The sequence below is a fragment of the Capricornis sumatraensis genome, chromosome 2 (assembly GCF_032405125.1).
Source record: "Capricornis sumatraensis isolate serow.1 chromosome 2, serow.2, whole genome shotgun sequence".
NCBI lineage: Eukaryota > Metazoa > Chordata > Mammalia > Artiodactyla > Bovidae > Capricornis > Capricornis sumatraensis.
The window spans coordinates 37,758,599-37,830,687 of record NC_091070.1 but is presented as its reverse complement, the minus strand read 5'-3'; the positions used below and the strand labels follow the sequence as shown (position 1 = coordinate 37,830,687).

The following is a 72,089-nucleotide window of genomic DNA, read 5'->3' as shown; positions in this document are numbered from 1 at the left end:
TCCGGCAGGGAGGCAAGCCTTGGAAAGCCGCCCGTCCCCCTAGAAGAGGCTTTGTCCTGCCGGGAAGTCCCCCACCTCCGGCAACCTGTGCGCAGAGTCCCACGCTCCTCCCTTGCAATCGGGGTTGGGAGACGGCGTGGCCCGCCTCCTTCACTTCAAAGCCGAGGAAGCTGCTGTCCTGAGAGGGAATTCAGCGCCCACGGTACCACAGCCGGCGAGGTAATCGTGCTTTACAACAAAAAAGGCCGTCTCCTGGGCCTCCCTTCGCCTGGGGCCCTTGGCTAACCCCTACCCCCAGCCCACCTGTTTAGGGTAGGCTGCCCCAGGGGTCGCTAAAAGTCGGACACGACTGAGCGACTTCACTTTCACTTTTCACTTTCATGCATTGGAGAAGGAAATGGCAACCCACTCCAGTGTTCTTGCCTGGAGAATCCCAGGGATGGGGGAGCCTTGTGGGCTGCCGTCTATGGGGTCGCACAGAGTCGGACACGACTGAGGCGACTTAACAGCAGCAGCAGCCCCAGTTTTTCCAGCTGGTTTGAACCCCAAAGTCAAGCCTCCAGTGACTGAAACTCAGCGGAAATCATGGCCACCCCGCCTGCACCTTCCTCCACACCCATCTCATTCATCTGCCCCTCTGACACCAGGAAGCGGGGACAAAGCTTGACCCAACCTGACAGGCTCTCCCAGGCGGGGACCAGAGGAAAGGCTGCTCAGTGACTCGGGGCAGGGCTCACCCGGGCGAGGAGCGGCTGCCTTAATGCCTTAAGGAAGGAAACCAAACAGGCGTGCCCTGTTAGCCTTCCCGGCCCACAGCCATGACAGGGCTCTCCCGGTCCCTACAGGATAAAGCCCCAGCCTCTTAGCCCAGCCCCCAAGCCTTTCCCAGTTGGGCTTCAACCTGACTGTCCAGCCTCATCTCCCACCATGTGGACCCCATGCTCCTTCCTGCCTTGTCACACCCTCCTCGAACATGGCGCGACACCCTCCTCGAACATGGCGCGACACCCTCCTCGAACATGGCGCGACACTCTCCAGGCCTCTCAGGCTCTGTCGGTGCCGTTCCCTCTGCCTCCAACACCCTTCTCTGCTTCTCCACCTGACAAGCTCCTTCCCATTGTTATGACCCACCTCAGCCAATGCGGGAGACCGGGGGTTCCATCCTGGGTCAGGAGGATCCCCTGGAAGGGGACATGGCAACCCACTCTCCTATTCTTGCTCGGAAACAGAAGAGCCTGACGGACTACAGCCCATAGGGTCGTAAAAAGTCGACAGGACTGCGCATGCACGTGCTCGTGCGCTCTCATGTGCGCACAGCGGAGCAACTCAGCCCCTGGGCTGCTACTGAGCCTGCGCTCTAGAGCCCAAGAGTCTAAACTACCGAGCCCGTGTGTCAGGACCACTGAAGCCCAAGCACGTGGAGCTGGTGGCAGTGAGAAGCCCTCACACCACAACTAGAGAAAAACCCACACGGCAACCAAGACCCTGCACGCACACCCAAAACTAAATTATTAATAATAAAAAAACTTGAAAAAAAATCTCAAAAGTCATCTCCCATTCTCTGTGTGGATACTTCCTTCCTCCTGCTTCTCCTCCTCTACCTCCCCCTCCTCCTCAGCCTCCTCTTGTTCCTCCTCCTGCACCTCATCCTCGTCCTCTTGCCTGGGGTGCTTCTGTACTAACTTTATAGATGATTAAAAATGTGAGGTCATGAATCTGTGTCCCTGCCAGACTCAACTCCTCAGTGACAGCAATTGTGTCTTTATCTTCAAATACTTGGAGCCCAGCACATAGCGGACACTCAAAAAAGCAATAATTTGCTAAACAGAATCAGTATATGAACTCTGGATTTACTCCAGAGCTAAATTAGGAAACAAGTCTTAGCACTGCACAAGGATCGCCTTCCAACTCTATTTAACTCGTATTTATTGAGTATTGCGATGTGCAAAGCACTGTATAGACAAAATATTGGGCACTCCAAGCTGGGTAGACACGTTTCACATTTTGGAGGTAGAGACAAGACAGAGTATGACTGATAAGGAAATAGGAGGGAGTGACCAGCGCTATTATAAGCAGATTGTCACATCTAATCCCACAAAGTAGACACTTACATTATTATTCTCATATTAACAGATGAGAAGATTGAGGTTTCAAACTCGGAGAGAATTGTGAAGGCACAACTAATAAGTAGTGGGGGCAGGATCTGAACCTAGGCTCGCCCCAGGCCCAACACACCCAAACACAGAGATTTGGCTTAAAGGTTTTATTTTCCTAAGTAGTGACCCTCAACACCGTGTGCACACAGCACAGCAAACACCTGGAGAACTTAAAAAAGCACAGGTAACCCACTTTGGTCCCGCCCCAGAGATTCTGATGTACCTGGTCTAAGGTGCAGCCGGGGCTGAGAACTCCAGCTCTAGATGGGGGAGTCTGGTGTCAGGTGTGAAACATGAGACCCACCTGCAGCTGAGGTGCTCCCTGGTTGTGTCAGATTCTTGTCTTCGGAGACTCGACTCGGAGCTTTCCTGTCCCCTTGGGGGGCCCCCAGTGTGGCCAGGGCTGGTGCTTCCTCCCTCACATTCTGTCTGTGTCTCACCAGCTATGACCTTCCTGTGGCCTTGGAGTTGCCAAAGACACCTTACTGGGGAAATTCCATGGCTTCCGTGTGAGGGGGCCAGGATGCCAGGCAGCTTTCAGTATGAGTGAGCCAAGAGCCGTGGGTGGCGGTGAAGGTAGCTGATGTGAGCACCCTGGGTGGGTGGCTTGTGGGCGGCCGACCTGACACCAGAAGGGACTGGAAAAAAACAACACACACCTCACAGCTTCCCCAGAGGCAGGCTCTGTGGGACACAGGCAGCGAAGTGGAGAGAGGGCTTCTGACTCTACTGTCTGCCTGCTGTCCTCGGCAACTGCTGGACCCCAGGCATTAGCAGACCCCGAGGGACAGTAAGGATCCCCAGAACCAGCAAAGCCAAGCAGCCTGGCTGTAGCCAGCAAGGCTGGCTTTCCCCTTTTCAGGCCCAGGCAGTGACTCAGGGATAAGGATGGAGAGCAGACAGTGACCTCAGCTCCCTTGCCCTCTGGGCAGCATGACCTTGTCCCAGAGTGCTGTCCGGAGTACAGAGAGTCTGGGGCCAACAGGAGGGAGGTTGGCAGTATGGCCCATGTGTTTGGAATGGGCAGGACCCTGCCCTCACTGGCAGGTTCTTCACAGAAGTGTTGTGAGCATCATGTCATTGAATCCTCACCGCAGCACTTGGGCCATTCTCTCCCAGCTTTTCAGGTGCAGAGAGCGTGGGGCTCTCAGAACCTTGAGCACAGGTTGGTCTGTGTGTGGGGGTCCAGGATGAGCAGACTTAATGGGCCATCCATGAGCTCTCTCCCATGTCCAACTTCCTATGCCTCTAATTCTAAATCTAGGTGGTTCATGGACTGTCTGACTATGCAAGGCTCCCACGTAGGATGGCGACGTCTGTTCCTTTAACCGTGAGAGCTAGGATGTGCTCTTGATTACCCCCAACCATGACCAGTATGAAACAGCTTCCTTCACAGGAAGAACAACACGATAAGACACCAGAGCAGCCACAGCAGAGGGTGGGCCTTACCCCCAGCCTGTGCTGCTTTTCTTTTTTTGGCCATGTGGCAAGTAGTATCTTAGTTCCCCAATCAGGGATTAAACTTGCACCCCCCCCCCCCCCCCGCACTGGAAGTGTGGCATCTTAACCACTGGACCACCAGGGTTATCCACCTGTGCCCCTGTTATCTGTACATTCATATAAGCCCTCTCACCGTATCACCTAGCACGCCACATGGCAGGTAGCAGATGCCCCTTAAGTGTTTTCTGGATGATTCAACCGTGATGAGTCCTTTTGCAAAGACTCATGCCATCATTGAACTTTGGCATACATTTAAGTATTCATTTATCCAACAAATAGATATGACGAGTGCCCATGACACGCCAGGCACACACCAGTGGCTTAGTGATCCAATGACAAGTGGAAAATAGGCCCCCATGGTGCTCCAGATTTGTGGGGGAAGAAATTAGTTTCCCAAATGCACATAAAATGAGTCTGTGAAAAAGTTGTTAAAGGAAAGGGTCACAGGACTATGGAAGTGCAGGCAAGAAGATTTGCCTGGGCCTCAGCAAAGGCTCCTTTGAGGAAGAGGTCTGCACATGGATCCAGCCACCCACTGACCCGTCCATCATGGACCGTGTTCTGAGCATGCTGAACAGGTGCCACCACCCTCTGACTGTGTGGGTCATTTCCCCAAAGGTCCGTCAGAGTAAGAAGAAACCCACATCTCCTGGCTCACCCAACAACACACTTAAGTTTTAGGTGTAAGTTTTCCAGTCAAGAGGAAAAAGAATCTTTTGTGTGTGTGCAAAGCAGCTGAAACTGAAACTGACTTCACCAAGGGCGTCCCAGTTTTGTTTTTGGTCAAGGGAATGAGCCAACTCTCCAGGAACCCCAGGGACACTCCCATATTGCCCAACACTGCAGGGCAATGCAACCTACCCCCAATCCCCTGCCTCTGGCAGCACCTTCCCCTCCTCAGTGCCAGCTCCTCCATAGTCAGAGGTCTGCAGGGAACCACCCCAGATGGAACCTTCCCCAGGGTCTGCTCAGGGCGAGGTCAAGGGCAGGCCTGAAGGAGTGACCCTCAGACCAATTGGACGAGACAGTGACCAAACAATCTACAATCAGGAGATGCAGGGTGACTGAGGCTCTGCCTCTGAACTGCCTGCACCCTTTCCAGAGGCCTGAGCTCATAGCAATAATCCTAGTGACTCTGGACATGTGCAGCTGCCCACACCTCGGCCCCTTCCTCATTTTCTGCTCAGGTCCCCCCTCTCTCTCCTTACTGACTTCTTTCCATCCGTACTCCTTCAGTAACTTAGGGTGCAAGTGACACTATGATGTCCCTGACTTTCCTCCTGGCTGTCACTCTTGTCTCTTTAAGCTTCTGAGAGAGTCTGTCTGACACAATAAGCCTTTTTCAAGCCAGGGCTTCACAGGACCACAGACAGGGAGACAGAAAACCCTGCAGGTACTTGAAGATCTAATCTCAGCCCCTTCTCATCCTCTTTTAGTCCTGCTCATCAAACTGGTTTTCCTTTGGGATATACAGATGGCTACTACACCATCACAAAGTCTTCCAGATGCCGTGGCTTAGAACATAACCTCTGGGCTCAGTTTCCCAAGGTTTGTCTGCCAAAGAAAAACACTTTCTCTCCCAACTTGCCACAAATATGTGCCTACTGGCTTTGGGGCAGGCTATGGTGTCAGCTATGGATTTCGAAGCCTCCATGTTTCTATGTATTTGTTCTAGACCAGAGCTTCTCCAACTTAAGCCATGCAGGACCCTGAAGAGGCTGTGTACTGAACCCAGAATCCTGGGCCTCCCTGCCAGAGATGCAGATTCGGGAGGTATGGGTGTGGACCCAGGTGATGAGGCTGTGCTGGGTCTTCATTGCAATGTGCAGGCTTCTCTAGTTGTGGTGTGCAGGCTCAGAAGTTGTGGCTGGCGGAGGGGGAAGGACTTACTTGCCCCACTCCCTGGGAAATCTCATGGACAGAGAAGCCCTGCAGGCTACAGTCCATGGGGCAGCAAAAGAGTCAGACACGACAGAGCATAGCGCATAGCATAGCACAGCACATGTGGGATCTTAGTTCCTTGCATGCATGTTTAGTCACTCAGTTGCGTCCGACTCTGGAACCCCATGGACTTTAGCCTACCAGGCTTCTCTATCCACAGGATTCTCCAGGCAAGAACAGGCAAGAAGTTCCTCCAGGAAATGCCCTGACCCAGGGATTGAACCTGTGTCTCCTGTATTACAGGCGAATTCTTTAACCGATGAGCCACCAGAAGCAGCTTAGTTCCCTGACCAGGGATCAAACCTGAGTCAGGGAATGCATCAGGAAATTGGTGAGGAAGGCGGATTCTTAACCACTTGTCTACCAGGGAAGTCCCAGAGTAGGACTGTTTTTGCATCTCAGTCCTTACCCTGAGGCAAAAGGTGCTCTGACTGAACACTGGAGGGAAGAAGAGCAATGAGGAAATACTGCAGAAATAAGATATCTCAGTGAAGACATTTCTAAATATTAACCCATTGCCCTGGCTTACCCTTGAGATGAATTCCCTTTTGCAAAGCAATGTTCTGAGAAGTTAGGAAACCCACCCAGGTCACCCAGCTATAGACTGGTAGAGCCTGGAGTCACATGCTGACCTGTCTGCTTGCTCCCTGCCCACTGTGCCCACCATGAAGCCGAATTCATGTCAGGTTTGACTGTTGCTGGTAGAATCACTGCCATCTGTCCTAACACGGGCGGTCAGTAGTGTCATCTCTGCAGAGAAACAAAGATGTCAAAAAGACATTTGCATCTAACCCCATGGACACCTTCTAGACCCACCACTCCTCAGGTTAGGGTGCTGGGGTCAGTGTGACTGAGCAGGCAGCCTGGACTGGGGGAGGCATTAAAACCCCAAATACTTAGGTCCCACCTCAGAACCACTAAAGCAGAAGCGTTGCGTTGGGAGGACAGCAATCCATGTTTTGGGCTTCCCAGTTGGCTCAGTGGTAAAGAATCCACCTGCCAATGCAGGAGACCCAGGTTCGATCTCTATGTCAGGAAGATACCCTGGAGAAGAAATAGTAACACACTCCAGTGTTCATGGCAGGAGAATCCCCATGAACAGAGGAGCCTGGAGGGCTACAGTCCACGGGGTCGCAAAGAGTCAGATATGACTTATCGACTAAAAGAATAGCAACAATCCACATTTTAACATGCTTTACAGGGGAGTCTAGTGTTTGAGAACAGCTCAGGTTTGAGAACAGCTGTTTTTACTGAAAGGATGAGTCAGCTTCCTAGTGTAGTTTGGGAGGACTGGATTTGGTGATATGGAAAGTTCCTTGCTCTCTGGGCAAGCTCTGACATACACCATAGGGGAGTTGGTGGAGCATTCACTAATCCAGTTGTGAAGTCAGCTGTGACATCTCCTGCTTTGCGTGGTTACAGCCTTGTCCTGGAGAGGATTTATTGCCGGGATAGTCTAGTTGCTATAGTAACTCTTGTACTCTCCCTGGGCCCTTCCTCTGTGGGTGGGAATGTTTACAGCATGTAGATACCAGGTCAACCCAGTGTCCAAACTCTGCTTCCGGGTCTATCCACACCCGAGCCCAGGGAAGCCCGCTTGTTATCACTGCAGGGACAGCCTGAACTACAAGGCCTGGCCCGGGTGGTTGTCTTGGTGTGTTCCTTACAATCTGCAATAACTTCCAATTTTCTGTTTTCAGAAAAGAAAACAACCAAAATGTAATAATAAATGGGGGCTGGGGGCGGACTACTACATATGATGGAAAAAGTTATGCCAGCCTCTGTTATTTCTTGAGGTGAGAGAGCAAGTAAATATAGAGAAGATTTTTTAAAAATATAATTTACTTACCATAAAACTCACCCTTTTAAAGTGTACAATTTGGTGGGTTTTAAAGTAAATTGTGCCACAAGAGAACTTTCTGGGGTGATAGAAATGTTCAGTAGCTTGTTTTGCCTGATGGGCTTCCCTTGTGGCTCAGATGGTAAAGAATCTGCCTGCAGTGCAGGAGACCTGGGTTCAATCCCTGGGTTGGGAAGATCCCCTGGAGAAGGGAAAGGCTACCCACTCAAGTATTCTGGCCTGGAGAATTGCATGGACTATATAGTCCAGGGTTGCAGAGAGTCAGATGTGACTGAGAGACTTTCACTTTCACTTGTTTTGCCTGATACTTCCATGGGTGCATATAATTTTCAAAACTCTTCTAACTGAACCATTATGTCCTGTTTATTTTATTCTGTCTAAACTATACTTCAATTTAAAAAGTAAATGGTACACTTTCCCAGTAAGTGGCCTGGAGGTGATCTCTGAAAATGGTTCATTATTCAATTGACCCAGAAAACCCCGCAAAATTATGCAAACTAAGAGATTCAAGTCTTTGCGCCCTGAAGGGTATGCACATCCGGAAAGCCTCCAAGTATCTGAAGGATATTCTAAACGTAAAAATAAATAAATAATGATGCTACTTTCAAAAATCTGAAACAAAATTTGAGAAATGTCCAGTGAATGTCAATGAACTTGTCTCCAAAATAACAAGCAAACAGTCACATTTGCCTTGTGACATGAACCCATTCCTTGTTAATGTTGGTAAGGAAAATTGAGATAAACATAGGCATTATAAAATAATCAAGTTAACTTGCCTGAGGCAATGTAACCTGAACAAATACCCAGGGAATAGAATGGTATCAACTTCATGATTACACACAGCTAAGTAAAGGAAAAATCACATGTATTACTTGGTGAAAATACAAAAAAGCAGAGTTTAATTTTTTAAATAGTATGCCCTCTCTCCAAATAAGCAATATTTTATTATATATGTATCATAAGTCACACCAGGTGAAAGAGCAATTTGCTTTTAGCATGTTAGCAAGAGTTATCAAATTGGAGTTTTTTTTCTTAATTTTATTCTAATTTTCATTTTAAAGCTAAGTAGTAAGCACAAAGGCAAATGATGGTAGTAAAACACTTCCAAAACCAAAGCCTTAGTTTTTAGGGAGAAACTACATAAATACCTGAAAGTAACTTTCTAAGCATGGAGAAAAGATATTATAAGGAATAATTACCAGGAAAACTAATTAGATTCCTAGTGTTCTCTTACATACATATATTCAACTTCACCTCCCTTCCTTATTCATACAAACTTTTTTTTTTTTTCCATTCTGCATGGCTTGTGGGATGTGGGACCTTAGTTCCTCGACCAGGGATTGAACCCAGGCTCTCTGCAGTAAGAGTATGGAGTGGAGGACTGCCAAGGAACTCCACATACCATCATTTTTCAATGTAAGAATATATGTAGTGTGTTTGTGGAATACGGTGATTACTAAAATATAGGTAGGTTGCTAGTGACACTTTTCACATTACATATGTTGCTGTTGTTCAGTCTCTAAATTGTGTCCGACTCTTTGCAACCCCATGGACTGCAGCACGCCAGGCTCCTCTGCCCTCCACTATCTCAGAATTTACTCAAGTTCACGTCCATATATTACATATATAATTACTTTCGCTATTATGTCTTTTCTAGATGTGCGCACACATGCAGAGGCTCTTATTTCTAGCTCGGTGTCTGTGTAGCTAAGAGGAAAGGTGAGATGTGTTTATCTTTGGGTGTGTCTGTGCGCTAGCAAAGGTTTATAACTGGGGCGTTGTGAGCCAAAGGTGGACCAGTTACCAGAAGTCGACGTATGAATTTCAAACAGGCAATATTCTTACTCATGGAAGAATATAATTTTCAACACATTAAGAGATTTCTCTTTTATAGTAATAATCACTCTTTAGAAAGCAAAGAGGACCATGACATGATGCTAGAGGTAAAGAATCTGCCTGCCAGTGCAGGAGATACAGGAGACTCAGGTTCAATCCTTGGGTTGGGAAGATCCCCTGGAGCAGGGAATGGCAAGCCACTCCAGTATTCTTGCCTAGAGAATCTCATGAATAGAGGTGCCTGGTAGCCTGGTTGCAAAGAGTTGAATGAAACTGAGCAACTACTGCATGTTAAGCACCAAATTAGGTACTTTTATCTCACATAATCTTCACAACTAACCCAAGCAGGCACAGATTAACCCAAGTTCATAGACCAGGAATCTCAGTTACAAAACATGGGTAGAAAAATGGCAGAGTGTTCTGATTTCAGAGCCTGTAGTTTCATTCTCCAAAGTCTCAACTAAAATGTGAGAAAATTTCCCCAAGAAAATAATGTTGAGTGCATAATTAGACTTCACTCGTTTTTTAGTGATATGGACTTTAACCTTTTTATTCAGAAAGCTTAATTCCGTATCTTCTTTTTATGTAAGAGAGAATTATGGGTGTCTGCTTAAGGCTCAAGGCCGTTAACTGAAGGACTCTGGGCTTTGGTTTAATTGCAAACTGGAACCAACGAGGGAAGAGCATTCCTTCTTCTTTGGGCTCCATGATGTATCTCCTGACTCTCCGTCCCCATATTTCTCAGTGTATGTGCTCAGTCACTTCAGTCATGTCTCTCTGAGGCCCCATGGATTGTAGCCCCCCAGGCTCCTCTGTCCATGGGATTCTCCAGGTAAGAATACTCGAGTGCGTTGCCATGCCCTTCTTCAGGGAATCTTCTCAACCCAGGGGTTGAACCCTCTTGCATCTCCTGCACTGCAGACAGATTCTCTATCCACTGAGTCACCTGGGAAGCCCTCTCTCAGTCCTCACCAGGGACTAAATCCTCTTTCCAGCTCATGTCCTTCATGATGACACTCCTCTGTCTGTTCAGTATTCATGAAAGAAAGTGAAAGTGAAGTCACTCAGTCGTGTCCGACTCTTTGCGACCCCATGGACTGTAGCCCACCAGGCTCCTCCATCCATGGAATTTTCTAGGCAAGAGTACTGGAGTGGGTTGCCATTTCCTTCTCCAGGGGATCTTCCCAACCCGGGGATCGAACCCAGGTCTCCCGCATTGCAGGCAGACACTTTACCGTCTGAGCCACCTATAACTGCCTCTGTAGGCAGTTTTATCCACACCCTGGCTATTATCATTCTTTGAACTGTCTCCAACACACATCTTCGAAGTTCTTGAGAAATAATTTACCTAGATAGCTTATCAGGCTCTCCAATGAACAATTCCAAAACCTAACTCATTCCTTACCTACCCCTCCCTTGAACATTCCATTTTATTTCCCTCCGGTATGCTGGGTCTTAGCACCACCACCCAGCCACTGGGGTGAGAAATCCGAGAGTACTTTTGGACATCCCCCCAGCCACGCCCAATAAGCCTTGAGGTCTTCCCTGCTTCAATCATGCTCAAGGACATCTGCCTTTCCCCATCCCCTCTGCCACTTCCTTAGTTAGTCATGGCTCACCACCTGGACCCAGGACCACTGGCAGCAGCTGGTCTCTGGACTCCAACCAAAGTTTCCTCCAGTACACATCACAAACCTCTAGTTGGTAATAGTCAACACTCCCTTAGGTAAACTGTCCATCCCCATCTTATATATATAATAAAAATCCTATTCTAGTTCCTTTATGCTTGCAGAATAATAGCATAATATCCTATCCCACCTTACACTCCAATATTAAATTTCATGTACTAAACTACTCAAGTTTCTAAAGATATGCTATGTGAGCCCTCTGTGGCTTGGTAAATATGTGTCTCTACTTCAATTGCCTTTCTGCATTTTAACTACTGGTTTTTAAAGAAACTAGGTTTTCAGGGATCCTTGTTCTTCAGGAAGGTTTCCTTTGTACCATGTGCTCGTTTTTACCCTTGCTTCATTGTCATCACATTGCTTGGATTTGTTCATAAGTGTGTCTCCTTTTCCTGCCAGATCCTTCAGGTCAGCACAACATCCACCAGACAGTGAAGGCCCAATAACTGTGCAACTTCTTAAATATTTAGATTACTTGAAAATGTTATTATGATGTCTCAAACTTTTAAATTTCAAAGCCCACAATCTAAGAGAATCTCATCCAGATCAGACTCTAGAGAAAGCAGTTCTATAAGCTCCTTGGGAGTCACCTCCAAGACCACATAGCTGTCGGGTGTTCAATACAAGAGTCTAACAACCAAGTGCAACAAGTGAAGCTTAGATAGGACTCTGGACTAAAAAATACAGTATGGCCCTGGTGCTGGGAGGGATTGGGGGTGGGAGGGGAGGGGGTGGTGGAGGACAGGATGGTTGGATGGCATCACGAACTCAGTGGTCATGGGTTTGGGTAAACTCTGGGAGTTGGTGATGGATGGGGAGGCCTGGCGTGCTGCGGTTCATGGAGTTGCAGAGAGCTGGACACAACTGAGCAACTGAACTGAACTGCACATATTAATTTTATGTACGCAGTGTACCAGTATATTTTCTCATGACCTGACAATTTTGTTATGATTAGAAAGGACTTCACTCTAAGAAAATAATGAAGGAAAGTTTCATTTTTTTCCTTCTAAAAAAAAGACATTAAAATTAGAGGAAATGGAAATGGGTCATATGTTAGGTGATAGTATTGAATTAATGTTAATTTTTTTCAGTTCAGTTCAGTTCAGTCTCTCAGTCGTGTCTGACTCCTTGCAACCCCATGATCTGCAGCATACCAGGCCTCCCTGTCCATCACCAACCCCCGGAGTTTACCCAAACTCATGTCCATCGAGTTGGTGATGCCATCCAACCATCTCATCCTCTGTCCCCTTCTCCTCCTACCCTCAATCCTTCCCAGCATCAGAGTCTTTTCCAATGAGTCAACTCTTTGCATTAGGTGGCCAAAGTATTGGAGTTTCAGCTTCAGCATCAGTCCTTCCAATGAACACCCAGGACTGATCTCCTTTAGGATGGACTGGTTGGATCTCCTTGCAGTCCAAGGGCCTCTCATGAGTCTTCTCCAACACCGCAGTTCAAAAGCATCAATTCTTCGGCACTCAGCTTTCTTCACAGTCCAACTCTCACATCCATACATGACCACTGGAAAAACCATAGTCGACTAGATGGACCTTTGTTGGCAAAGTAATGTCTCTGCTTTTGAATATGCTATCTAGGTTGGTCATAACTTGCCTTCCAAGGAGAAAGCATCTTTTAATTTCATGGCTGCAATCACCATCTGCAGTGATTTTGGAGCCCAGAAAAATAAAGTCTGACACTGTTTCCACTGTTTTCCCAACTATTTCCCATGAAGTGATGGGACCAGATGCCGTGATCTTAATTTTCTGAATGTTGAGCTTTAAGCCAACTTTTTCACTCTCTTCTTTCACTTTCATCAAGAGGCTTTTTAGCTCCTCTTCACTTTCTGCCATAAGGGTGGTGTCATCTGCATATCTGGGGTTATTGATATTTATCCTGGTAATCTTGATTCTGGCTTGTGCTTCTTCCAGCCCAGTGTTTCTCATGATGTAGGACTGGTAACAGTGTAACAATGGCTAGAATATCCTTACACTTAGGCATAAATAGCTTTACCTTGTAACTTAGTTTCAGAGTTCATTTTAAAAGAGCACAGTATGCAGAAAGACAGAGCAAATGTGGGAAAATGTCAACTGATAAAAAGTGTGAGTGTTCTTTGTACTAGTTTTTCAACTTCTCTGCATATTTGAAAATTTTTCAAAATAAAACATTTGGGGAAAATGCTGAGAACACTATCAAAAATAAAATCAATAAATCTTTTGAAATGTATGTTTCAATATCGCTGTTGGCCTTTTCCCCTCCCAAACCCACTGCATGGTACCTTCCACCACTTTGTTCATCTGCTAAAGCCACTGCATTTCAATCAGACTTGAAAGGCACAGTCCCCCCTCCCAAACACTACAATTTCTAATTGGCCAACCATCACAAGGCTGTTCATTTTATTTGCCTCTACAGTGCCACAATGCTCTTTAGAAGCTTAAGCAAATAAAATTGTACTTCATAACTGGTACATGTAATTCCTTGAGATCAACAATCAGAGATTTTTATCTGGGAAAATTTGAGGTGATAAGGAAGTAGCAGAAGTTGCAAAAGTAGTCTTGCTTTAATCCTTTTAGAATTGCCAAGACTCTAGTAAGATCTAGGTAATTTTTATTGCCCTGAAGGTGGTTGAAATTTAGCCCTTCTCTTAAATTTCTATTATGTTCAGAAGGAAATTTAGAAAAAGGGACTTATGGTTTTTATAAGAGTCAATGAACCTGGGTATATCCCCAAGAGAAATGAAAATATATGGCTACACAAAATCTTGCACATGGCTGTTCGCAGCAGCATTCTTTGTAACAGCCAAAAGGTAGGAACAACCCAAATGTCTGTCAGCTGATGGATAAGCAAAATGTGGCATATCCACACAATGGAATATCAGCCATAAAAAGGAACCAAGTACTGATTCATGGTACAACACAGAGGGATCCTGAAAACATTATGCTGTTAAGAGTTAAGCACCAAGGTCACATAAGGTATGATCCTATTTATCTGAAGTACAGAGAATAGGCAAGTCCACAGGAACAAAGATTAGTGTTTGCCTGAGGTTGGGGACAGAGGGATCAGAAGTAGGTTCTTTTAGGGTGCTGAAGATATTCTGGAATTAGGTGCTGGAAATGTAAAACTTCATGAATTTACTAACCACCGAATTGAGAACTTTAAATACTATGCTCTGTGAATATATCTCAGTTTTTTAAAAAAGTTAATGAAAAGCTATTTTCTATTTGGTCTCTTTTTCAGGAACAGTCAAGGGGGAGCGCCAAGGGGCATGCTGGATTTGATTGCATCTTTGATCTCCCTGGACCACTGGCCAGAGTGAGGAGAAGCCCCAAACTTGTGGGGTGCTCTCCATCCTCCCCTCCCCATATGAGCACCACCGTTAGCCTTGGCATCTGGAGGGCCAGTCTCACATACGCCACATTCCCACCACCGCCAGAATCCTAGTACTTCCTCCAAGACGAATCCCAAAATCTCATACTCCGTTCTCGTCTTCCCTTTCCTCATTGCACTTGCCATCTTTTATTCCTCTCCCTCCAAAATTTGGTTTTGTTCATTGATTTACCTCGGCTGCACGAGAACAGTGCACGGCTAACAGCAGATATTCAGCAGCTCTCTGGTGAATGAATGACTTTGGAAAAATTACACAGAAATTTGCACGGGGTGTTATTTTTACAAGATGAAGCTCCATGAAGGTACCCAGTGGCCTAGTGGTTAGGATTCAGAGCTTTCACTGGAGGCCCAGGATCAATCCCTGGTGGGAGAACGATCCCACATGACGTGTGGCATGACCAAAATACAAAAAAAAAAAAAAGTAAAAAAGAAAAAAAGATCTTTTAAAAATTAAAAATAAATAAAATTTAAAAGTGAATCTCAAAAAAAAAAAAGTGAATCTCCATGCTTCAAAATGTGTTTATCCCCCATAAAAAATTCTTTCCCCTCCATTTAAATATGTACCTGATCTTTAAGAAATCTTGCACAGGTTGTATTTTATTATAGACAATCGAATTAAACAAATCTTTATAGGAAAACATTTGGGCATTATAAACACAGAAATTTCAATACACAAAGCAACATAGAATCTTATTTTGGGACTATGTGGTTATGCTGTGCTACCTTTATAATTCCTTATCCAGAATCCAAAAACGTAGGCAGGCCCTAAAAATGTAGCAGAAGCATTTCCGCACACTGGTATCCATAATCTAGTTTGTGCAGAAGTGTTTCCACTAGATTCATAGAGTACTCTTTGGAAGAAAAAGGCGAGGACTGGTCACCTGGTTGCCCTTCGGACCTTCTGCAACTCTTCAATGGGCTTCCATTCTTGGTTGATTGTTACAAGCTTTAAAAAAATAAAACAAAAGTAAAATGTTTTGTTAGGATCTGTTCATCCTCAGATCCCCTTTTCAGATCTGTACGTAGTTCCCTCTGGAAAAAGTATCACATAACATTTGCAGCCAAAGAATCACCTCTTCCCATCTCGAATTAAAACAGCAACATGTACTGGTTCTATCCCTCTAAATAAAGTCTTTGGGTTCCTGAGTGTTACAGGAGAGAAAGATCATATACATTTACCCCGTTTTCACTTAACAGATTCTAGATTTTTAAATTTCCTATGATTTTATGTGAACTATAAGTTCAAAATGTGTATCTGTTCCATGTGAGTGGCTATATAATGTTCCTAGCACAGAGCTAGGCACTTAAAATTTCCTCACTGTGTTTACTCAACAATGGTACAAATGATCCAAGTTACACAATAAGGGGAAAGACAGAGAGCTGAGGACAGGTCTTGACTTCCAAAGAACTCACATTCAGAGATTCTCATTTATTCACGCACGTTTTCTATTTCCCCAGGAACAGGGAGATGTAGGTAGCTTTAAAGATCCTAGACGCCCTTCTCTAAGTCAAGCTGTGTCATCTGAATGCTTTGTTTAAACACACACACACACAACTTTCTGGAGACAGTTTAAGTCGTGTTCGTTCCAACAGACTACATGTTTACTTTCAAAATATTTAGAATGTAAAAAAATCTTTTCAAGAGTCTTAAAAATCTATTCATTTGGATGAGTGGATATTAGCTAATTTTGCTTAAAGAGAATGCCACTGCTGTTTTTAGGAGTTCCTGTTATTTATCACAATAGACTTTATATTAACTTTTGATAAACAGTGGATAAAATGAGATTATGCATAAACAGACTCATAGATTTCAAAAACAAAATTATGGTTACCAAAGGGGAAAGGGGGGAAAAGGGCTAAATCAGAAGTCTGGGACTGACATATATACACTTCTTTATATAAGACAGATAAACAACAAGGACCTATCATGGGAAGTTCTACTCAGTATTCTATAATAACCTATATGGGAAAAGAATTGGAAAAAGAATGGATATATGTATATATGTGTATATATGCATTTATATAACTGAATTACTTTGCTGTACACCTGAAATTATTGTAACAGAACACTGGAAATCAACTATGCTCCAACATAAAATAAAAATTAAGTTAAAAAAGGAGATGATGTATCACAATAATGATAAAAGTTAATTATCTGAGTGCTTACTATGGGCCAGACACCATGCTAAAGGGCTTTATCTACTTTATCTTCTTTAAGCCTCTAATCTCTGAGGTAGGGCCTAATATTACTGTGCCCATTTTATAGATTCTGAGAACCTCAGACCAAATTGTCTAAAATCACCTGTGAATAACAGAGCAAGGATGTAAACTAGATCTCCACAATCCTACAGCACTCCCTTTTAACACTACACTAAATGGCACCCTAAACATGAAAGGTATTACATCTGTTTTGCAGACAAAGGTGCTAAGGTTTGGGCTAAGTATAAATCATATTTTAATGTAGCAATACCTTTGTAGGTACAGTAGGATCCACAGTTTCCCAAGGTTCTGGATTTCTTTTTCGATCAAGGCTAAAGGAAAAAGAAAGCTGATTAAACATTAGAGTAAGTGCATTTAAACCAACTCTGATATTGGGTTTATACTACTCTAGGGACAGAAGAGTGCATACTTAGGCATTCATTGCTAACTGAAATTGATGGAACAGTTCTTTAAAAAGCTTCGCAGTTTGGCTCACACATTAAGGATCAGTTTCTCTGCAGGGTACAAGGTCTGTAGTGCCTTTATGGGGCTAGACTGGAAAATGTTCTCATAAGCTGAGAGCAATGAGAGCAGAAGTGCCAGGCTAATAGCAAGCCAATTAAGCTCTTGCCCCAGTTTCTGGGAGGGGCAGAAGGGCTCAGCTTGAACCCTGTAGGTGGTGAACTGCCAGAACCTCCCATATTACTGCCTATGGAGCCCTGCACTGGGCCAAGATGAGTTTCAAGTTTTTCTGTTCCTTATAGTCCAGGATACACGGTATTTTACCTTATATCCAGGGCTGAAATTAGGTTTATTGTAGACAACTGAATCAGTCAACTTTACCACATTAGGAAAGACCTTTCTAGTAAACTGACATTTTAAAATGTCATTAAAATGATGATTTAAGATTGATTATATATATCCCAAAAGACTATCCAAGAACTTTACATTTCAAAATGTATGCTTAAAAAAAAAACAACTTTATTTTGCTGCAGGAGAAGAGGAGGATGAAAGGTTGAAATGGATGAAAGGATATTTAGATACAAGAAACAAACTTACTCCATCAATATCATCATTTAATAGCCTTCTGAAACCTGGATGCTTTCTGGCCTGACTCCCAATTCACAATTCGACATTCTTATTCTCTGGGAAAAACCAGGAAACTGATACCGTGCATTTCATAAACTGAAGGTCAACCTAACACTACTAAAAACGTTTCAATAAATGATGAATGCTTACTTACATCACATCGGTTTTTCGAAGGGAATACATAGCAAATGCCGAAGCTCCAGTCGCTGCCACGGTCATGAAAAACACCAAAGGAATAAGCTAACAGAGAATAAAATATTCCGATGTTTCAGTGCGAAATACTTGAAATATAATAAAATAGCTCTATATCATTTATACTTTCTCCAAATCGGCACCATCTGTTCATCTTTAAAAGTTAATCCTTTTAGTCAAAATTTTCAATTGCTTTAAAAACTTACTTCCTTCTTTTTCATCAGGAGTTGGATAAAGCCCATGATGACTTAAGAGTAGAATCCAAATCTATAGGGAGGGGGGAAAAATCCAAAATATTGATCAAAACTCAGCTAACAGGACTCAACCTGGTGGGAGCCAAACCGGCTAACGTATCCCAAAGCCAGCCTCGAGCCAGATGATCAGCGCCTTCATCCGAGGGAGGCTCACCTGGGGGATCCGGCGGGACCTCACGAGCGGACGATGCTAACGCCCAGAACCGAATCCTGACCTCAATCCCCGCGCCTTATATACCAACCCCGCCCGCTCCGGAAGGCCGGCCAGAGCGTTCTGGTCACGCGGGACGCGCGGGGGCTGTGCGGTGCTTGACTTGCTTTCCCTGCCGGGTGCCCGGCAACTGGGCGCCCCCTGCGGGACTCCGGGTCCTCAGTCGCCGAGCAGCCGGACGCGAGCGCCCCCTGCCGCCCGCCACGATTCTCAACCTCCGCTCGGAGCGAGCCGAGGCTGACCGTTAGCGCCCCTGCAACTGAGAACCAGGAGAGCTCGGATAGCCAAAACTGGTGAAAAGCAGCCCCTGTAAAAGGAGATCCGGGAAAGGAGCCGCAGAAATGGGGGCCCCATGGGAGGCTCCTTGGTGCAGGCAAGTAAATTAGAATCAATCCAAGTCACACTAAAAGCTCCAAAAAATGGGATGTGGCACACATATAAACTGTAAAGTTCCTTTCAGAATAATTCCTCCTTGTCTTGATTTTTTAACCATTAAAAAAAAATCAGGATGTGAGGAAGAAACAAAAAGAATCAGCTGGAGAGATTTCCAAGAGAAGATTTCTTAGACGACCCTGAAGGCTGGCTTTATCTTGTCCAGTTTTAACTCACCCCTAAGCTAGCAGGCCCCCTAAGCTAGCAGCCCAGAGAAGGCAATGGCACCCCACTCCAGTACTCTTGCCTGGAAAACCCCATGGGTGGAGGAGCCTGGTAGGCTGCAGTCCGTGGGGTTGCGAAGAGTCGGACACGACTGAGCGACTTCACTTTCACTTTTCACTTTGATGCATTGGAGAAGGAAATGGCAACCCACTCCAGTGTTCTTGCCTAGAGAATCCCAGGGACGGGGGAGCCTGGTGGGCCCCCGTCTGTGGGGTCGCACGGAGTAGGACACGACTGAAGCGACTTAGCAGTAGCAGCAGCAAGCTAGCAGCCAAACCTTGCATGGAACATGCAGAAGGCTGCAGAATCACGGGAATAATAATTAAATCAGAATCTGTGTGCCAGACGCTGTACAAGAATCTTTTCGACATTTTTGCAAGATAAGTTTTTTAGGCTCAGAGATGTTCTAGTCGTATAGCCAGTAAGTGGTGGAGATGCAATCAGAGCCCAGTTCTGTCTGACAATATCTCTGTTCTTTCTGCACCCTACTCTTAGCAACTGGAATTAAGACAAGAGTGCAAGCTCCGTTATTTAAAAAAATGTAAAAATTTGTAAAACAATGTAAAATCGAAGACAGCGTTCTCTGAAGGGCCAGATCCAGCTCTGTTACTCGGTTTTAGTTCTAGTCATGGACTTTGCATTCAAACTGACCTGAGTTCAGGTCAGTTGGCCATCCCGGCCACACTTTATTAGCTGACTGACTTCAGGAAACTACTTAGGCTTTATGACTCTCATAAAATGGGGACAAACCTAGCTCAGCAGGGAGCTGGAAAAAATGGTAGACTGTATCCCAAGAATGTAGCATTCTGTTTTGCCTGAGGTAGGCATTCAATCAGTAGTAATTGTTATTTGCAAATAATTGTTTTATATACAGCAGAACATAAATATAACTTCTAACCCAGTTACTACCACCTATTCTTCCTGTGTAACCCAAGTTGTAACTAGAGACGTGTGTAGATTACTTCAAAGAAAATTAAACATTTTTCGTAGTTTGTATTCACAATATACTGTGGAAAATTCTGAAAGAGATGGGAATACCAGACCACCTAACCTGCCTCTTGAGAAATCTGTATGCAGGTCAGGAAGCAACAGTTAGAACTGGACATGGAACAACAGACTGTTTCCAAATAGGAAAAGGAGTACGTCAAGGCTGTATATTGTCACCCTGCTTATTTAACTTCTATGCAGAGTACATCATAAGAAACGCTGGACTGGAAGAAACACAAGCTGGAATCAAGATTGCTGGGAAAAATATCAATAACCTCAGATATGCAGATGACGGCACCCTTATGACAGAAAGTGAAGAGGAGCTAAAAAGCCTTTTGATGAAAGTGAAAGAGGAGAGTGAAAAAGTTGGCTTAAAGCTCAACATTCAGAAAATGAAGATCATGGCATTCGGTCCCATCACTTCATCGGAAATAGATGGGGAAACAGTGGAAACAGTGTCAGACTTTATTTTGGGGGGCTCCAAAATCAGTGTAGATGGTGACTGCAGCCGTGAAATTAAAAGAAGCTTATTCCTTGGAAGAAAAGTTAAGACCAACATAGACAGCATATTCAAAAGCAGAGACATTACTTTGCCGACTAAGGTCCATCTAGTCAAGGCTATGGTTTTTCCTGTGGTCATGTATGGATATGAGAGTTGGACTGTGAAGAAAGCTGAGTGCCGAAGAATTGATGCTTTTGAACTGTGGTGTTGGAGAAGACTCTTGAGAGTCCCTTGGACTGCAAGGAGATCCAACCAGTCCATTCTGAAGGAGATCAACCCTGGGATTTCTTCGGACGGAATGAAGCTAAAGCTGAAACTCCAGTACTTTGGCCACCTCGTGGGAAGAGTTGACTGATTGGAAAAGACTCTGATGCTGGGAGGGATTGGGGGCAGGAGGAGAAGGGGACGACCGAGGATGAGATGGCTGGATGGCATCACGGACTCGATGGATGTGAGTCTGAGTGAACTCTGGGAGTTGGTGATGGACAGGGTGGCCTGGCGTGCTGCGATTCATGGGGTCTCAAAGAGTCAGACACGACTGAGCGACTGAACTGAACTGAACTGAACTGACCTGCCTCCTGAGAAATCTGTATGCATGTCAAGAAGCAAGTTAGAACTGGACATGTAACACCAGACTGCTTCCAAAGCAGGAAAGGAGTACATCAAGGCTGAATACTGTCACCCTGCCTACTTAACTGACACAGAGTACATCAAGCAAAATGCCAGGCTGGATGAAGCACAAGCGGGAATCAAGATTGCCAGGAGAAATATCAATAACCTCAGATATGCAGATGACACCACCCCTATGGCAGAAAGCGAAGAACTAAAGAGCCTCTTGATGAAAGTGAAAGAGGAAAGTAAAGTTCAACATTCAGAAAAAGAAGCTCATGCCATCCAGTCCCATCACTTCATGGCAAATAGATGGGGAAACAATCGAAACAGTGAGACTTTTTTTTTTTTTTGGTTCCAAAATCATTGCAGCTGGTGACTGCAGCCATGAAATTAAAAGACACTTGCTCCTTGGAAGAAAAGCTATGACCAACCTAGACAGCATATTAAAAAGCAGAGACATTGCTTTACCAACAAAGGTCCCATCTAGTTAAAGCTATGCTTTTTCCAGTAGTAATGTATGGATCTGAGAGTTGGACTATAAAGAAAGCTGAGCACCGAAGAATTGATGCTTTTGAATTGTGGTGTTGGAGAAGACTCTTGAGAGTCCCTTGGACTGCAAGGAGATCCAACCAGTCCATCCGAAAAGAAATCAGTCCTGAGTATAAATTGGAAGGACTGATGCTGGAGCTGAAACTCCAGTACTCTGGCCATCTGATGAGAATAACTGACTCCTTTGAAAAAACCGTGATGCTAGGAAAGATTGAAGGCAGGAGGAAAAGGGGACGACAGAGGATGAGGTGGTTGGAACGCCTCACTGACTCGATGGACATGAGTTTGAACAAGCTCCGGGAGTTGGTTATGGACAGGGAAGCCTGGTGTGCTGCAGTCCATGGGGTTGCAAAGAGTCAGACACAACTGAGTGACTGAACAATTTGTATTGAACAGAATCAAAGAAGCCTTTTAATGCTCCTTCTGCAGAATTTCTAAAGTTTGTGAGAAGGTTCCAAGAAAACCTCATTTCGATTAAAGATAAATTGTTTATAGGATGAAAGGAGGAGAAAAAGGAAATCTTATAGGAATCTATCATGGCCCACAAGTTAAAATTAAAATGTGTAGCCCTTGGGAATTTCCTGGTGGCTCAGAGATTAAGACTCTGAGATTCCACTGCTGGGAACCTGGGTTTGATCCTTGGTGGGGGAGCTAGGATCCCACAAGCCGAATTAAACTCAGAGCTCTCCTTTGCCATAGTCATTGCTTTTCAAAATGCAGTTTTGTGTAATAGTAGCCTAGGCACTATTCTGGGAATGGGGCATGGTAAATCACGTTTCTTCCAATTTACTTTCCATGGGTAATTCTTACATGATTTGGTGCCAAAGACAGATGATTAATTCTGACTAAAGGGCTCTGAAAAATCTTACCAAAGGTGAGGATATTTATTTGAATATAAACAAACCAACTGTAAAAAGACATTTGGGGGGCAATTAGAGAAACTTAAATACAGACCAGAGATGAAATATTAAAGGAGTATTGTTGATTTTCTTAAGTGTGATAATGGTATTATGGGCTTTTTTTTAAAAACACATTTTTAAAGAGATTAAGAAATATGATGTATGGGATTTACCATAAAATAGTTCAGTTAGAAAACAAATGAAGCAAATTTAGCAAAATACTATTTAATCTAGGTTATAGATATGTGGGAGTTTGTCATATTACTAAATGTTTGAAAATGTTCAGATTAAAATGTTTTTTAAATGTATAAATTGTATACAGTATTAAAAAATAAAATTCAATGGAATCAATTTTAAGACCTAATTAACTTTATTCAATAGCTGATGAACTAGAAAGGTGTTCCAAGGGGTAGTACAAACAGAAAGCTTTTATAAAGACAGAAAGGTGGGGCAAGAAGGTATTAGCTGTAACCCAGACTTGCAGGGGCATGAAACCACAGCTACTTGGTTCCCACTCTAGGAATCTAACTTAGATTTTAGTCAGCCCAGCTTAGGCTTTGTCAGGAAAATAGAATATTTTTTCATTGAACATTTTCATTATTCTTTCATGCCCATCCTTCAGTGGCTGACTGTTACCAGGGTTAGCAAATATGGATTTGCTAAATTTCATACAGTCTGTTGTTGCTCAGTTGCACAGTCATGTCCGACTCTGCAACTCCACGGACTACAGCAGGCCAGGCTTCCCTGTTCTTCACCATCTCCAGGAGGTTGCTCAAACTCATGTCTACTGAGTCAATGAAGCCATCCAACTATCTCATCCTTTTTTGCCCCCTTCTCCTCTGCTCTCAATCTTTCCCAGCACCAAGGTCTTTTCTAATGAGTCAGCTCTCTGCATCAGGTGGCCACAAGATTGGAGTTTTAGCTTCAGTATCAGTCCTTCCAATGAATATTCAGGATTGATTTCCTTTAGGATTGACTGGTTTGATCTCCTTGCTGTCCAAGGGATTCTCAAGTGTCTTCTCCAGCACCACAACTCAAAAGCATCAGTTCTTTGGTGCTCAGCCTTTATGGTCCAACTCTCACATCCATACCTATTGTTTAATGCTGTAATGTGGCTCGGAAAGGAGTTTGAGTTTAATGAAATGCTGTTCAAGAAATAGAGGGAAAAAATAGAATGGGAAAGACTAGAGATCTCAAAAAAATTAGATACCAAGGGAACATCTCATGCAAAGATGGGTACAATAAAGGACAGAAATGGTATGGACCTAAAGAAGCAGAAGATATTAAGAAGAGGTGGCAAGAATACACAGAGGAACTATGCAAAAAAGATCTTCACAACCCAGATAATCAGGATGGTATGATCACTCACCTAGAGCCAGACATCCTGGAGTGTGAAGTCAAGTGGGCCTTAGAAAGCATCACTACGAACAAAGTTAGTGGAGGTGATGGAATTCCAGTTGAACTCTATTTCAAGTCCTAAAAGATGATGCTGTGAAAGTGCTGCACTCAAATATGCCAGCAAATTTGGAAACTCAGCAGTGGCCACAGGACTGGGAAAGGTCAGTTCTCATTCCAATCCCAAAGAAAGGCAATGCCAAAGAATGCTTAAACTACCACACAATTGCACTCATCTCACATGCTAGTAAACTAATGCTCAAAATTCTCCAAGCCAGGCTTCAACAGTCCATGAACTGTGAACTTCCAAATGTTCAAGCTGGATTTCGAAAAGGCAGAAGAACCAGAGATCAAATTGCCAACATGCCGATGGATCACTGAAAAAGCAAGAGAGTTCCATAAAAACATCGACTTCTGCTTTATTGACTATGCTAAAGACTTTGACTATGTGGACTACAACAAACTCTAGAAAATTCTTAAAGAGATGGGAATACTAGACCACCTGATCTGCCTCTTGAGAAATCTGTATGCAGGTCAGGAATCAACAGTTAGAACTGGACATGGAACAACAGACTGGTTCCAAATAGGGAAAGGAGCGTGTCAAGGCTGAATATTGTCACTGTGCTTATTTAACTTCTATGCAGAGTATATCATGAGAAACGCTGGGCTGGATGAAGCACAAGCGGGAATCAAGATTGCTAGGAAAATATCAATAACCTCAGATATGCAGATGACACCACCCTCATGGCAGAAAGTGAAAAACTAAAGAGCCTCTTGATGAAAGTGAAAAAGGAGAGCGAAAAAGTTGGCTTAAAGCTCAACATTCAGAAAACTAAGATCATGGCATCTGGTCCCATCACTACATGGCAAATAGATGCGGAAATGGTGGAAACAAGACTTTATTTTGGGGGGCTCCAAAATCACTGCAGATGGTGAATGCAGCCATGAAGTTAAAAGACGCTTGCTTCTTGGAAGAAAAGTTATGACCAACCTAGATAGCATATTAAAAAGCAGAGACATTACTTTGCCAACCAAAGTAATAGTCAAAGCTATGGTTTTTCTAGGAGTCATGTATGGATATGAGAGTTGGAATATAAAGAAAGCTGCCAAAGAATTGATGCTTTTGAACTGTGGTGTTGGAGAAGACTCTTGAGAGTCCCTTGGACTGCAAGGAGATCCAACCAGTCCATCCTAAAGGAGACCAGTCCTGGGTGTTCATTGGAAGGACTGATACTGAAGCTGAAACTCCAATACTTTGGCCACCTGATGCAAAGAACTGGCTCATTAGAAAAGACCCTGATGTTGGGAAAGATTGAAGGCAGGAGAAGGGGATGATAGAGGATGAGATGGTTGGATGGCATCACCGACTCAATGGACATGAGTTTGAGTAAATTCCGGGATTTGACCTTGGACAGGGAAGCCTGGCCTGCTGAAGTCCATGGGGTTGCAAACAGTCAGACACGACTGAGTGACTGAACTGAACTGTTCACACTTCCCAGGTACTTAGAAGCAGAAGTGTTTTCTCACCGATTAAGAACACAGCTTTTGGAAGTTTCCCAGAGCAAACCTTCAATCACACTGAAACTGAGTCAAAGAACTCCTTAATCTGACTTCATCATTTATATCAGTGAGAGAAGAAACATGGATTTTGTCTTCAAGAATTTTGAAGCTTCCAGAAATTCTCTTGAGAAGTTATAAAAAGATAATTTCAAAGCAAAACTCAAGCTTCTAACCAAAGTGTGTGTACCAAATTTCTAGGCTGACCACTGGAAACTTCCTCTAGGAAAAAACAAAGGGCCCACAGCTAGAAGAGGTAAGGGGTTCAGGCTAGAGTGCATTAGACCTAGAGATGCCAAAGGCCTAATAGCTGCCTTGTCCTATAAAATCAACAACTGACACAACACAAACAAAAATAATTAGAATTCTAATAAAGTTTCTAGGTATTTTCCCTACTACTCTAAAGCATGTCACTTTGTTAGAATAGTTTTAATTTTTTAAGTAATCTACTTTATCTGTCCTAATATAGTAAAACAATGACATCAACATGTAATCAATGACAAATAAATAGGTAGGCTACAGTCTATGCGGTCGCAATGACAAATAAATAAACCACTTAACAGTTTTTTTCATGCTGAGTCTGAATTCTAGTGTACATTTTTAATGGCACATTTTGATTTGGATGTTAAATTTTCATCAGAAACCTTTGACGGGCATTTTGTTGTTCAGTTGCTAAGTCATGTCCGACTCTTTGCGACCCCATGGACTGCAGCACACCAGGCTTCCCTGTCCCTGTCTTTCCCTGTCCTCCCTATCTCCCAGAGTTTGCTCAGACTCATGTCCAATGAGTCAGTGATGCCATCCAACTATCTCATCCTCTGTTGCCCCATTCTCCTCCTGCCTTCAATCTTTCCCAGCATCAGGGTCTTTCCCAATGAGTCAGCTCTTTGTATCAGGTGGCCAAAGTATTGGAGCTTCAGCTTCAGCATCAGTCCTCCCAATGAATATTCAGTGATTTCCTTTAGGACTGGTTTGATATCCTTGTATTTAAATTTTATAAAATTTATGGTTAAGAAAGTCAACTCACATACTCAAGTTATTCCAAAGATATTTAAATGTTTCCCAATAATTGGATTGAGTGTGTGGTGTTTAGTTGCTAAGTCATTTCTGACTCTTTTGTGACCCCCCGCCCCACTGGACTATAGCCCTCCAGGCTCCTCTGTCCATGGGATTCTCCAGGCAAGAATACTGGACTGGGTTGCCATTTCCTCCTCCATGAATTACATTTTATACTATAAATAAGATAGGCCTTTTTCTTAATTGTTCAATTGCTTAGTAATAATCAATTGTAATTATTAGTAATAATCAAAAGTAATTGCTCCTTAATTGCTTAGTAATAATCGTGGCTCCAGTCAGAAACAGGAAACTTTTCCAACAACTGCTTCACATTTATGACTTTGTAGAGTTTATGCACCATGCTCTGACTATACATACACTTCTTCTGAAGCTTATCTGGTGCTTAATTCACTGCTTGATTAGACTGAGGTCCCCGCTCCCAGCTACCCTCTCCATGCCATGTCTGGCTCCTTCACTCACACTCTTCTCTGTATGACACCTTGTGGGTGAAGATGCAGTAAGATACTTAGCAGATATTGTCAGGTAAGAAAAAAATAAAAGCTACATAGTACCATGCTTTTTGGTTTTAAAAAGTCCCTTACACATCTGTATGTGTATAAGGGACTAGAAAGTTAAATACCCAAGTGTCTTCTTCACGTTTATCTGTATTTTATAGCATTATTACCTTTTTAATAAAGGAAAATAAAAGCTTACATATAATCTAACTCCTTAAAAAATACTCAGAATTACAAAAGGAAAACAGCTGTACTGTGGAGATGGGGACAATATCAGAAACAAGTGATCAAAATTAATGTCACCAGTAACGTGCAGCTGTCACGTGCCTCCAGCTGTGGTCTGAGGACACGACAGCACGTATACGGCTGCACGACACGAATCCACCGTGATGCACGGAAGACGGACACACGGCAGCACTGACGGTTCACAAGGCAGCCTGCACTCTCCAGAAGGGTCAAGGGTGCTCAGGCTGAGGAGCTGGCTCAGATCAAGAGGCAGAGAGGCTGAAGAGACACGACAACTAAGTGGAATGTGTGATCCTAGACTAGATCTTCTAAGGGAAAAACACTCACTATTAGAACAACGGATGAAATTCATCGTCAGTAGATTAAAATGTTGTTATCAATGTTAAATTTCTTGAATCTGATAACTGCACTGTGGTCATGTAAGAAAATAACCTCATTTATACGAGATGTACAGTGACGTATTAAAGGGATAAAGATGTGTGATGTGTAAAATCTACTTCTAAATAGTTCATAAAAAATACTGTGGAGGGGAGGAGAAAGAGGGAGAGAGAGGAGACAAATGTGGCAAAATGTTAAAAACTGGTGAATCTAGAGGAACTTCCAAAGGCCCAGTGGTTAAGAATCCGAGCTCCCCAGGTTCAATTCCTGGTCAGGGAACTAGATTCCACATGCCACAACTAAGACCTGGCACAATCAAATAAATACATTTTTTAAAAAAATTGGTGAATCTGAGTTAAAAGTATATAAGAGTGTCTTATTCTTTTAACTTTTCTGTATGAAATTTTAGCCTATCAGGCACAAGTTTTTTTATTTATAGGAAATCATACAGACAAAGTAAGTTGCAAATTATAGTGCATATTCACATTTCAATTAAGCCTTGAGCAGGTACGTAAAATAATTTTTAAATATCTTCTAAAATAGAAAACTCTTTTTTCTGAAATAAGTTTTTATATAAAGTCAAATCCTTATGACTTAAGGATGGTTTTACAGTCTTAAGTGATTCTAGAAAGTGCTCTTGTTTCACTGTGGTCGCTTCCAGTCCATTTTCTTGCAGAGCCAGCAAGGCGGCCTATAAAAGACAAACAAACAATAGGAAATAATAAATATGCTTCACTGTTGTTTTATGATATGTAGTAAAACTTTAAAATCTGAACATCAAAATCTCAGTCTCACTTCACAGAATTTCAATATTCGTGGCAATAAAAACATTAAGCTAAAAAGTTTAAGTGATTAAGTCTTCTCAGTGGACCATCTTTTCTTCTACATTACATTCTAGCCTTAAATGCGGGGGTGGGGGGGGGTGGGGGGGTGGAGCCGGGGGAGAAGGGTGGGGTGGGGCCAAGTGCAGAACAACTATATTGGAGTATAGATGAGATCAACTATACTCCAATATAAAAAAAAAAAAAAATGAGCGACTGTATTCCTGATCTCAGAGTAGGAGTTTTTAAACAGGACACAGCACTGATCATAAAGAAACAGAAAATGAACAAACCACTGCTATGCACAGGCTTCCCTGGTGGCTCAAAGGATAAAAAATCTGCCTGCAGTGCAGGAGACCGGGCTTCACTCCCTGGGTCAGGAAAATCCCCTGGAGAAAAGAATAATCCACTCCAATATTCTTGCCTAGAGAATTCCAAGGACAGAGGAGCCTGATGGGCTACAGTCCATGGGATCGTAAAGAGTCAGACATGACTGAACAATTAACACTTGCACTGTTAACACATAAAACCACGGAAGAACTTCACAGACATAATCTTGAGTTAAAGAAGCAGACAGAAAAGCATACCATATGGTTCCATTAATATAAAGTGCAAAAGCAGCAAAAGTCATCTCCCCAGTGCTAGAAATCAGGAGAGTGGTTCTTTTGTGATAGAGTAGGAAGGCCCACGGAAAGCTTCTAGCATGCTGATGACATTCTTTCTTGACCCAAGTGGTAGTTATACAAGTGTGTTCACTTTATATTAATTCAGTGGGTTGTATCCTTTTGATCTGTGCATTTTTCTGATGTTTTATTTTCACAAGTTTTTGCAAAGGAAAAGCCTACAATGGCTGACCTTTTTTCTGCCTTCAAGATAAAGTTTAAATGCCTTAGAGTGCCTTACAGGGATCTGTGTGAGCCGGCCACTGGCCACCTCTTCAATGTCATCCCCTCACCGCCGATCGTCTGCATGTTTTATTCCCTGTGGCTCAAACATTCCCGACTCCCTAATCATCCTTCCACTTGCAAGGTACACACACCTTCTCTCAGAAAGCCTTCTCTTATTTTCAACTGGATTGGTATTCTTCCTAGCACCCTAAACTTCCCCAACTCACTACATTTTTAAATTCAGTATCACCTCTCGGCACCATCCCCTGCCCCATCAACCGTAAGCCCTGAAGAGAAGGTAAGGAACCAGGGCGGCTTGTTTCACCTCCCATGGTGCCTCCCTTTCAGTAAATACTGCCAAGTGAATAAAGATCTGAATAAATGCAGAAATGTGTAAATTTTCTTCACTAATTCATTAACTTACTTCTTTGCAGAGGTTTCCAAGATCAGCTCCAGAGAAAAAACCAGTTTCTGCTGCTACCTTTTCTAAGGAAACATCAGGCCCCATTGGCATGTTTTTTGTACAGACTTTCAGAATAGAAAGCCTTCCCTGGAACAAAATAAAACATAATATGTTTAGAAGCTTAACGTTTGACATAATGTTATATTAAAACATACAGAATTTTCTATATTACAGAGAAAGTATATATATTTAAGAATTAAAAAATAAGAATCACTTTTCCTCAAGAGGTAAGAAAGTAAATGTGACATCAAGATAAATTTTAATATTTTTATAATTTTTAAAAAGTAAAATAGAGTAAAAAAATTTTTTTCATCCTTCAAAATCTGATAAATAAAAAATGCATTTTCTGTGTCTTTCACCACTCACTGCCAGTGGCTCTGGATGTGAAGGACAAAGGGTTTATTGATTCTTTGGCTGTGGATACATTATATAATCTCTGTAAACTCAGATTTCTCCACTGTAAAATAAGGATGCTCACCCAGATAATCTCCAAAACTCTTTTAACGGTTTAGGATTCTTCCATTCTAGCTGCAAAATAATTTTGAGGAGACTCCATAAACTCAGTATTTTGAGTCTTCCACAAAGCTGAAATTACTACCATTTTTTAGGTTTATGTTTCTCTGAAAACAGGGCCAGAGTACCCAGCAAAAGCAGATGAAAATGATAATTTATGATGGGCCATTAGGTAAGGAAAAACACAGAATCCAACATAGGACACATACCATGTACACTTACATCCAGTCAGGAACTCAACTCTGCCATCTTCTTAGAACTCAGACACTGATGTTTATTAGGAATGCTCACACAGAGTAAATGTGCACAGTGATTACCTTTTCATCTGGAGGTGGAATATAAATAATCTTATCTAGTCTTCCAGGCCGTAACAAGGCATCATCTAACACATCAGGTCTGTTTGTTGCTGCAACAACCATGATGTTGCTATTGAAAATTTCTTGAAACTCTAGCTGAGGGAAAATATACAACACAAAGTAACATCAATAAGTTGTTAATTACTAAATGTATTTTTTTAAATTACAAATCAGCAGGTCTGTTTGTTTTAAAATAGGAGAATGCTGTTTTCTTCAGACTAGAATGCTTACATTTCCTATCCAGACCACCTTCTCAATATCAAGGCACCCTAGAAACAAATTATTAATCAAAGAGCTACACAACACGCACACGGTGAAGGGAGTGATCAACCCCGGTGGGGCATCCTCCATGTGAGAACTGATGAAAGCCCTACACCACAGCAGAGAACATCCATCTGCTGACCTGAATGCATCTGAGCCCCAGCGAATGATTACAACTTAAATGCATGCCTTGAAAAGACAGAAGCATCTGACTAGCACACAGTATACCTATGAAAAGTCTTGGCTCTCATGTTCTTGAAGAGGGAGATTTATTTTACCTCTTTTTTGTTTTTTCTTTACAGAAGCAAAAAATATGACAACTAATATAAGTTGCATGTATATAAATCCAGGATGAAGATTTTTTTTAAAAAATATCTAAGAGCTGCTACAGCAAGGCCTTACACATGCTAAGCGTTCAGAATTGTTGAACTTAATTTTCAGAGCAGTTTTCCAGTAATGTGATCTCTCAAAGCAATGAGTTCCCTGTATCTTCAAGTATTTTAGCAGAGACTGGGTAAACACCTGTCAGAGGCTATAGAAGGAATTCCTGCTTTATGAGAAATGATTAGAACACCTCATGGGTGCCTTCAAATTCTAGTGGAATATGCTCCTAAGGAGCTATAAGATTCTCTTTCTATGGAACAATTTAAGAAATGGGAAACAAGAAAGAATGAATAAAAGCTTTAGAAGAACAGGATTTCCAAAGGTCACTTTAACTGCATTAGAACCAAGGAAACCTCAACAAAACTGGAAGTTTTTAATTACTGATTATTGGAAATAATAGTCTGTTTTCTTTCATTTCACATAAAACACTAGTTTATCAGGATACAGAAATAAGAAACTCCCTTCTCCACTAGCAATATGCAGTTACATTTCTAATCTTAGGGAAAAATTCACATTCATACATATCTAAGATACATTATAAAATTTGCCTCATCTTCCCAGCTAAATCACAATTTTACCAGTTCTGTAAAAATCCTAACAGTCAAACTGAAATTATATAATTCTATGAGATGAATCCAGCATAGGAAAAGATAGCATAGATGCAGTCTAATTATTGTTGGCCTGGACTTTTGGTGTATCCTGGCTAATAAATACCTCTTCATTTTTTTCCAGCTGCTTGTATTTACCATGTCGATCTGATTTACTTCCTCTTCTCTCTATAGTCTTCAATCCAACACCATCTAATTCATTTAGGAGAACAGAAAGAACACGATCTTGAACATTACATTCTGTTCTGCTGATTGATCGAGAGCCCAAGATTGAATCAATTTCATCCAAAAACACAATTGCTGGTGTATTTGCTCTTGCTTGTCGAAATACCTTTTGTTCAAAAGTGGAAATATTAAAAGGCTATACATCATGCCTTATGCATATGAATGAATGCTTTCTGCACTACTATTTATAATTTTTAAAATATAAAAAGAAATTCTAAATGTCTAAGAACTGGGGAATGAACAAATAAAATAAAGAACAGTATTATACAGGGGTTAAAAATCTTATTTTCAAAAAACATTTAATATTACTGAATTTTAAAAGCGGTAACACTAAGCTAAATCACAATAAAGATATATATGTATATATATGTGAATGGACATATATATGGTGGTTTGGTGGTTTAGTCACTCAGTCGTGTCCAACTCTTGTGACCCCATGGACTGTAGCCTGCCAGGTTCCTTTGTCCATAGGATTCTCCAAGCAAGAATACTAGAGTGGGTTGCCATTTCCTTCTCCAGGGGATCTTCCCGACCCAGGAATTGAACCCAGGTCTCCTGCATTGCAGGCAGATTCTTTACCGACTGAGCTATGAAGGAAGCCCGGATATATATATACATATATGAGTGAATAATACATAAATATAACAAGTGGATAGGTATATATTATATATATATAATATCCACTCATTTTATATATGTATATCCACTCATTATAGTATTATATATATAATATCCACTCATTCCCCTGCCCAAGGAAACAAAACGACAAAGAAAATTCACCCAAATGTTAACAGTAAGTAGAGAGATTGTGGAGGATTTCCTATTTACACTTTTCTATATTTTCTACGTCTTCTATACACAAATAGGTATAACGTTCTTAACAGGAAAAATAGCCAGTTACATTTAAAAAAATAAGGTTTATCCTTAAGGCATGAAACAAAAATTCAAAAGTAAACTTAACTACATGAGGGAAAATAAACAAACCAACCTGAGACAAGACTTTCTCTGAATCTCCAACAAAAGGCGAGAAGAGATCAGCTCCGCTCACTGAAACAAAAGAGCAATGACAGCTCGTAGCCAGGGCCCTCACCAGCGTGGTTTTGGCACACCCAGGGGGCCCATATAGGAGAACTCCCTTTGGTTGTGTCAGGCCCATCCTAACAAATTCCCGAGGGAATTTCAGAGGCCACTCAATGCTCTAAAAGAACACAAAAAGAGACAGGACACAAAAGGAGACAATTGTTTTAGTATAATGTGAAAAAAAATTTTTTTCAATAAATTCATTCAACAATCTTCAGCTACCTGCTATGAGCTGGATATGGGGTCTAATCTCCACACAGCAGCCAGTGAGCTTATGGCATAAGTGAGGTCACATCACTTCCTGCTCAAAATCTTTCAATGACTTCTTGTCAGAATTACAATATTCAAATCCAAACTCCTAACTTATCACTGCTTACAAGATCTAACATAACCCATCACCCAAACACCCCACAGTCTGTTCCCATCTCAGGGCCTTTACTTGCTAGTCTCTCTGCTTGAACACCCCCTTGTGACCTTTATATGCGATTCTGCATCACACAGGTCTCCACTCAACAGTCATTTCCTTGGAGAGGTCTTCCCTAACCACTGTAGTTAAAACAGACCTTCTTCCTCCTAGGCACTCTATGCTACTATCCATTTCTTATTTTTGGAGCACTAACTCATTTGCTATCTGAAATTACTGTATTCCCATGCTGAGTCTGTCATTCTGCTCTTGCCAGAATGTAGGCAAAGTTCACCTCTAAATCCCCGTCACCTAGAATGACACCTTCACAAGGTAGGTACTCATTAAATGTTAGCTGAATTATAAATAAATCTTCAATACCTCTGAGGTAGACGATTTTGTTATCATAATTTCAGAGATGCAGAAACTCAGGCTTAAAAAGTGAAGTAACTTGCCCAGGCCTTATTACTTAACATGAGTGAGGCAGCAGAACTAAGACTAATCCCAGACAGTGTAGGTCAAGAGCGGGAGTTCTTAACTACCGATACATTGCCTCTACAAAAAAAGACAGACAAGATCCCCGTACTAGAAATTCCTATTGTAACTGGGGAGACAGGCTTAAAAACTAAAAACCAGGCCAGAGTAGGGCATTCTGTGGACAAGGAACAAATATATAGAGACACATCGACCATCCAGTTCATCTCCCAGTGGTAAGCAGAACAGGGTGGAGGACGTGGGAGGCAAGGAGCGATGGAGCTGAAATGGAAGTAGGAGTCAGATCACACTGGGCCTTGACAGTTTCAGTCAACAATGAGGAAGCAGTATGGAGAATGAACTAGAAGGAAATGAAACCAGAGGGAAGGAAACCACTTAGCAGTGGTCAATGAGTGCAATGACTCAGACTACAAAAATAATAAGGCTGGATGTGTCACAGGCAGCAGAGATCGTGTGGGAGGGATGGACCTGAAACATGCAATGTAAGTGTACTTTATGCAGGGGGGAAGTCCAGAGGGGAAGGTATGTGACATGCAACATGACATGCATTTAGAAGACAGGTCTCTGACTTAGGGGATGGGGCAACTGGCTGTCTTTACTGGGAGAGGGCATCCAGCTATAGAGATGGAATTGGTAAGGTGAACTCTGGACATTCCATGCTGAATCCGAGATCCCTAGAAGTTATTTAGTATGCAGGGAGTTAAGTAGTTTTGATGGTCAAAAGAACTATCTGCACGGGTTATAAAGATTCCTGAGTTAGCTGTTTTCAGGAGACAGCTAAAGCCTGGGACACGCTTCAGGAGATGAGAGATGAAGGACTCAATTAGAAAATGCAAAAAGAGAACTCTTGGGAGCTTGGAGAATTTAACATTTAAAATAAGGGAGAGGAGTGCTCAAAAAGGTAGGAAAGCCTAACATCTCAGAGCTAAAGGAAGACAGTGTGTCTCACAGGAAAGTATGGCTATTTTGTGAAGATTAAATGAGAGCATATTAAAAAATTAGAGCATATTTAAATGTGCTTTAAGAAAATAGGAGATATCAAGGGAACATTTCATGTAAGGATGTGCAAGATAAAGGATAGAAATGGTTAAGGACCTAACAGAAGCAGAAGAGATGAAGAAGAGGTGGCAAAAATAAACAGAAGAACTATACAAAAAAGTCTTAATGAACCAGATAACCAGGATGGTGTGGTCATTCATCTAGAGCTGGACATCCTGGAGTATGAAGTCAAGTGGGTCGTATGAAGCATTACTACGAACAAAGCTAGTGGTAGTGACAGAATTCCAGCTGAGCTATTTCAAGCCCTAAAAGACGATGCTGTTAAAATGCTGCACTCAATATGTCAGCAAATTTGAAAGACTCAGCAATGGCCACAAGACTGGAAAAGGTCAATTTTCATTCCAATCCCAAAGAAGGGCAATGCCAAAGAACGTTCAAATTATCATACAATTGCATCATTTCACATACTTACACAGTTATGCTCAAAATCCTAGACTTCAGCTGGCTGAAATGAACTGAAAACTAGATGTACAAACTTGATTTCAAAGAGGCAGAAGAAATCAGAGATCAAATTGCTAACAGTTGTTGGATCATGGAGAAAGCAAAGGAATTCCAGAAGAACATTTACTTCTGCTTCATTGACTATGCTAAAGCCTTTGATTGTGTGGATCACAACAAACTGTGGAAAATTCTGAAAGAGATGGGAATATCAGACCACCTAACCTGCCTCCTGAGAAATATCTGTATGCAGGTCAAGAAGCAACAGTTATAACTGGACATGGAAAAACTGACTGGTTCAAAATTAGGAAAGGTATACAAGACTATATATTGTCACTGTGCTTATTTAACTTCTATGCAGAGTATTTAACTTTCTATGTATCATGTGAAATGCCAGGCTGGATGAAACCCAAGATGGAATCAAGACTACCGGAAGAGGGATACCCCTGACGTTCAGTGGTTAAGACTCCACACTCCTGAGGCAGGGGCCGTGGGTTCAATCCATGGTCAGGGAACTAGATCCCACATGCTACAATGAAGATGGAAGGTCCTGTATGATGCAACTAAGACCCAACACAGTCAAATACATACATACATATATAAACATACACACAAAAATACATATATACATGCTGCTGCTGCAAAGTCACTTCAGTTGTGTCCAACTCTGTGTGACCCCATAGACGGCAGCCCACCAGGCTCCCTCGTCCCTGAGATTCTCCAGGCAAGAACACTGGAGTGGGTGGCCATTTCCTTCTCCAACGCATAAAAGTGAAAAGTGAAAGTGAAGTTGCTCAGTCGTGTCTGACTCTTAGCGACCCCATGGACTGCAGTCCACCAGGCTCCTCCATCCATGGGATTTTCCAGGCAAGAGTACTAGAGTGGGTTGCCACTGCCTTCTCCTATATATATACATACACACATATAAATATGCACGAAGATTACTGGGAGAAATATCAACAACCTCAGATATGCAGATGATACCACTCTAAAGGCAGAAAGTGAAGAGGAACTAAAGAGCCTCTTGATGAGGGTGAAAGAGGAGAGTGAAAAAGCTGGTTTAGAACTCAACATTCAAAAAAACTAAGATCATGGCATCTGGCCCCATCACTTCATGGCAAATGGGAAAGGAAAAAGTGGAAACAGTGACAGATTTTATTTTCTTGGGCTTCCAAAATCACTGTGGACAATGGCTGTGGTTTTTCCCAACAGTTGTGTACATATGTGACAGTTGGACCATAAAGAAAGCTGAGTGCCAAAAAATGGGTGCTTTCAAATTGTGGTGCTGGAGAAGACTCTTCAGAGTCCCTTGGACTGCAAGAAGATCAAACCAGTCAATCCTAAAGGAAATCAACCCTGAATATTCACTGGAAGGACTGTTGCTGAAGCCGAAGCTCCAAGACTTTGGCGACTTGATGCAAACAGCTGACTCACTAGAAGACCCTGATGCTGGGAAAGAGGGTGGGCAGGAGGAGAAGGGGGCAACAGAGGATGAGGTGGTTAGAGAGGAACATCGACTCAATGGACATGAATTTGAGCAAACTCTGGGGGATGGTGGAGGACACAGGAGCCTGGTATGCTTTAATCCGTGGGGTCACAAAGAGTCAGACATGACTTAGTGACTTAGCAACAACAAAATGTGCCTATCCATGGATACAAGGATATCAGGGTTCACTGTACATACAGCTCCTAGTTAAGATAAATAAATTATAATGGATACTTATAAATTAGTCTTGTGTGTGCTTGATTTGAGAAACCTACTTTCTTATGGCAGGATCACCCAACAGGGAATTAGAAAAATTAATTTCTGGAACTGCAATGCAAGAAAAATCCGGTGAGCTGTGACCCTTAACAGCCACTGTGAGAATCAGTATCAAGTAACTACTCAGGCCAAAGTGACTGTTAATTTTGTGTTTTTACCAGTTTCGGGGTAAATTCAGGCCTATGAATGAAGAATTTGTACAGTCTATGAACTAAGAATCAGTTTTACATGTTTAAATGTTAAAAAAAAAAAGAATATTCTGTGGTGTGAAAATTATATGACTTCAGTGTCTATAAATAAAATCTCATCAGAACACACATACTCATTACATATGACTGCTTTTGTGCTGTGATAGCAGAGCTGAATGACTGCAACAGAGACCATAAAACCTAAATTATTTACTCTCTGGTCCTCCACGGAAAGAGTTTACTGACCCTTCATCTAAATTAGAAACTCTTTAGAGCAAAAACTAAGCAAAAAGATGAAGAAATAAAGTATGAAAAATGGCATTTGATGTCTGTAGAGTCCAGTTAAACAAGGACGGGAAAGCAATCATTAGATCCAGATGTTGCTGCTGCTACTGTTGCTGCTAAGTCGCTTCAGTCATGTCCGACTCTGTGCGACCCCATAGACGGCAGCCCACCAGGCTCCCCCGTCCCTGGGATTCTCCAGGCAAGAATACTGTAGTGGGTTGCCATTTCCTTCTCCAATGCGTGAAAGTGAAATCACTCAGTCATGTCTGACTCCTAGGGACCCCATGGACTGCAGCCCACCAGGTTCCTCCATCCATGGGATTTTCCAAGCAAGATGTTAGGTTCCCATTAGTGAAGGCAGCCTTAAGTTTCAGTGCCACTTGTTTACACCACAAGTGCATTACACTTAGACCATCATATTCTACTGGCTTAAGCAGATTCTCTATCTCACCTGCTTTAATTTCAGTTTTACATCTTCAAGGCCACCAATCTGCTCCCAGCCAACAGGTTTGATGTCTGTCAGTCCAATGACACTTCGAAATGACGAGGGTTGGATCTTTTTAAAAGCTTCAAGGAAGTCTGTTTCATCAATCGTCGGATTGTCCTGGTTCTGAAGTAATCCACCCCAAAAAGCAAAATCAAACCAAAAATTATGTGGGCCTTTTTTGTGGCACACAAACATGATTCCTTTTTTATTGTGATCCTCATTTGAACTTATACATCTATTTTGTTGTCACTATAAAGAAATTTTTAACACATGGTATGAAAAAATTAAATGTCTCCCCCTCAACTCCCACCAATCTTCATCCCCAGAGAATGTCAACAGTCTCCTGTGTATTCTTCCAGTATGTTTATGACATATGTATATCCTTTCAAAGAGACACACAAATGGGACCATACTGTACACATTAATTTATACTTTTTCATCTCTCAGGAATCTTTTCATGTCCACGAATACAATAATACCTCATTCTTTCTGACAACTGCATAACATTGCGTGAGTATTTTAATGACACCCTTCTGTTGAACAGAGGTTTTCCAGTCTTTTGGTACTAAACACAAAGCTGCAACTGAATGTCTTTGTACACATGTTCAAGTATTTTATATAATACTTTTCTCAAAATAGAATTACTGTGCTTAAGAGTATGCATACTTACAATTTTCATAGCTACTATTAAAATGTGGTCCAAGCTGTACCAATAATATGAAGCTATTTTCCCCACATCTCTCTAACACTGGACATGACCAAACCTTAAATTTCTGCCATTGTGACAGAAGACATGGTGTTTACTATTGCGTTAATTAAATTTCTTCAATCAAGAGTGAGGTAAAAAGAATAATGGAATTAGAAAATAAATTTTTCAACCATTACAGTAATGGCTATTTGAGGCAAGAATCATCAGTGGGTGCCAATCTAGGGGAGAGAAAGTCTGACGGGGAACAGGATGTCTGCATTGTCTCAGAGGGTCTCCTCACAGATTTCTTACTAGTTGCAAAGGGAAAAATAACAGCTCTACAGCAGACAAACTGGACCAATGCTTGACTAGTTGATCGCACTAGTCACCCACAAGGGGCACCCCCAGTGAGGAGCAGGTGGACACACTAAGGCTCCACAAATGACATCCTAAGAAGGACACACTAACATTTAATGCATGCTCCCAATGGGCATGCATAACCTGAATCTAACTAGGAGGAAACAGACACATCCAAACTGATAGATGCTCTATAAAATCACTGACTTTAAATCTTTAAAAATGTCAATGTCAAAATGTCACGCACACACCAAGAAAGTGCTATGAAAATGTTCAAAATTAAAGAAAACCAAAAACTAAACATAATACATTGTCCTGGACTAAATTCTACACTGAAGGAAAAGGGTGCTACAAAACTTGAAACAGCCAGCAAAATCAAAATAGGGACTGTAGATCTGACAACATTTGGATCAGTGTTAAATTTCTTGAATATAATGAGATTATACATACTCGTTCACAGGAAATGGACACTAAAATATTAAGGGATAACAGGTTAAAATGCATGCAACCCATTTTCAAATGATTCAGAAAAAAAAACAATGTGTATATGTATACAGTTGACCCTTGAACAACATGGAGGTTAATCCTTATTTAAGTAGAGGTAGCCCAACAAATCTGTTGTTCCCCACATCCGTGGATTCAGCTAGTCCTGGACCATGCACTATTTGTAGGATTTACTATTGAAAAATATCTATATATAAGTGAACTGGAGCAGTTCAAACCCATGTTGCTCAAAAATCAACTGTATATATAGAGACAGAGAGACGAGAGAAAAGAGAGGAGGATAAAGCTAATATGGCAAAATGTTAAAAACTTGTCAGTTTGGATAAAGGAATTAACAGGAGTCCTCTACCTTCAACTCTCCTTGAAGCTTTGTTTAATTAAAAAAAATTTTCCCCTGAAGCTTTAATTATTTCAAAATAAGTTTTTAAAAGAGAAAGAATCAAAAAAGACTAATCTTTAAAGAAAGTTGAGGATTTTTCATGTTTATTAGTCATTTGTAATCCTTTCACTGTCAACTACCAGTTCATCAGTTCATATTTTATATACATTTTCTCTTAGATTGGTCTTATTGCTTTGTAAGACTTCCTTCTATACCAAGGAGATTGGTATTTTGTCATGGGCTGAAAGTATTTTTCCCAGTCTGTCTCATGTCCTTGCCTTTGTTTATAGTATTGTTTGTTTTGCTTTTGAACTTGTCATCTTTTTTAAAAATAGTATTGTTTTGCCATTCTAAAATGGTCATAAATTATCTACTTTTTGGCTATTAAAAATTCATATTTCTATTTGTAATATCTGTATTATATTTAAGTATTTAGCCTTACATAAAATTCTGAATATTTAGTTGTCCCAAAATTCCCATTTTCAATAATGAACTATTTTATCCCATTTATGTAAGATTAAATAAGTGAATATGTATATACAGAGCTATCATTAACTGTTCCTAAAAATGCTAATAATTATAATCTCTGGGAGATGAGCTCTCAATTTTTATCTTGTTTAATTTCTCACAAAGAATAATTTGTTTAAATAGCATCTTTTTTTTTTTTTTTCACTAGGTAGCAGTATCAGATATTGGGTAAATGAATACTAATACACTTTAGGTGAACACCAACTAACATTTGAAAATCCCATTTACACTTCCAGATCATTAGTGTGTATATATTATTCACTTGATTTTCATAACCCTTTCAGGCAGATAAAATCCTTTCCCTTCCATGTGTATATGTTTATGTGTTAAACTGTATTTCCAATGCTTTAATAGACATACTTGACAAAAAGCTGAACAAACTCTAATGTGTCCTCATCTGCCCTGTAATAGAGGCAGCAACAGCCCCTCAGCTGCCTGGAGATGGAAAAAGAAATAGATGGAACCAGTACCTGCCCAGATGCCTCTGTCCATTCTTCCTTTTTGCCTTTCTTTTTTCCACTTCCCCTGGTTGTTTATGAACTCAGCCATCACCTGTGCTAACCATGCCTAGGCAGGCCCTCCTGAAGTAGCAGTGGGCTCCACCCTAGGACAACTGCAGCTGGCTGGTCCACCTAAGCCAAGGTGCTTTAGGTCAAGCCTGGAACTTCAAAGCAGAGGGAATTCTAAATGTAAACCTCTGTTCCCGCATCCTGTACTCTCGTCCTCCATTCAAGAGGCATATATCTCACATCTTCACACATGGGACTTGTCATTAAATCTTTAAGCACTTCTAGTTCTAAACCCCAAAGATGAGGACTTAAAGTTCACGTAATTCCTTCCCTACCTTCAGTGTAAGAGTAAAAATAAAGGAAAAGAAGATGAGGAAGGATATAAATTAATTAGGTAAAAATGTTTTCAAAATCTAGGATAAATCATCCTTTTATGGTTTAAAAAAAAAACCTCAAAATTGGGGGTAAGATCAAAGGACAGTTTTAAGTGTTATAACAGAACCCCTAGCACAATGAAATTAATTTTTTTTCTGGAGGAGTTTAGGGACTCAGGATGACTTATTACATACAAAGTGAACAGATGTTCCAATCTATAGTGTTGAAAACTACTACATTTAAGTTAATATCCCAACTATTTTTTCAAAAGGCACTCATGAATTAAGGATTTAAATGTCAAAGATGAATTTAAGTAAAATTCCAGGCACCTAATCTTCTCCAGAATAAGAAAAGGTTCTTTTCCCTACAAGATGCGTATTGATAACAAAGGGAAAAATAGTATCATAACAATGGAGAAATCTCAGAGATAACCACCTTCTCTAAGATATCAAATCAGTAACAGGACAAAGATATATCATTTCTACCTAACAGACACAATGAGAAGAACACAGTATCATTTCTGGAATATTTCTGCCAAAAATGCAAAACTTGAATCAACTCATGAGAAAATATCAGTAAAACCTACACTGAGGAATATCCTACAGAACAACTGAACTGTACTCTTAAAAATAATTAAAGTCATGAAAGACTGAAGAAGTTTCTAGATTAAAGATTAAGAAACCATGACAACTAATAAATGCAATGTGTAATCCTGGATCAAAAAATATTTTTTTTTCTTTTTTCCTTTTAAAATTTTTGCTACAAAGGAAATTAATGGGACAAATGGTGAGATTTGGATAAGGTCCATATAGATTAAGTAAAAGTTGGTATTAATTTCTTCATCTTGATTATTGTTTGTACTATTGGTTAGCCTGATTTTAGGAAATAAACACTCAACTTTTCAAAGCTATGCGGGCATTCTGGATGCATTTGAGAGTATGAGTATATATACATAAACATCCATACACATGAAGAGAGTATGATAAAGCAAAGGTGGTAAAATGTTACATTTGAAGAATCTGGGTGAAGAAAATGAAAAAATTCTTTGTACTATTTTTACAACTTTTCTCTAAGTCTGAGTAGATTCAAAATAGAATGAAAATTTTAAAGACACATGTTTGATTCTTCTGGGGTCACAGTGTCTTTTTCCTTATTGCACTGGGCTTTAGCACTAAAGAGTTAGTATGGGAGAATGGGAACATGCCCTCGGCTGACCTAGAGAAGTCAGCTCTCTGTCCCCACTTTCAGTCATACACTAGTTATATATGGAATTCAGATGTAAAAATACATATAAGAAACAGATGTCTAAGGTGTCAAAAGTTTCAAGAAAAGGTACTTACCACTTTTTTAAGTCCCCAAATTAACTTGTTACATCAATAAAAAGGTTAACGGAGATCATAAACCAATATTTCTTACCTTCTCACTATGAAGGAGAGCCTGCATGGCAGCCTCCCTACAGAGTGCAGTCAGGTCTGCACCAACATAGCCAACTGTCATTTCTGCAAGGAGGTTCAAATCAACTTGACCAGAGAGAGGCATCTTTGAAGTAATCACTTGTAGAATTGCCTTTCTTTGTCTAAGAGTGGGAGTTCCAATGACAACCTATGTGCAAAGCAAGAAAAGAAAACATTTACAGCTTAAAAATATTTTTTTATCCTCACAAAGGTATAATAATTTAGCGAACAAATCTGGAACTATTACTAGGTACTCTTAAGTACATATCCTAGATTCTGAATATGAGAAAATCCTTATTTTCAAGAGTGAAACAGCTGGCTTGAAACTCAACATTCAAAAAACTAAGATTATGGCATCTGGCCCCATCACTTCATGGCAAGTAGAAGGGGGAAAAGTGGAAATGGTGACAGATTTTATTTTCTTGGGCTCCAAAATCACTGTGGACAGTGACTGCAGCCACAAAATTAAAGGATGCTTGCTCTTTGGAAAGAAAGCTATGACAAAAATCTAAACAACAAATGAGAAAGCAGAGATATCACTTTGCCGACAAAGGTCCCATATATCAAAGCTATGGTTTTTCCAGTAGTCATGTAGATGTGAGAGTTGGGCCATATAAGGAAGGCTGGGTGCCTAAGAATTGATGCTTTCGAACTGTGGTGCTGAAGAAGACCCTTGAGAGTCAGTCCCCTGGACTGCAAGGAGATCAAACCAGTCAATTCTAAATGAAATCAACCCTGAATATTCACTGGAAGGACTGATGCTGACGCTGAAGCTCCAATAATTTGGCCACCTGATAAAAAGAGCCGACTGATTAGAAAAGAACCTGCTTCTGGGAAAGACTGGAGGCAAAAGGAGAAGGGAGTAAGAGAGGATGAGATGATTACTTAGCATCACTGACATGAATTTGAGCAAACTCCAGAAGATAGTGAAGGACAGGGAAGCCTGGTGTGCTGCAGTCCATGCAGTTGCAAAGAATCAGACATGACTTAGTGACTGAACAACAGCAACAACGTCAGGAAGTTTTTATTTTGTTATTTTTGAGAACCTATCACTTTCTAGGAGCCAGTAAACCAGAAAGTCTATGTCCCTACCCTTATGGAGCTTATTCAGCAGACAGGTATTAGATGGTGTGAAAAAGAAATCCACTTAAGTTCTAAACAGGTTATGCTAAAGTCTGCAATTATCAGCTGTCTCTTTACAACCCTACCACAAAGTTCAAACATCACAACCACTATTCAAACTATCTAACAGAAATTAAGAATCAATTTAGGGCTGAAGTTTTTAAAATAATACTTGAATATTTGAATATTTTGAATATTCAATCTTCCTGACAACTAAGAGAGCAACTGTGGTACAGGATGCTGGCATTCAGACAAGGAATGCATAAATCTAGATAGAAGAGTTAACGTCTGCTTTGATTTAGTTCTTCCCTGCCTTCTTTCTTATTTCAACACATTTGTTTCTTGAGGCTATCCTTCTACTTTAGATTCTCATTCCAAATCCTAAGAGTTTAATAGCTTGTTCAGTTCAGTTCAGTCGCTCAGTCGTGTCCAGCTCTTTGCGACCCCATGAATCACAGCACGCCAGGCCTCCCTGTCCATCACCAACTCCCGGAGTTCACTCAGACTCAAGGCCATTGAGTCGGTGATGCCATCCAGCCATCTCATCCTCGTCCCCTTCTCCTCCTGTCCCCAATCCCTCCCAGCATCAGAGTCTTTTCCAGTGAGTCAACTCTTCGCATGAAGTGGCCAAAGTACTGGAGTTTCAGCTTTAGCATCATTCCTTCCAAAGAAATCCCAGGGCCGATCTTCAGAATGGAGTGGCTGGATCTCCTTGCAGTCCAAGGGACTCTCGAGTCTTCTCCAACACCACAGCTTGTAGTAGTCCTTAAAAACTAACACTACTGATAACAGTATTCATCCTCAGGGCCTGCAACAATCCCAAACGGCCCCCTGGCTTCTCAGAGCAATTTGACTCTGAGAGGGAAAGGGTCCTGGCTTGCAGATCATTTGTTAACCAGAGAACAGGTTCTCTAAATAAAAGCCCCACTCCAGTCTCCCTGGCTTCCAAAGCTAAGTGGGAAACGCCTGGGGGCAGCCAACCAGGGCCAGATGAGGCCGGATTCAGGGGCAATGCGCTAACTGGCTGAGCCTTTTATTTACCTCTTGGTCGAACCTCCCAGGTCTGCGCAGCGCTGGGTCTAGAGCATCGGGCCGGTTGGTGGATCCCACAACCACCACCTCGCGGTCCTCACCGATGCCGTCCAGCAGCGTCAACACCTGGGCCACCACGCGGCTCTCGGAGGCTTGGTGTGGGCCGCCCCGCCGGGGACACAGGGCGTCCACCTCGTCCAGGAAGAGGAGGGTGGGACGGCGGCTGGCCAGCTCCCGGGCGCGCTGGAAGATCCGCCGCACATTTTCCTCCGTCTCCCCGGGCCGGGCGCCCTGGAGCGCGGGGGCGCTCACCGCCAGCAGCTCCGCGCCCGTCTCCCGCGCCACTGCCCGCACTAGCTGGGTCTTGCCCACTCCTGGGGGGCCGGCCAAGAGCACCCCGCGTGGCACTTCTAGCCCCAGCGAGGCCAAGGCGCGGGGGTAGCGGAGCGGCAGGCAGAGAAGCTCCCGCAGCGAGTCGGCGGCCTCCGAAAGGCCCCCCAGGGGTACCTCGGGCTGCGGCTCCTCTTCCGACGGAGGCACCTCGCTCAGACTGATTTGGGTGTGAGGGGTGACCAGCCCAGCCGGATTCGGGCTGGGCGCCCCGCTAACGATGTGCAGGGCGGCCACTGGACCCGGAGTGCCTGGAGGAGCGGCCACCACGTGGCCCTGAGAGACTGGACGGTTCCTCAGCAGCTCCTGCACCGCCTCCAGCACAGCGGCTGGACTCGGGGCACCAGACGCACCCGCTTGCTCCCTCAACTCCGGCCACACCGCGAGGCGCCGAAGGGGCGGGCAGGGCACTAAGCGGAGTCGGTTCAGGTTAATAATGCCCCCAGACCCCAGCGCGCCCACTGCCGTCCCCGGGCTCGTACACTGCGGGTCCAGCTGCACAAAGCCGTCCGCTCCATCCCGCCGCGGCCAGGCGGTGCAGAGGCAGGAGCCACCGTCAGGCAGCGAGATCTTCACCGCCGAGCCCAGGTGGGCGCCTAAGGCGCGGAGGGCGGTAGGGCCCAGACGACAGCGCTGGGTGCCCCGATCCCTAGTTTCTACGGGTAGCAGCTTTAAGGGAGGTCCTTCCGGAAAGGAACCCGAGTCCGGAGCCATTTCTCACGAAAGACTCAAAACCCAGGAAAATCGGACAGGAATTCCACCGGGCCGGAAAGACCGGCGCACCGTGGCCGGAAGTAGGTGATGCGCATGCGCCAGGGGAGCCGCTGATGCGGGTTCCCTCATAGGTGGAAAGGACCAATGGAAAGTTAGACTAAGTTAAACAATGATAGGACGATCAGGCTAGTTTGCCACGGTGTTGGGTTTGGTAAAATCTCGTGGCCCTTTTTATAGCTTTGCAGACACTATGACTGACTTCTAGAGTCCATAGTCACTTACTGACCTCTGCTGTCTGTTTCCAGCTCCTAGGTTGGAACAACCTAAAAGGAACCAGGAAACTACTGAGAGGAGATCCTGAGATGGGGAAATCACCAGTTAAACCCTGTTTTCTTCTTTCTCTTAATCCTATTGCTTTCTATTCTCTTTGAAGAATAAAGACTAAATTCAGACTTCTCAAGAACAGCTTTGTAATTTCTAAAAATTTTTATTGACGTATAGTTGCTTTATAATGTTTCTACTGTACAGCAAAGTGAATCATATATCCTCTTTTTTGGATTTCCTTCCCACTTAGGTCACCACAGAGCATTTAGTAGAGTTCCCTATACAGTAGGGTCTCATTAGTTATCTATTTTATACATAACATGAATAGTGTATATATGTCAATCCCAATCTCCCAATTCCGGCCACAACCCTTCCCTCTTAGTATCCACACTGTTCTCTATGTCTCTGTCTTTACTCTTGCTTTGTCTGAGGAGGCCTTACAAATATCTGTGGAAAGAAGAGAAGCAAAAAGGAAAGGAGAAAGGAAAGATATACCCATATAGCTAGTGGAGGTGACGGAATTCCAGTTGAGTTGTTTCAAATCCTGAAAGATGATGCTGTGAAAGTGCTGCACTCAATATGCCAGCAAGTTTGGAAAACTCAGCAGTGGCCACAGGACTGGAAAAGGTCAGTTTTCATTCCAATCCCAAAGAAAGGCAATGCCAAAGAATGCTCAAACTACTGCACAGTTTCACTCATCTCACATGCTAGTAAGTAATGCTCAAAATTCTCCAAGCCAGGCTACAGCAATACATGAACCGTGAACTCCCTGATGTTCAAGCTGGTTTTAGAAAAGGCAGAGGAACCAGAGATCAAATTGCCAACATCCGCTGGATCATGGAAAAAGCAAGAGAGTTTCAGAAAAACATCTACTTCTGCTTTATTGACTATGCCGAAGCCTTTGACTGTGTGGATCACAATAAACTGTGGAAAATTCTTCAAGAGATGGGAATACCAGACCACCTGACCTGCCTCTTGAGAAATCTGTATGCAGGTCAGGAAGCAACAGTTAGAACTGGACATGGAACAGCAGACTGGTTCCAAATAGGAAAAGGAGTACGTCAAGGCTGTATATTGTCACCCTGCTTATTTAACTTCTATGCAGAGTATATCATGAGAAATGCTGGACTGGAAGAAACACAAGCTGGAATCAAGATTGCGGGGAGAACTATCAATAACCCCAGATATGCAGATGACACCACCCTTATGGCAGAAAGTGAAGAGGAACTAAAAAGCCTCTTGATGAAAGTGAAAGTGGAGAGTGGAAAAGTTGGCTTAAAGCTCAACATTCAGAAAACGAAGATCATGGCATCAGGTCCCATCACTGCATGGGAAATAGATGGGGAAACAGTAGAAACAGTGTCAGACTTTATTTTGGGGGGCTCCAAAATCACTGCAGATGGTGACTGCAGCCATGAAATTAAAAGACGCTTACTCCTTGGAAGAAAAGTTATGACTGACCTACATAGCATATTCAAAAGCAGAGACATTACTTTGCCAACTAAGGCCCGTCTAGTCAAGGCTATCGTTTTTCCAGTGGTCATGTATGGATATGAGAGTTGGACTGTGAAGAAGGCAGAGTGCCGAAGAATTGATGCTTTTGAACTGTGGTGTTGGAGAAGACTCTTGAGAGTCCCTTGGACTGCAAGGAAATCCAACCAGTCCGTTCTGAAGGAGATCAGCCCTGGGATTTCTTTGGAAGGAATGATGCTGGAGCTGAAACTCCAGTACTTTGGCCACCTCATGTGAAGAGTTGACTCACTGGAAAAGACTCTCATGCTGGGAGGGATTGGGGGCAAGAGGAGAAGGGGACGACAGAGGATGAGATGGCTGGATGTCATCACCTACTCGATGGACGTGAGTCTGAGTGAACTCCGGGAGTTGGTGATGGACAGGGAGGCCTGGCGTGCTGTGATTCACGGGGTCGCAAAGAGTCGGACATGACTGAGCGACTGAACTGAACTAATACCTATTTGAATGCAGAGTTCCAAAGAAGACCAAGGAAAGATAAGAAAGCCTTCCTCAGTGATCAGTGCAAAAAAAATAGAGGAAAACAAAAGAATGGGAAAGACTAGAGATCTCTTCAAGAAAATTAGAGATACCAAGGGAACATTTCATGCAAAGATGGGCTCAATAAAGGACAGAAATGGTATGGACCTAACAGAAGCAAAAGATATTAAGAAGAGGTGGCAAGAATACACAGAAGAACTGTGCAAAAAAGATCTTTACAACCCAGATAATCATGATGGTGTGGTCACTCACCCAGAGCCAGACATCCTGGAATGTAAAGTCAAGTGGGCCTTAGGAAGTACAACTATGAACAAAGCTAGTGGAGGTAATGGAATTCCAGTTGAGCTATTTCAGATCCTAAAAGATGATGCTATGAAAGTGCTGCACTCAATATGCCAGCAAATTTGGAAAACTCAGCAGTGGCCACAGGACTGGAAAAGGTCAGTTTTTATTCCAATCCTAAAGAAAGGCAATGCCAGAGAATGCTCAAACTACTGCACAATTGCACTCATCTCACATGCTAGTAAAGTAATGCTCAAAATTCTCCAAACCAGGCTTTAATAGTACGTGAACCATGAACTTCCAGATGTTAACGCTGATTTAGAAAAGGCAGAGGAAACAGAGATCAAATTGCCAAAATCTGCCAGATCCTAGAAAAAGCAAGAGAGTTCCTTGCTTTTTCCTTCCAGTGGAAACAGTGGCCGACTTTATTTTGGGGGGGCTCCAAAATCACTGCAGATGGTGACTGCAGCCATGAAATTAAAAGACGCTTGTTCCTCAGGAGCAAAGTTATGACCAATCTAGACAACATATTAAAAAGCAGAGATAATCCTTTGCCAACAAAGGTCCATCTAGTCAAGGCTATAGTTTTTCTAGTAGTCATGTATGGATGTGAGAATTGGACTAAAGAAAGCTGAGCACAGAAAAATTGATGCTTTTGAAATATGGTGTTGGAAAAGAATTTTGAACTATAGTGTTGGACTGCAAGGAGATCAAACCAGTAAATCCTAAAGGAAATCAGTCCTGAATATTCATTGGAAGGACTGATGCTGAAGCTGAAACTCCAATACTTTGGCCACCTGATTGGAAGAGCTGACTCATTTGAAAAGACCCTGATGTTGGGAAAGATTGAAGGTGGGAGGAGAAGGGGACGACAAAGGATGAGATGGTTGGATGGCATCACTGAGTCAATGGACATGAGTTTGAGTAAACTCCAGGAGTTGGTGATGGACAGGGAGGCCTGGTGTGCTGCAGTCCATGGGGTCGCAAAGCATCAGACACAACTGAGCAACTTAACTGAACTGATACCATGTTTCTAGATTCCACATATATGAGTTAATAATGATATCCACTTTTTTATTACTTTCTTCACTCTGTGAGACAGTCTCTAAATCCATCCACATTTCTACGAATGGCCCAATTTCATTTCTTTTTATGACCAGGGAATATCCCATTGTATACATGTACCACACCTTCTTTATCCACTTCTCTATTGATGAACATTTAGGTTGCCTCTATGTCGACTATTGTAAACAGTTCTGCATTGAACATTGGGGTGCATGTGTCTTTTTGAATTATGATTTTCTCTGGGTATACACCCAGTAATGGAATTGCCGGGTTATACATATTTTTAGTTTTTTAAGGAACCTCCATACTATTCTCCATAGTGTCTATATCAATTTACAGTCCCACCAACAGAGTATGAGGATTCCTTTTTCTCCACACCCTCTCCAGAATTTATTGTTTGTAGATTTTTTTGATGATAGCCACTCTGATCAGTGTGAGGTGATACCTTATTATAGTTTTGACTTGCATTTCTCTAATAATTAGTAATGTTGAGCATCTTTTCATGTATTTGTTGACCATCTCTGTGTCTCCTTTGACAAGTATCTATTCAGGTCTTTGCCCATTTTTTGATTGGATTTTTTTACATTGAGCTATATGAGTTGTTTGTATGTCTTAGAAATTAATTCTTTGTCAGTTGCTTCATTTGGTATTATTTTATCCCATTCTGAGGGCTGTTTCTTTGTCAGATTTATGGTTTCCTTTGCTGCACAAAAGCTTTTAAGTTTAATTATGTCCTATTTGTTTAGTTTTGCTTTCATTCTCATTACTCTAGGAGGTCGGTCAAAAAAGATTTTGCTGTAATTTATGTCAAAGAGTGTTCTGCCTATGTTTTTATCTAAGAATTTTATAGTGTCTGGTCTTACATGTAGGTTTTTAATCCATTCTGAGTTTATTTTTGTATATGGTGTTAGGGAGTGTTCTAATTTCATTTTTTTACATGTAGCTGTCCAGTTTTCCCAGCACGACTTATCGCAGAGGCTGTCTTTTCCCCATTGTATATTCGTGCCACCTTTGTCATAAATTAGGTGTCCATTGGTGCATGGATTCATCTCTGGGCTTTCTATCCTGAAGAACAGCTTTGTATTTTCTGAAATAAAAAGCCATTGTATTTTGAAGCAACATGGATAAACTTGGGCAAATATCATATGCTATCACTTACATGTGGAATCTTTAAAAAGGATAAAAATGAACTTATTTACAAAACAGAAATAGACTTGCAGACATAGCAAATTTATGGTTACCAAAGGCGAAAGGGATGAGAGAAGATAACCTAGGAGATTGGGGTTAACAATATGCACACTACTATACTGCTATATACAAAATAGATAACTAACAAGAACCTGCTGAATAGCACAGGGAACTCTGCTCAATATTCTGTAATATGGAGGATAAGTCTAAGAAAAGAAATGGATATATGTACATATGTAACTCATTCACTTTGCTGTGCCCCTGAACCTAACACAACATTGTAAGTCGACTATATTCCAATACATATTTTTTTAAGCCAGTGTTTTTACCTCTGAAGGTGTGAACAAATGCCCATTAATTTATTCAATCGTGATAGCTGTACCTCACAGAGGGTCCTTTATTCTGGTTCCAAAAAGCTTTGGAAATCTAAAAAAGGGAAAGAAGACTTAATGAGGACATGATAACACTCTTAAGTATGTAAAGGGCTGCCATATTAAAGAGTTGGCAGATTTATGTGTATCTATAATGCAGAACTGGCAGGAAGGGAAACACAGAATTCTTCCTCCCCATGTGGTCGTGTAGTGGAGGTAGGAGACTTTTAAAAGACATAGCCAAAGGGCGTAACCAAAGCCAATGCAGGGAAACAAAGTTATATCACTCTTAGAATTTTCTGAATTTGGTTTAATACAGATGTAGAGGCTGCAATATTAGGAATACGATATGAAAGAAACTGCATATTTCTTTGGGTTAGTCTAAAGGTTGACTTTATACAAAGCCAAGCTAGAATTCTCTGACCCTGTAGGATCCATATACCCAGAAAATATCCACTTCTCTCTATCCCTAAAAAGTTGAGTTCTCACCTTAGTTTGCAAACAAAAGCATACAGGAACCCTGCTCCTCGACCTTCAGCTCTTATCCACGCATCAGCAGAACCATAGCTGGCTTTTCCAGTCAGCCTGTGATATCCACTGTGTTCCTTTTTAGATCAGACCATTTGCAGCCCTATTATTCCCACTACCTCAATAGCTGAAATTATACCGTTCAATCAGATAGTTTCTTTTTGTGAGAAACCATTTTAATAAGAGTTGTGTGGTTCTTTTGCTTATTTGCTTTTACTGATGTATTCGGCTGCACCGGTCTTAGTTGCGGCACTCAGTGAAGATCTCCAGTCTTCACTGTGGCATGCAGGACATTGAGCTGCAGCGTGCGAGCTCTTAGTTGTGGCATGTGGGATCTAGTTTCCTGACCAGGGATGGAACCGGGGTCCCTTTCATTGGGAGTGTGGAGTCTTAGCCACTGGACCACCAGGGAATTCCCTGCTTATTTGCTTTTAATATGACCCCGAATTTGGTGGATTCTATCAACGGAAGAGTACCAATTACAGCACCAATGTTGGACCACTAGGGGGAGTCTAGAACCAAAGACGCCCTAAGATTTGAGTTTGAAGTGTTCTCAACTGTGGCTTCTATGTTTTCCCAAGATTCACACCCAGGTGTATGAAACAGTCTATCGTCTATAGCGTTACTTATTTTCACATAATTTCTACATGACTCGGGCCATGTCGATTCATTTTCTGCGCTGTTCACATTATCCTTGGTACTGAATACTTCATTTGTCCGTTAAAATGAAGGTCACTGTTTCCTTCCCACGTCCCCAAATGTGTGGGAGTGATTATGAATGCTTAGGCATTTTTCAAAGTTTTCTTTGGGAAACTCCTTTCCATGTTTATCTGCTACTCCCAGACCTTCAAACTTTTTTGACTTCAAACAGACGCAATATGTTTCATTGCCATGAAAACAGTGATCTGCTTTTGTGCCATAGGGATGGATTCTAGGCAAACATACTACCTCCAGACAGAATTCATCAATTCTTCTTTTGGCTTTCCTCAACATGTAACCTGAACCCCGTTTAGTACATGGCTTCATTATGCCTTGAATGAGCTAGTTGTTTTCCTATCTGTCTTCCTTCTACTCCCTTCTTAAAAGTTATTCTAAGAGGTGACACTGTGTGTTATCTTTAATCTTTCATTCTACCTTTTCCCAACAGGGCCTAACTAGTTGCTTTGTGATCTTTAACAATCCATTTAATCTTTCTGGGCCTGATTCTTGTAATCTATAAAATGGACTATTGTGAGGATTAAGTGAGATATTATTATTTTTTAAATTGAAGTATAGTTGACTTATAATAATTTTGGGTGTACAACATAGTGACTCAATATTTTTATAGGTTATACTGTATAAGATACTATTATATTAATTATAATGATTATTGAGTACCTTATAAGGATATTATGAGATAATTTATAAAAATTTTTCTTTGAAAAGTAGAAAGCTCTACTGGTATGTAATATAAGACTCTACTAAACAGTAATTGGAGAAGGCAATGGCACCCCACTGCAGTACTCTTGCCTGGAAAATCCCATGGGCTGAGTAGCTTGGTAGGCTTCAGTCCGTGGGGTCGCTAAGAGTCGGACACGACTGAGTGACTTCACTTTCACTTTTTACTTTTATGCATTGGAGAAGGAAATGGCAACCCACTCCAGTGTTCTTGCCTGGAGAATCCCAGGGGCGGGGAAGCCTGGTGGGCTGCTGACTATGGGGTCGCACAGAGTCGGACATGACTGAAGTGACTTAGCAGCAGCAGCCAACAGTAATAGTTATATTTAGAGAGTGCCGGGCATAGTTCTAAGTGCTTTACATGTATGATCTCATTTAATTGTCTTGATGACATTGGAAGGTTGAAATTATTATTTCTAATTTACTGATGAAGAAACTGAGGCACAGAAAGGCCAAGTAACTTCCCCAAAGTCATACAGTTTGCAAGTGGCAGAGCTAGGATTCAAAACTAGGTGGTCTGGCTGGCTCCAGAATTCCCACGCTGAACCACTACACTATGTTATGCTACAATCAAATTTCGGTTGACCAACTAGGTTCACTAGTTACTTAATAGTTATGTAAAAAAAAAAAAGTTATGTGATCTTAGGCAGAGCTTAAAATTCTAAACCTGATTTTCATCATTTGTAAGGTGGATAAAAGTAATTCCTATCCCATAGATTTATTTACTCAACAAATATCTATTAAACTCCTACTGTTTGCTATATGCTGGGCATACTGCAATATCATGTGGGTTATATTCACACAAAACACCTGGCTTATTGCCAGGCACACAGAAAGTGGTCGATGTTAATTACTGTCTTAATTTATAATAATAAGCCAATAACTTCTATGACACATTTCCTGTTACTCACCCAGAGATTATGTTCTATCATCACCAAATAGAGCATTACTATGGTTTTTCCCTAACTCTATATGACATATTTTTGTGGCACTGTTCCATAGGGTATTGTTTTGCTATCATAGCAAAAGCAAACAACATAAGATGCAGCAATACAAGTACCTCCCAGAGTTAAGCAAGGAAAGTGCTTTAAATTGCTATCTTCTGATACAAAATTAAGGCTGGTGAAGTGACGTGAAAGTCGCTCAGTTAAGTTAAAGTCACGGTAGTGAAGCGAAGTGAAAGTCGCTCAGTCGTGTCCAACTCTTTGCAACCCCATGGACTATACAGTCCATGGAATTCTCCAGGCCAGAATACTGGAGTGGGTAGCCTTTCCCTTCTCCAGGGGATCTTCTCACCCAGGGACTGAACCCAGGTCTCCTGCATTGCAGGCAGATTCTTTGCCAGCTGAGCCACAAGGGAAGTGCAAGTCTGGGTGAAGCATGCAAAATATGCTGACTATTATTAACAACAAACATGAAGTACAGGTGGTAGATGTGAAGCTATGAAATGATCAAACGTAATGCTTTCAAGAAATGTACAATAAGGTCATCTTGGGAAAGAAAACAACCCCACATTACATCTCCAGTGGCATATAAAGAGCCCAGCAACACTTCTGGGCGTCCAGATAGGAGACGGCCTGCTGTGCTCTCTGGCACTGTGCTCATGTGCTCTAATGGACTGTCCTGGGCTTGCCTTACCCACATTCTGTGGGAGTCAGCAGTATTTGCTAGATTGGGTAAGAGATTTTACCTCCCTAGATGGCTGATAATCAAATGAGATATGTATGAAATCACTTTGAAATATTACCCCCACACATGCAGAGAGTGAAGAGTTATATACAAGAGTATTGTAGTCACATCCAGAGAATAATCAATGTAGGAAGTAGACATGGAAAGTACTACTATCTTCCCCATTTCTGAACTTGCTCTCAGCATCTTTTTCTTAATGTGACCATGCTTGCCTTCCTGTCTTGACTAGTTCTCCTTCTTCCCATTTCAGTTCCTATTAATAACAGTAACAACAGAGAATATGTAATGAGTGGTGTTTTAAGTGTTTACATGTATTATTTAATCATCCTAACAACTCTATGAGTTATGTACTACTATTATTCCTGTCACATTCAAAAAAGCTGAGATCCAGAGGGTTTAAGCAACTTTACAAAGTCATACCACCAGCAAGTAGTAGAGTCAGACTTCAGATCTGAATATACAGCTTCGCAGCCCATGTTCTCACTGCTATGCTGATTGCATCTCATCCTGCCATAGACCTGCCACTGTTTCAGATATATATTTACCAAGCTAAATTTTTTCAGGCAGCAGTCAGCACTTTTATTCTTTACCTTTTCAGTCAATGATACTAGAGTCATTTTTTTCATCTAAAATCAACTCTGGGGTCTTCCCTGGCAGTCCAGGGGTCTCTGTGCTTCCACTGCAGGGGGAATGAGGTCAGACCCTAGTCAGGGAACTCAAATCCCACATGCCGGGTGGTGCAGCCAAAATTTTTTAAATAAATAAATAAAATCAACTCTAATATAATATTTGTTACCCAGTATGATGAATTCAGAGTGTTACCAACTGGTAACCCATGCTATAAACCCATGCTATAAACTTTGGTTTTTAGTCATTATCTGGGGGAAAGGAGAGTTTAGCAATAACTCTGTATAATATTAACTAAATTAGTGGTTTAGCTAGCTGACAACCACAAACATATCTACTCAAGAAATGAGGTCAAATCTAAGCTATTTTTTCTCTGATATTTATTTGATATAACATTCAATTTCTACTTGCTCAAGGATTAAGCACAAGTTGGCAGAATCAGCTTTATTAATGACACACACTGTAAACAGGGATAAGTATTATTTTGAAATGTATGCAAAACATCTTTCTGAGATACGGGAATGGAGTGGTGAAAAACGAGGGCTTGAAATAAACCCTGAAGTCATCTAGTTTATACAGTTAGGCCTAGAGAGGCTAAATGACTTGCCCAAGTGGTAAACGTTATCCAAATGGTTACTGGTTGAGCAGGGGCTAGAATTCAGGTCTCCAGATCCGTCTGTGATGTTTTCCCCTCAGTACTGCATTTCTGACCAGAACTATTTCCAAGAGCCTGCTGTAACACATGTGATGATGTGAAAGCTTTCTCACAGTCAAGAAACCCTTCATGGACTTCTCTGGTGGTACAAGAATCTGCCCGCCAATGCAGGCGACACAAGTTTGATCCCTGATCAGGGAAGACTCCACGTGCCAGGGAACAACTAAACCGGTGCCCCACAATTACCAAGCCCATGTGCTGCAATTGCTGTCACCCGTGTGCCTAGAGCCCATGCTCTGCAATCAGATGCCACAGCAAGGAGAAGCCCCCACTCGCCGCAACTAGAGAAAAGTCCGTGCACAGCAATGAAGACCCAGCACAATCAAAAATAAAATAAATTTTAAAAAGAAAGAAATCCTTCATTAGTTGCCCTAATAAAGACATTTCACTCAGGAATCATAATTTCATTGCACAGTCATCCATCTGTATCCCCAGGTTCTACATCTGTAGATTCAATCATGATAAAAAATACTTAGAAAAAAATTACAGAAAGTTTCAGAAGGTGAAACTTGAATTTTATGCACTCTGGTATCTATTTACATGGTTTGTAAAGCTAATTTTTATTGGAGTATAATTGCTTTATAATGTTGTGTTAGTTTCTGTTGTGCAGAAAAATGAGTCAGTTACATATACGCATATATGCACTCTTTATGTTTCCTTCCCATTCAGGTCACCACATAGCACTGAGGAGAGTTCCCTGTACTATACAGTAGGTTCTCATTAGTTATCTATTTTATAAATAGTAGTGTATATATGTTAATCCCAATTTCATCTCAGAAGTCTTCCCACCCCACCTTCTCCCTTGGTAACCCTAAGTTTGTTCTCTACAACTGTGACTCTATTGCTGCTTTGCAAATAAGTTCATCTGTACCATTTTTCTAGATTCTAAATATTATGCCATATTTATTTTTCACTTTTTAACTTATTTCACTCTGAATGACAATTTCTAGGTCCATCCACATCTCTGAAAATGGCATTATTTCATTCCTTTTTTATGGCTGACTATTGGAGAAGGAAATGGCAACCCACTCCAGCGCTCTTCCTTGGAGAATCCCAGGGACAGGGGAGCCTGGTGGGCGGCTGTCTATAGGGTCGCACAGGGTCGGACACGACTGCCAGACTTAGCAGCAGCATTCTATTCTACACATGTACTGCGTCTTCTTTCTCCGTTCCTCTGTCATTGGATGTTTAGGTTGCTTCCATGTCCTCAGTTCAGCTGCTCAGTCATGTCCCACTCTTTTTAACCCCATGAACCCGCAGGCCTCCCTGTCCATCAGCAACTTCTGGAGTCTACCCAAACTCATGTCCATTGAGTCGGTGATGCCATCAAACCATCTCATCCTCTATCGTCCCCTTCTCCTCCTGCCTTCAATCTTTCCCACATCAGGGTCTTTTCAAACAAGTCAGTTCTTTGCATCAGGTGACCAAAGTATTGGAGTTTCAGCTTCAACATCAGTCCTTCCAATGAGCACCCAGGACTGATCTCCTTCAGGATGGACTGGTTGGATCTCCTTGCAGTCCAAGGGACTCTCAAGAGTCTTCTCCAATACCACAGTTAAAAGCATCAATTATTCAGCGCTCAACTTTCTTTATAGTCCAACTCTCATATCCATACATGACTACTGGAAAAACCAAAGCCTTGACTAGATGGATGGACCTTTGACAACGTAATGTCTCTGCTTTTTAATACGCTGTCTAGGATGATCATAACTTTTCTTCCAAGGAATAAGCATCTTCTAATTTCATGGCTGCAGTCACCATCTGCAGTGATTTTGGAGCCCAGAAAAATAAAGTCTGCCACTGTTTCCACTGTTTCCCCATCTATTTGCCATGAAGTGATGAGACCAGATGCCATCATCTTAGTTTTCTGAATGTTGAGTTTTAAGTCAACTTTTTCACTCTCCTCTTTCACTTTCATCAAGAGGCTCTTTGGTTCTTCTTCACTTTCTGCCATAAGGGTGGTGTCATCTGCATATCTGAGGTTATTGATATTTCTCCCAGCAATCTTGATTCCAGCTTGTGCTTCCTCCAGCCCAGCGTTTCTCATGATGTACTCTGCATAGAAGTTAAATAAGCAGGGTGACAATATACAGCCTTGACATACTCTTTTCCCTATTTGGAACCAGCCTGTTGTTTCATGTCCAGTTCTAATTGTTGCTTCTTGACCTGCCTCAGATTTCTCAAGAGGCAGGTCAGGTGGTCTGGTATTCCCATCTCTTGAAGAATTTCCCATAGTTTATTGTGATCCACACAGTCAAAGGCTTTGGCATAGTCAATAAAGCAGAAATAGATGTTTTTCTGGAACTCTCTTGCTTTTTCGATGATCCAGTGGATGTTGGCAATTTGATCTCTGGTTCCTCTATTTTTCTAAAACCAGCTTGAACATCTGGAAATTCACGGTTCACATATTCCTGCAGCCTGGCTTGGAGAATTTTGAGCATTACTTTACTAGCATCCTGGGCTATTATGAAAAGTGCTGCAATGACATTTAGGGTGTGTGCATCCTTTCAAATTTTGGTTTTCTCAGGATATATGCCTAGGAGTGAAATTGTTGGGTCTTATGGTAGCTCTATTTTTTTTTTTTTTAAGGAACTCCCATACTGTTCTCCATAATGGCTGTACCAAGTTACATTCCCACCAAATGTAGGAGGGTATTTACATAGCTTTAACATTTACACCTATACACAAAGCATATACATTGTACTAGGTATTATAAGTAATCTAGAGACGTTTTAAAGTATACTGGAGGATGTGTATCATTTATATGCAAACATTTTATATAATGGACTTGAGCAGCCATGGATTTGGTATCCACAGGAGTCCTGGAGCCAACCCTCTTTGGATAGTGAGGAATTATTTTAGATTTAAATAAATAGATTCCATATGTCATATTAGCTTAATTTGAAAGCAGCTAAGGGTTTGGCTGTGGTGGCTTGGATCGTGAAGGACAAACCAACATTTGTTTGTGAGAAAATAATAGAAGCAATCATATAAAATGCACTTTGAAACTGAAAGGAAGTGAAGTCGCTCAGTCGTGTCCGACTCTTTGTGACCCCATGGACTGTAACCTACCAGGCTCCTCAGTCCATGGAATTCTCCAGGCAAGAATGCTGGAGTGGGTTGTCATTTCCTTCTCCAGGGGATCTTCCCAACCCAGGGATCAAACCTGGGTCCCAACACTGTAGGCAGATGCTTTACTGTCTGAGCCAAAATGCACATTAGTGCCATCTTAAAATTCTCAAGTGTAATTTTAGGATAAGAAGTCTCAAGCTGTAGAAGTGGACCTCTCTCCACAAAACTGATCTTTATGTAACATAGCTTATTATTTTTTTGATGTGGCCTAAGTACTTCTTTTCAACATCAAAGGAACCACAAAGACCAGAAAATATTTGTCTCTAAAGTATTAATACATCTCTTAAGGAAGGGAATTCTCTTTCTTTCCTTTGGATTATTTTAGAAGAATGAGATTTATTTTTGTCACCTAGCTCCTTCTTTTTCTAAGCTCAGTCTGTACTTTGTGAATGATCCATGTCTAGTCAAAGCACTTTGCAGCTCTTCTCTGTGCCAGGAACTTCCTGGCCTCCTCAAGCCTTGCCAACAGCCAGACTGCACAGTTTGGTGAGTAGAGTTCCCTGGGTCCTTGCCACTCAAAGAGTGATCTATGGACCAGCAGCACCGGCACCGCCCGGAAGGTTGTTAGACATGCAGAATCTCAGGCCTGAATCAGAATCTGGCTTTTAACCACCTCCCTGAGAGATTTGTATAAGCTGTCCTGCATGCTCTTGTGTGAACACCTGTTGCTTCCTTCCGGTCTAGAAGTAAGGCTGACACCACTATACCCCAGCTGAAGGTAAACACCTCAGGTTTAAAACAAGAAGTCTTTGGTCATTTGGGGACAGAGCAACATTAATTTTGTCTGATAGTTGTTAAACTTGGATTGGAAAAAAACTTTAGAGGTCAATTTTAACCGTCATCATTACTGTGAATTTCAGTATAACGATCAATCTTTGTAACAACATTATATTTGTGTTCAGAATATTCTGTTCAAGAAGATAAAAGCATACATCTTGGAAAGGCAGCCAGAAAAATGGGAGAAGTTTATATATTTTTTAAAAAACCTCTTGATGATTAAAGAAATGCATTTCAGTTATTTGGAAAGTTTACTGATGTGAATCCTCTCAGCCATGGTGAAAGTGTTAGTCATTAAGCCATGTCCAACTCTTTGCGACCCCATGGACTGTACCCCACCAGACTCCTCTGTCCATGGGATTTCCCAGGCAAGCATACTGGAGTAGGTTGCCATTTCTTTCTCCAAGGGATCTTCCTGACCCAGAGATCAAACCTGGGTCTCCTGCATTGCAGGCAGATTCTTTGCCACCTGAGTCACCAGGGTAGCCATGGTGGTATCCCCCAAAAAGGTGTTTACTACTTAAATTCATATTCTAACACCATATGCTTATTTTTTAATCTGTCCAAACTTACTGTCTTATACAATTATAATTCAGTTTAGCTTCCCACAAATTCAAGGAATTGCTATTATCTATTAAACCAAAGTGTCCAAAAATAAAGGGAGGATAAGAGGTGGATCATCGAAAAAGCAAGAGAGTTTGAGAAAAACATCTATTTCTGCTTTATTGACTATGCCAAAGCCTTTGACTGTGTGGATCACAATAAACTGTGGAAAATTCTGAAAGAGATGGGAATACCAGACCACCTGACCTGCCTCTTGAGAAACCTGTATACAGGTCAGGAAGCAACAGTTAGAACTGGACATGAAACAACAGGCTGGTTCCAAATAGGGAAAGGAGTACGTCAAGGCTGTATATTGTCACCCTGCTTATTTAACTTCTATGCAGAGTACATCATGAGAAACGCTGGGCTGGAGGAGGCACAAGCTGGAATCAAGATTGTTGGGAGAAATATCAATAACCATCAATAACGTTACAATGGAGAAACCTGTGATGTGCAAATGACACCACCCTTATGGCAGAAAGTGAAGAAGAACTAAAGAGCCTCTTGATGAAAGTGAAAGAGGAGAGTGAAAAAGTTGGCTTAAAGCTCAAATTCAGAAATATAAGATCATGGCATTCGGTCCCATCACTTCATTGCAAATAGATGGGATAACAGTGGAAACAGTGGCTGACTTTATTTTTCTGGGCTCCAAAATCACTGTGGATGGTGATTGCAGACATGAAATTTAAAGACGCTTGCTCCTTGGAAGTAAAGTTATGACCAACCTAGACAGCGTATTAAAAAGCAGAGACATTACTTTGTCAACAAAGGTCTGTCTAGTTGAGGCTATGGTTTTTCCAGTGGTCATGTATGGGTGTGAAAGTTGGACTATAAAGAAAGCTGAGCACTAAAGAATTGATGCTTTTGAACTGTGGTGTTGGAGAAGACTCTTGAGAGTCCGTTGGACTGCAAGGAGATCCAACCAGTCCATCCTGAAGGAGATTAGTCCTAGGTGTTCATTAGTCCCTGGAGGGACTGATGTTGAAGCTGAAACTCCAATACTTTGGACACCTGATATGAAGAACTGACTCATTTGAAAAGACCCTGATCCTAGGAGGGATTGAGGGAAGGAGGAGAAGGGGATGACAGAGGATGAGATGGTTGGATGGCATCACCAACACAATGGACATGGATTTGGGTGGACTCCAGGAGTTGGTGATGGACAAGCAGGCCTGGCATGCTGCGGTTCATGGGGTCACAAAGAATCGGACATGACTGAGTGACTGAACTGAACTGAAGAGATAAATCTCCCTAACAAAAGAATTCCAAATACTATATGAACATAACACCTTTCTTTCCTTCCAGGCCAATCCTAGTGACTCACTTCCAAAGAACAGAGAATAGAAGGGAAAAATACTAACGTTAGAGTGGAGAAACCTGGCAAATACCTTTCTTCACCAAGTGATCATGGTTAGCCTCACCAGTGATAGCATGGGAATATCACTCACCTCCTGATACAATGTGATGAGAAGGGAACCTCACCTTTGTGGTATGCTTCCAAAAACCCCATAACTCCAGTCTAATCATGAGGACAACATAGGGCCAACTCAATTTGAGGGACAATCTATAAAATACTCAACTAGTACTCCTCAGAGCTGGCACGGTAGCCATAAAAAAGAACAAAATGATGCCATTTTCAGCAACATGGATGAATCTAGAGACTGTCATACTGAGTGAAGTAAGTCAGACAAAGACAAATTTCATATGATATCACTTATATGTGGAACCAAAAAAAAAAGAATATAAATGAACTTACTTACAAAACAGAAATGTCTCACAGATATAGAAACAAACAGAGTTGCCAGAGGGAAGAAGGGAGGGATAAATTGTCAGGACTGACATATATAAACTACTATATATAAAATAGGTAACTGGTAAGGACCAACTGTATAGCACAGGAAACTCTGCTCAATACCCTGTACTGGCATATATGGGAAAAGAATCTAAAAAAGAATGGATATATGTATCACTGATTCACTTTGCTGTACACCTGAAACCAACACAACACTGTAAATCAACTATACTCCAATAAAAATTAAAAACAAACAAGTTGTCATGGAGCAAAGACCCTTCTCTGTCACAGACCAGAGAAGCTCAGAGAAGAGACGACAACTAACCATCTGTGGCATTCTGGATGGGACCCTGGTATGGAAACAGGACATTGGTGGAAAAACTGGTGAAATCTGAATTAATTATGGTATTCCATTAATAGGAATGCACAGTTCCATTAATAGGAATGCACACAGTGTTAGTCTCTTAGTTTTGACAAATATACACGATAATGTAAGATGACATTAGGTGAAACTGACTCTGGGTGAACAGATTTACGAGGACTCTGTACTAGCTTTGTAACTTTTCTATAAATCTAAAACTATAATGGAAAATAAAAATAAAATGTCCCACAAACTCATGAAAATAGTTTTAACACATTAAAGTAAGGTTTCTCTTGATCCATATCTTCCTCACGTTTAGAGGGCAGACTTGGGCCAAACAATGACCTATACTATCCACACTTAAAATACTTCTTGAGGCCTGTTAGCACCATTTTGTTAAACTTGGAAGTTAAAGGCTTACAGATTTGAATTCCAGAATGTAAAAGAAAAGTCCATTTTCCTAAAGCCCAGTTAACTCTTACAAACAGAACTGCCCTGAGAAATGGTCTCAGCAATGGTTTTTTTTTTTTCAATTGGAGGATAAGTGCTTTACAATGTTGTGTCAGTTTCTGCCATACCGCAACGTGAATCAGTTGTAAGTATACAACTGCCCCCTCGCTTTTGAGCCTCCCTCCCGCCCCTGATCCCATCCCTCTAGGTCATCACAGAGCACGAGGTTGAGCTTTTATGTTACACAGCAGCTTCCCACCAGCTATCTGTTTTACACATGGTAGTATACATGTTTCAGTTCAGCAATGTTCGAAGAATTTGGAGAGGTCACTGGGCTTTTCTGAGTTGTGGTTATCCCCTGAACAAAATGAGGTTCCCTCTGGGTTCTAAAATTCTATGAATATACCTCTCTCAACTATGTTAAACATTGTTTAAAGTGTGGTATCAATTCTGAGGGGGAAAAATGAACATTTTGACAGGCAGTTAGTGAAACAGACATTTATTAAGTGGCAATCTCTGTGCTCAGTACAAGAGTTCTAGCCCTTGCCCTCCAGAAGTCTTGGTCCAGTGATAGAGATCTGTAAACAAGCGGTTACAGGTATGAAACAAGTGCTGTAAAAGAGGCATTAACAAGGTGCGCTGGTACTCAGGGTGTAACTGCTTCACTCCGCCTGTGGAGGTTTAAGAAGCTTTGGACCTGAGAAACAAGATCACCATGAAACATTACAAGTTAACCTAACCAGAGTCAGTGACAAACCTGTCCTAGAGTATTACACAATTTTTTTAATTGGCTGTGTATGATAATTTGAGATTACTGGATTTTCACTGCCATAAATGGACTGTTAAGTCAGAAATGTGGCTGTTACAGAGCTGGGCCAGAAAAGCACATTGTCTCCTGTTGCAGACTCGCCTCTCTGCGGAATGTTGATATGCATGAAATCTGTCCCCTGGGGTGACTTAATTGCTGTCACACGAACAATACTTTCCAGAAAAGGCCATGTGTTGGCTGCATATCCTGTCATTTCCAAATCAGGCCTCATTAAACATTCATACCTCTCAGATCATTTCATTTCCATCTTATGGCTGAACATTTGTGACTCAGGCCTTGCAGTCCTCAGTCTTAGTATAGAGTTTTGCTTTTAAATTCTGAACAGCATGGTGGAAATGGAAATATAGGAGTCCTAAGCAAAATATTAAAAAGTGGCTCCTACACTGACACTAAGCTTGCAAATTCTGAGAAATTCTGTGTAGGCAGGCCTTTCTTCTGTGAGGACATGACACAGCTCGGGGGGTGTTTTGCCACTTAAATGATCCTGAGGTGGGTAGGGTAAGTGCTTTCTCCTGGGATGTGACCCAAGTCAACCTGAGAGACGGGTTCAGAAACCTGGCGAATGTTACGTCTCCATCTCCCAAGACCTAGTTAGAGAAATGCCTTTTGCTGGGAGTGATAATTTGGGAAAATTCCTCACCAGCAACAAGTGAGACAGACAGGAATGGAATGGCAAGCACAGACCTGCGAGAGCTGGGCAAAGTGCACGGCAGACAGAGGCACCTTCCCACACTAATCTCTTCATTCTGCTAGATTACCACGTGTGTGGACACGAGAGGAGCCAGGTGGCTATGGGAGGCCTTCTCCCAGAGCAGTGTTTCCAGCTTTCCTGGGGCTGAGCTGTGAGAGAAAACATCTGTGACAATGAGAGAGTTCTTTACAGCATAACACAGGCCCCTTTGCTTCTAAAGAAAAAAATACTGACATTTATGTTTATTTTTTCTGATTATAAGTGTAAGAATGATTTATAGAGAAAACTGCAGAAGGTACCGAACATTGGAAAGAAGAACAAAAATAACACCCATTATATATCGCTATACAAGGATAATAACTATTATTAACAATTTAATGAATTTCTCCTCACACCAGTCAGAATGCCCATCATCAAAAAATCGACAAACAATATATGCTGGAGAGGGTGTGGAGAAAAGGCAAACTTTCGCCATGTTGGTGGGAATGTAAATTGATACAGCTACTATGGAAGACAGTATGGAGATTCCTTAAAAAAAAAAAAACAACTAGAAATAAAACTACCATAATGACCCAACAATCCCACTACTAGGCATATACCCTGAGGAAGTCACAATAAAAAGACACATGTACCCCAGTGTTTATTGCAACACTATTTACAATAGCTAGGATATAGAAGCAACCTAGATGTTACCAACAGATGAATGGATAAACAAGCTGTGGTACATATATACAATGGAATATTACTCAGCCATAAAAAGGAACACATTTGAGTCAGTGCTAATGAGGTAGATGAACCTAGAGCTTTTTAGACAGAGTTAAGTAAGTCAGAAATAGAAACACAAATACCTTATACTAACGTATATATATGGAATCTAAAAGGATGATACTGATGGACCTTTTTACAGAGCAGCAATGGAGATGCAGACATAGAAAACAGACTTATGGACACGGGAAGGGTGGAAGGAGTTGTTCAGTCGCTCAGTAGTGCCCTGCTTAAAACCCTCCAATAACTTCCCACTGAATTTACTTAGAATAAAGTTCAAAAACTTGCCATAACCTAAAGGCTCTGCATGATTTGTCTCCTACCTACCTCTTTCATATCTCAGGCAACTTTCTCCCTCACCCGCATCGGTTTCTCAGTTCCTTAAACACACCAAGATCTTTTCAAACTTAGGACTTTGGCACTTAAAATATTCCTTTGTCATGAGAGCTGTCATAGTCAGCTCTCACTATGTGTGGTTCCTTATCAACTCCTGTCAGGTACAGTTCCTTACCAGCTCATTTCAGTTCAGTTGTTCAGTCATGTCTGACGCTTTGCAACCCCATGGACTGCAGCATGCCAGGCTTCCCTGTCCATCACCAACTCCCAGAGCTTGCTCCAACTCATGTCCATTGAGTCGGTGATGCCATCCAACCATCTCATCCTCTGTCAACCCCTTCTCCTACTGCCTTCAATCTTTCCCAGCATCAGGGTCTTTTCAAATGAGTCAGTTCTTCTCATCAGATGGTCAGAGTACTGCAGTTTGAGCTTCAGCATCAGTTCTTCTAATGAATATTCAGGACTGATTTCCTTTAGGATGGACTAGTTGGATCTCCTTGCAGTCCAAGGGACTCTCAAAAGTCTTCTCCAACATCACAGTTCAAAAGCATCAGTTCTTCAGTGCTCAGCTTTCTTTATACTCCAACTCTCAGATCCATACATTATTACTGGAAAAACCTTAGCTTTGACTAGATGGACCTTTGTCAGCAAACTAATGTCTCTGCTTTTTAATATGCTGTCTAGGTTGATCATAACTTTTCTTCAAAGGAACAAGCGTCTTTTAATTTCATGGCTGCAGTCACCATCTGCAGTGATTTTGGAGACCAAAAAAATAACGTCTGTCACTGTTTCCGTTATTTCCCCACCCACTTGCCATGAAGTGTTGGGACTAGATACCATGATCTTAGTTTTTTGAATGTTGAATTTTAAGTCATTTTTTAAACTCTCCTCTTTCACCTTCATCAAGAGGTTCTTTAGTTCTTCGCTTTCTGCCATAAAGGTGGTGTCAACTGCATATCTGAGATTATTAATATTTCTCCAAGCAATCTTGGTTCCAGCTTGTGCTTCATTCAGCCCAGCATTTTGCATGATGTATTCTGTGTAGAAGTTAAATAAGCAGGGTGACCTTATATAGCCCTGATGTACTCCTTTCCCGATATGGAACAAGTCCACTGTTCCATGTCTGATTCTAACTGTTGCTTCTTCACTATCATACAGATTTCTCAGGAGGCAGGTAAGGTGGTCTGATATTTCCATCTCTTGAAGAATTTTCCACAGTTTGTTGTGATACACACAGTCAAAAGCTTTAGCATATTCAATGAAGCAGAAGTAGATGTTTTTCCAGAATTCTCTTGCTTTTTCGATGATTCAACACATGTTGGCAATTCGATCTCTGGTTCCTCTGCCTTTTCTAAAACAAGCTTGAACATCTGTAAGTTCTCGGTTCACGTATTATTAAAGCCTAGGTTGGAGAATTTTGAGCATTACTTTGCTAGTGTGGGAAATGAGTGCAATTGTGCAGTAGTTTGAGCATTCTTTGGCATTGCCTTTCTTTAGGATTGGAATGAAAACACATTTTCCAGTCCTGTGGCCACTGCTGAGTTTTCCAAATTTGCTGCCATATTGAGTGCAGCACTTTCGCAGCATTATCTATTAAGATTTGAAATAGCTCAACTGGAATTCCATCACCTCCACTAGCTTTGTTTGTAGTGATGCTTCCTAAGGCCCACTTGACTTCACATTCCAGGATATCTGGCTCTAGGTGAGTGATCACACCATCGTGGTTTTCTGGATCATGATTATCTTTTTTGTATAGTTCTTTTTTGTATTCTTGCCACCTCTTCTTAATATCTTCTGCTTCTGTTAGGTCCATACAATTTCTGTCCTTTATTGTGCCCATCTTTGCATGAAATGTTTCACTGGTATCTCTAATTTTCCTGAAGAGATCTCTAGTCTTTCCCATTCTATTGTTTTCCTCTGTTTCTTTGCATTGTTCATTGAGGAAGGCTTTCTTATTTCTCCGTGCTATTTTTTAGAACTCTGCATTCAGATAGGTATATCTTTCCTTTTCTCCTTTGCCTTTAGCTTCTCTTGTTTTCTCAGCTATTTGTAAGGCCTCTTCAGACAACAATTTTGTCTTTTTGCATTTTTTTTCCTTGGGGATGGTTTTGATCACTGCCTCCTGTACAATGTTATAATCCTCCATCCATAGTTCTTTACGCACTCTCTCTATCAGATCTAATCCCTTGAATCTACTCACCACTTCCACTAGAGAGGAAAGGGTCGGACAAATGGAAACAGTAGCATGGAAACATATATATTAACATATGTAAAATAGATAGCCAGTGGGAATTTGTTGTATGACTTAGGGAACTCAAACAGGGCTCATTGACAACCTAGAGGGGTGGGATGGAATGGGACGTGGAAAGGAGGCTTAAGAGGGAGAGGACATATGTATGCCTATGGCTGATTCATGTTGATATATGGCAGAAACGAACACAATATTGTAATTACCCTTCAACTAAAAATAAATTTAAAAAAAATGTTAGTGAATTCTTTCCAGGATTTTATATGCATAGGTATTCATCATGGTTAAGGAATAGTACATGTATAATTTCATAGTCTGTTCTATTTCTTTTAATATCATGACACAGAATTGCCTTAGATTATTTAAACTCTGTAGATGTCCTTTTCATTATAGGGGACTAGAGTGCAAAAGTGGGAAGTCAAGAGATACTGGGAATAACAGGCAAATTTGGCCTTAAAGTACAAAACAAAGCAGGTCAAAGGCTAACAGAGTTTTGCCAAGAGAACGCAGTGGTCATAGCAAACACCATCTTCCAACAACACAAGAGAAGACCCTACAGATGGACATCACAGATAGTCAGTACTGAAATCAGATTGATTATATTCTTTGCAGCCAATGATGGAGAAGCCTTATATAGGCAGCAGAAACAAGACTGGGAGCTGACTGTGGCTCAGATCATGAACTCCTTATTGTCAAATTCAGACTTAAATTGAAAAAAGTAGGGAAAACCACTAGACCATTCAGGTATGACCTAAATCAAATCCCTTATGATTATACAGTGGAAGTGGGAAATAGATTCAAGGGATTAGATCTGATAGAGTGCCTGAAGAACTATGGACAGAGGCTCGTGACATTGTACAAGAGGCAGTGATCGAGGCCATTCCCAAGAAAAAGAAATGCAAAAAGGAAAAATGATTGTCCAAGGAGGCCTTACAAATAGTTGAGGAAAGAAGAGAGGTAAAAAGAAAAGATATACGCATTTGAATGCAGAGTTCCAAAGAATAGCAAGGAGAGATAAGAAAGCCTGCCTCAGTGATCAGTGCAAAGAAGTAGAGGAAAATAATAGAATGGGAAAAACTGGAGATCTCTTCAAGAAATTAGAGATACCAAGGGAACGTTTCATGCAAAGATGGGCACAATAAAGGACAGAAATGGTATGGACCTAACAGAAGCAAAAAATATTAAGAAGAGGTGGCAAGAATACACAGAAGAGCTATACAAAAAAGATAATCATGACCCAGAAAACCACAATGGTGTGATCACTCACCTAGAGCCAGATATCCTGGAATGTGAAGTCAAGTGGGCCTTAGGAAGCATCACTACAAACAAAGCTAGTGGAGGTGATGGAATTCCAGTTGAGCTATTTCAAATCCTAATAGATGATGCTGCGAAAGTGCTACACTCAATATGCCAGCAAATTTGGAAAACTCAGCAGTGGCCACAGGACTGGAAAATGTGTTTTCATTCCAATCCCAAAGAAAGGCAATGCCAAAGAATGTTCAAACTACCACACAATTGCACTCATTTCCCACACTAGCAAAGTAATGCTCAAAATTCTCCAAGCCAGGCTTCAATATTACATGAACCGTGAACTTCCTGATGTTCAAGCTGGTTTTAGAAAAGGCAGAGGAACCAGAGATCAAATTGACAACATGCACTGGATCATCGAAAAAGCAAGAGAGTTCCAGAAAAACATCTACTTTTGCTTCATTGACTACACTGTGTGTATCACAACAAACTGTGGAAAATTCTTTAAGAGATGAAAATACCAGACCACCTTACCTGCCTCCTGAGAAATCTGTATGCAGGTCAGAAAGCAACAGTTAGACTCAGACATGGAAGAGTGGACTTGTTCCATATCGGGAAAGGAGTACATCAAGGCTGTATAAGGTCACTCCGCTTATTTAACTTTTATGCAGAGTATATCATGTGAAATGCTGGGCTGGATGATGCACAGGCTGAAACCAAGATTGCTGGGAGAAATATCAATATCCCCAGAAATGCAGATGACACCACTCTTATGGCAGAAAGTGAGGAGGAACTAAAGAGCCTTTTGATGAAAGTGAAAGAGGAGAGTGAAAAAATTGGCTTAAAACTCAACATTCAGAAAACTAAGATCAAGAGGTCTAGTTCCATCACTTCATGACAAATAGATGGGGAAACAATGGAAACACTGAGAGACTTTATTTTCTTGGGCTCCAAAATCACTGCAGATGGTGACTGCAGCCATGAAATTAAAAGATGCTTGCTCCTTGGAAGAAAAGTTATGACCAACCTAGACAGCATATTAAAAAGCAGAGACATTGCTTTGCCAATAAAGGTCTGTCTAGTCAAAGGTATGGTCTTTCCAGTAGTCATGTATGGATGTGAGAGTTGGACTATAAAGAAAGCTGAGCACTGAAGAATTGATGCTTTTGAACTGTGATGTTGGAGAAGACTCTTGAGAGTCCCTTGGACTGCAAGGAGATCCAACCAGTCCATCCTAAAGGAAATCAGTCCTGAAGATTCATTGGAAGGGCTAATGTTGAAGCTGAAACTCCAACACTCTGGCCATCTGATGCTAAGAACGGACTCATTTGAAAAGACCCTGATGCTGGGAAAGATTGAAGGCAGGAGGAGAAGGGGACAACAGAGGATGAGATGGTTGAATGGCATCACCGACTCAATGGACATGAGGTTGAGTAAGCTCTGGGGGTTGGTGATGGACAGGGAAGCCTGGCGGCCTGCAGTCCATGGGGTCACAACAAGTTGGAGATAACTGAGCGACTGAACTGCACTGAACTGAAACTTTTAATAGTGGCTGTATGTTTTGTTTAAATTATTTATTTATTCAGCTTTGTTGGTGCATTTGGGGTTTCTCTAGTTGGGGCAAGTGGGGTTACTTTCTAGTTGCAGTGCAAGGGTTTCTCATTGTGGTTTCTTCTCTTATTGTGGAGCATGGGCTCTAGGGCTTCAGTAGTTGTGACACATGGGTTTAGTTGCCCCATGTCATGTGGAATCATCTCAGAACAGGGATCAAACCTGTGTCCCCTTCATTGGCAGGTGGATTCTTAACCAAGGGACCACCAGGAAAGTCTGTGGCTGTATGTTTTATCCTAGGATGAAATTGATTTCTTCTAAATCCTAAATTTATTCTTTCATTTAAGAAACATTCATTAAAATTTTTATTTATTCACTTAGGAGCCCAATGCTTAATGCATTTTTATTTCTTTAACTATTCTCCAGTTGTTATTCATGCAATTCATTTCTTATTTCTTAGCATTTTTAAAGACTTAGGCCTGAGATGAAAATAGGGAGTCAGATTTAAGAAGAGGGTTGAAAAAATACTGGGAGAGGAATTTAGGCTGAATGAATGAGCTGATGGAGAGGGCCCAGTGAAAGCTGCCCTCCCACCACTGACGCACCCCAGGATATTTTCTGCAAACCCAGGAATTATTCATAGGC

General features: G+C 41.7%; 2 protein-coding genes across 3 annotated transcripts; both read right to left on the bottom strand.

Annotated features, from left to right (window-relative positions):
- Window positions 1-15,237: 15,237 nt before the first annotated feature.
- Window positions 15,238-18,275, bottom strand: C2H15orf48 (chromosome 2 C15orf48 homolog). Its single transcript, XM_068966758.1, has 5 exons — window positions 18,249-18,275; window positions 18,047-18,107; window positions 17,803-17,888; window positions 16,831-16,891; window positions 15,238-15,306 (listed from the first exon to the last, which is right to left on the bottom strand). Exons 2-5 carry the CDS (start codon window positions 18,080-18,082, stop codon window positions 15,238-15,240), a joined length of 252 nt encoding a protein of 83 aa, XP_068822859.1. The 5' UTR covers window positions 18,083-18,107; window positions 18,249-18,275.
- A 9,906-nt stretch (window positions 18,276-28,181) lies between these two features.
- On the bottom strand, window positions 28,182-46,425 carry AFG2B (AFG2 AAA ATPase homolog B). 2 transcript variants are annotated; one of them, XM_068965849.1, is made up of 8 exons: window positions 45,331-46,425; window positions 43,130-43,315; window positions 38,338-38,496; window positions 33,165-33,374; window positions 32,058-32,282; window positions 30,660-30,794; window positions 29,791-29,916; window positions 28,182-28,349 (listed from the first exon to the last, which is right to left on the bottom strand). In XM_068965849.1, the coding sequence occupies exons 1-8, from the start codon at window positions 46,423-46,425 to the stop codon at window positions 28,182-28,184; spliced, it is 2,304 nt and encodes a 767-aa protein (XP_068821950.1). The 2 variants fall into 2 exon arrangements, with proteins under 2 accessions (XP_068821950.1, XP_068821951.1); XM_068965850.1 differs by having other exon boundaries at window positions 30,660-30,790; window positions 32,090-32,282.
- Between the last annotated feature and the right edge of the window lie 25,664 nt (window positions 46,426-72,089).

Excerpts from the sequence above, each read along its gene's own strand:
- C2H15orf48 (XM_068966758.1), bottom strand. The coding sequence starts at position 18,082 with ATGGGCTTTATCCAACTCCTGATGAAAAAGAAGGAA. Across the intron at positions 17,889-18,046 it reads TCCTGATGAAAAAGAAGGAA|CTTATTCCTTTGGTGTTTTT; the intron begins GTAAGTTTTTAA and ends ATTCTCTGTTAG. Across the intron at positions 16,892-17,802 it reads CTTCGAAAAACCGATGTGAT|CCTTGATCGAAAAAGAAATC; the intron begins GTAAGTAAGCAT and ends TTTTTCCTTTAG.
- AFG2B (XM_068965849.1), bottom strand. The coding sequence starts at position 46,425 with ATGGCTCCGGACTCGGGTTCCTTTCCGGAAGGACCTCCCTTAAAGCTG. Across the intron at positions 43,316-45,330 it reads CTGGGAGGTTCGACCAAGAG|GTTGTCATTGGAACTCCCAC; the intron begins GTAAATAAAAGG and ends CTTTGCACATAG. Across the intron at positions 33,375-38,337 it reads TAAAACTGAAATTAAAGCAG|AGCATTGAGTGGCCTCTGAA; the intron begins GTGAGATAGAGA and ends GTGTTCTTTTAG.